The sequence below is a fragment of the Poecile atricapillus genome, chromosome 3 (assembly GCF_030490865.1).
Source record: "Poecile atricapillus isolate bPoeAtr1 chromosome 3, bPoeAtr1.hap1, whole genome shotgun sequence".
Classification (NCBI taxonomy): Eukaryota; Metazoa; Chordata; class Aves; order Passeriformes; family Paridae; genus Poecile; species Poecile atricapillus.
The window spans coordinates 141,982-203,149 of NC_081251.1; the positions used below are offsets into that span (position 1 = coordinate 141,982).

The 61,168-nt window shown below is 56.2% G+C and overlaps 4 protein-coding genes across 16 annotated transcripts; 3 read left to right on the forward strand and 1 right to left on the reverse strand.

Moving 5' to 3' along the window:
- Window positions 1-28,778: 28,778 nt before the first annotated feature.
- On the forward strand, window positions 28,779-43,339 carry LOC131577030 (superkiller complex protein 2-like; the record flags this gene model as incomplete). Its single annotated transcript, XM_058834332.1, has 12 exons — window positions 28,779-28,915; window positions 29,093-29,236; window positions 29,348-29,435; window positions 30,305-30,411; window positions 30,897-31,043; window positions 32,381-32,480; window positions 32,750-32,962; window positions 33,950-34,060; window positions 34,137-34,248; window positions 39,110-39,228; window positions 39,520-39,637; window positions 43,272-43,339. Coding segments are annotated over 12 exons (1,464 nt in total), but the record flags the coding sequence as incomplete, so codon positions are not given.
- Window positions 40,599-46,099, forward strand: LOC131577979 (extracellular matrix organizing protein FRAS1-like). The gene is made up of 6 exons (XM_058836276.1): window positions 40,599-40,941; window positions 41,230-42,222; window positions 43,272-43,486; window positions 44,491-44,641; window positions 44,942-45,375; window positions 45,705-46,099. The coding sequence occupies exons 3-5, from the start codon at window positions 43,436-43,438 to the stop codon at window positions 45,298-45,300; spliced, it is 561 nt and encodes a 186-aa protein (XP_058692259.1). The 5' UTR covers window positions 40,599-40,941; window positions 41,230-42,222; window positions 43,272-43,435; the 3' UTR covers window positions 45,301-45,375; window positions 45,705-46,099.
- LOC131577978 (extracellular matrix organizing protein FRAS1-like) lies at window positions 45,983-47,765 on the forward strand. 2 transcript variants are annotated; one of them, XM_058836274.1, is made up of 4 exons: window positions 45,983-46,082; window positions 46,374-46,579; window positions 46,893-47,039; window positions 47,206-47,765. In XM_058836274.1, exons 1-4 carry the CDS (start codon window positions 46,019-46,021, stop codon window positions 47,443-47,445), a joined length of 657 nt encoding a protein of 218 aa, XP_058692257.1. In that variant the 5' UTR covers window positions 45,983-46,018; the 3' UTR covers window positions 47,446-47,765. The 2 variants fall into 2 exon arrangements, with proteins under 2 accessions (XP_058692257.1, XP_058692258.1); XM_058836275.1 differs by having other exon boundaries at window positions 47,254-47,765.
- Window positions 47,766-53,763: 5,998 nt separating this feature from the next.
- LOC131577980 (extracellular matrix organizing protein FRAS1-like) lies at window positions 53,764-59,441 on the reverse strand. Of its 12 annotated transcripts, none has more exons than XM_058836288.1 (8): window positions 59,268-59,441; window positions 58,309-58,417; window positions 57,960-58,108; window positions 55,622-57,671; window positions 55,214-55,321; window positions 54,888-55,047; window positions 54,442-54,558; window positions 54,163-54,348 (listed from the first exon to the last, which is right to left on the reverse strand). In XM_058836288.1, the coding sequence occupies exons 4-8, from the start codon at window positions 55,662-55,664 to the stop codon at window positions 54,264-54,266; spliced, it is 513 nt and encodes a 170-aa protein (XP_058692271.1). In that variant the 5' UTR covers window positions 55,665-57,671; window positions 57,960-58,108; window positions 58,309-58,417; window positions 59,268-59,441; the 3' UTR covers window positions 54,163-54,263. The 12 variants fall into 12 exon arrangements, 11 of the variants coding, with proteins under 11 accessions (XP_058692269.1, XP_058692260.1, XP_058692271.1 ...); XM_058836282.1 differs by having other exon boundaries at window positions 58,309-58,437; XM_058836284.1 differs by having other exon boundaries at window positions 58,309-58,445.
- Window positions 59,442-61,168: the final 1,727 nt, after the last annotated feature.

Consider the following 61,168-nt stretch of genomic DNA (forward strand, 5'->3'; position numbering starts at 1 on the left):
CAGGAGAGAAAAGCAGAGAGGGGAGAGATAAAAGCAGAAAAGAGAGATAAAAGCGGAGAAGAGAGAGAAGCGCCGCACCGGAGCGGCCGCAGCCGCCTCCACCCGGTACTGGAGAAAATGGCGGCCGCCGCCCTTCCGGGGTTTAAATGCCCTCGGTCCCGCCCCGCGCAGCCGCTCTGGAGCCCCTCACACCTGTGCCGGCCCCGTCCCGCACACCTGAGGCGGCCCCGCGCCGCGCACGCGCTCTGCTGTCCCGAGCTGCGCACGCGCTCCGTGCCCCCGCCCCTCACACCTGTGCCGGGCCCCCCTCTCCCTGGCCTCGCCCCCTTCGTGCCGCGGTCCCGGGGCCGGGCGGGGGGGGGCCGAGTCCGCAACGGGAACCGCCGCCGCCATCCCGGGCCCGGAACCGATCCCGAGACCGATCCCGGACCCGAGACCCATCCCGGACCCGAGACCCATCCCGGACCCGAGACCGCCTCGATCCGCCCGATGGGGGACAGGCGGCACCGCCCGGGACCCCCGGCAGTTCCCGGGCGCTCTCGGGCTGTGCCCCGTGGCCCCGCTCCTCATGCGGTCCCGCCCACCAGGTGCTGAGCAGTGCTGAGGTTCGTGATCGCCCGGTGGGTCCTGAGGCTCTTCCAGAAGATGCTGGATCCGTCCCGAGGGTGCTGAGCCCCTTCCAGAAGGTGCTGGATCCATCCCGAGGGTGCTGAGCGCCTTCCCGAAGGTGCTGGATCCGTTCCGAGGGTGCTGAGCGCCATTTAGAAGGTGCTGGATTCGTTTTGAGGGTTCTGAGGCTTTTCCAGAAGGTGCTGGATCCGTCCCGAGGGTGCTGAGTGCCTTTCCGAAGGTGCTGAGCTCATTCCAGAAGGTGCTGGATTTGTTTTGAGGCAGCCCCAGGTGTGAGGTTGATGAGGAGCGGGTGGGTCCTGCCCGGGGCTGTTTTAGGGGGAGGGTTTCCCTCAGTTCGCTTGGGCACGGAGCAGCTGGAGAAGAGGGGTTTATGGTGGGCTCTCCGGGGGTGTCTCATGGAACGATACCGGGAGCATCTTGTAGGGTCTGGGAGAGCAGCTGGATGCACTTGGCTGTGGGTGCGGAGGAGCCTGGCGAGCCCGAGATCCCGGCTCTCCCCTAGAGACAAGATACTTCTCTGTAAGAGAGACACAATGTATCGCTGCCAGGGATCTTTGCGTTAGATATGTTAAACTGCAGTGCCCCATTGGTGTTCCCCCCTGCTGTCCCACCCCGATACAGGTATCTCGGGCTTCCCCCCGCCCCTCTCCTCTCCTATAAATATCCCGGGTTTTCCCCTTTTCGGTAGTTTAGCTGTTGCTGGCACCCTTCAGCAAAGCTCTGCCTGAATAAAGGTTTGTACTTAGCGAAACGCTGGACCAGCTTTCTCGTCCGTGCTTCCCGTGTCGCCTGCCCGCCACCGCTGAGCTGAAATCACTCGAGACCGTCTGAAGCTGCTCACACGCGCTTCGGCCCAGTCCTTTTCAGGGCTGCCTCTAGAGAAGTCGCGGTGCTCCGGGCTTTCCGTCGCTGCGGCAACTGGACACGGAGCATTGCTTCAAGGAGGTGCCGAGGGACAAAGCTTTGTGTCTGGAAGCAGCATCTGAGCAGGTGAGCCAGCGTGGGTTCGCAGGGGGGACTTTTCTCCTTTTCCTTTTTCATTTCCTCTTGCCGGGGAGTGACAGAGCCGTGCGGAGGCGAGGCGAGCTCTGCCGGGCCGGCAGGCGGGAGCCGCGGCGCGGAGCTGTGTCCATCCCGCCCGCTCCGGGCGCGGGGCTTGGGCACCGCGGGGGTCCCTTCGGGCCGGGCTCTCCCGGGGCCGGGGCCGCCCCCGCCCGCCGGAGGAGCCGCTTTCCTGCCGGGAGCCGCGCTCCGTCCGGGGGCCGGGAGCGCGGGGCCGCCCCCGGGTGCCGAGAGCCGCCGCTGCCGGGGCTCGCGTGGCTTCCCCGGTCCCCCCGCACCTGGAGCGGCGCCAGCCCGGGAGCGAGTCCCGGCGAGGGCCGCTGGGGGACACCTGTGGCTCGTCAGCTGCAGAGTGCCCTGGCCAAAGCCGCTGGGAGGCGGGGAGGGGGAAAAGCCCGACCTTCCGGCCTTTTTGTCTCGGGGCTTTGTCGGTATTGCTCTTTAGCCGAGCCGCGCCTTTAAATAACGATGTGGCGCCTTCTAGAAACTGCGTCCAATACCTTTTGCACCCTCACGTGAGGGCTTCGAGCTCAGGTTTTTCCATTGCCGAGTTAATTGTAGGTCCAAGTTGGCAGCGTCCCGTGCATCTGGTGTGCATGAATCTGTTTGTGATGTTCATTTCCTCTGGATGCAGAGTTGGGCTTGTTGGGCAGACCGTATTTCTCAAACCTCGGAGCTTGTTAACCCTTGTACAAGATTTTCTGGAGACGCGGGCTGGGGGAGAACTTTGTCTTGCTGCTGTACTAGGGAATGGAATGCAGGGGGTCCCCGCAAGATCCCCGTGGAAGCTGGAATGTCCGAGGAAATGGATGTGACAATTCTCGGGGCTGAACCTGGCTCCCAGCGCTCTGCAGCGTAGGACGCGAGAGAGCAGGGCCGAGGGACAGCGGGGTAGGAGCGGCGAGGTGCTTCGTGCTCTGGGTTTGGTGTCGCTGATGTTTCCAGAGCCAGAGCAGGTTGATTTGGTTCTGGTGCACTGGAACGGGATCCAAACCTTGGAAAGGTCTGAGACAAACTGGGAGGAAATGTTTTAAAACGAATGTGTTTCTTAATAGAGGGGAGGTTTCACTCAGTTTTTTAATTGATTTTAAAGGAAATTTTTTTTGAGGAAAAGTGAAAAAAAATGTTTATTTTAATAAGTAGGGCGTAGGTAAGAGGAAAAAAAGGATGAATAACGTTAGATATTTTTTTCTTTTGTTGTGGAGAAAAGAGCAGGAGATTTAGAAGGGTTTTTCTGCACGTGCGGTTTGGATGTTTTTGGAGTTGGGCTGTGGCGTGGATCTTTTTGAGCTGTGGGGTGTTTTGGTGGTAGCCTGGGTTTTTGGATCAGAGTAAAGTTGAATAGTTTTAGAGGAACTTTATATGGTTTTGGCAATCATTTTGTATTCACTAATCAATGAGAAGTTACTTTAACAAAGTAAAAAATGGATTTTTTGTTGTGTTAAACAATAGAGTTGAGAGAGAATTTGGGTGAGGCTGTATTAGTACTGTATACAGATTGTATGTTCAAAGAATTTTTTTTCTTTTTTAGTTTTGAAATTATAGAATTTGTTTGGGCATAAAACAGATGATGGGGATATAATTAATTTTAGAACATTTTATTTTTTAGTGTATATCTTTGGCTTAATGGTCAAATTAATGTTTTTTAATTTTAGAGATGCTTTTATACAGATACAGGTAAATATAAATAGTGGTAGTAATGTTTAGTAAGTAGAGGCATTTATATGTGGTTTTTATTCAATATTAGACTTTTTTGGTGGTACACAGTGTGTTGTTTGATTTTTTTGTGTTGTATACTAAGTGAAATTTGGTTTTTGAATAAAGATGATTTTTATGAATGGGTTTGTTTATATTTTAGATAGAATCAATTAAAATAGATTTTGATATCGATTAGCGGGTTTTGTTTATTGTATGTAGGGGTTCAGATTGGGTAGGGTTTGTTTGGTTAGCTGAGTTTTGGGTGTTAATTAGGTGGCTTTTGTTAGATGCAGTTTTCAATTTTTGAAAGTTTTTTATTGAGTGGTTTTAAGGTGATTTTTAGTAGTTGATGGTAGAATTTTATTTTGTCTGTAGTTGGTGTGTAATAATGTATCTGTTCTATTTATTTAACGTTGTGCTTTTTAGTTTAGGTGTTGATGATAAGTTTGGATTTCTTTCGGCTGTGTTTCTTAGTTTCATTTCTGGGGACACAGGCATTTATATGGTGGATTTTTATAGGTGTATTTTTGGGGGTGATGCTTTTTAATTTTTTAGTAGTTTGGTTTTTTATGTTTTCAATTAGCTATTAAATTTTTTTATAGAGTATTGGTGAGTATTTATGTATTACTATAAATGTAGAGCTTTGGGGTTTTTTTTACTAATGTTTAGGGTTAATTGAATGGTTTTGAGTTCAGTGCATTGGTTTAATTTTTTTTTTAATAGTTGATGTGATTTGTTTTGTGGAGTTCAATAGGGTTGTTTTTTATTTACGTTTACCTTTGCTGATGTGATAAGAACTGTTAGTGAAAGAGCATAGCATCTGTTTTTGCTGGTAGTTGGTTGTATGGTGTTTGTTTTGTTGGTGTTACCTGTTTTGGGTTGTTTTTTTTGTTAGATTAAAGTTTTTATTTTGGGGTTAATTTGTGATTATTTTAAAGATTTTAGGGCAATTTAGGTTTTTGATTCGGGGGTGCTGTGATGAGAGTACTTGATTTGTTTTATGTGGTATTGGTGGTGTGCATAGAGGGAATATTTGTTTTGAAAATTTATTTTAGTATTGTTAGTTGAAGTGTTAGGATGAGTTCTGTTTCAGTGTTGAAACTTTTTGAGGCGGTTTGGATTTTTTTCTAGGTTAAGATTTTTTTCCCTTGGCTGGTGGAGGTATTGTGATTTTATTGATGATATTGGTGGGAATTTGATGCTGTTTGTTTTTTGGTTATTTTATTTTTAGGAATTGGATTTTTGCAGTTGGACTGAAAGAATTCACTTTATTTCAAAACATACTACTTTAATGATGTAAAGGTTCCCATATTAACTCCTCAGTCTTTTAGATTCTTTTTCTCATTTAGGTTTTCCAGAATTTATGGATAATTTAGCAATCAAGCAGGGATGGCACCCCGTTCTTGAAAAGATGGCTGTGGAAAAACCTGTGTCTAACAACACGTACCTGACAGAGGGCAACAATTTTGCCGTTATTACAGGGTCAAATACGAGTGGCAAATCAATGTTGGCAGGGATCTGCCGGAGGAGAGGAGTTTCTGGTGGGCTCCCAGTGGCATCTGATGGAGTGATGGTGAGAGCATCTCATAGGGTCTGGGGGAGCATGTGGATGCACTTGGATGTGGAGCACCGCTTAAAGGAGGTGGTGAGGGACAAAGCTTTTTGCCAGGAAGCAGCACCTGAACAGCTGAGCCACTGTGGATTTGCAGGGGTGATCTTTCTCCTTTTCCCTTTTGATTTCACCTTGGCAGTCCCTCCCCGGTGCCCTCAATCTGTCACAAGAATTCCAAGGAAAAAAAAAAGGCTGAGGAAACAGTGAAAAGAAGGGGTATAGGTAAGGTGGAGTTCAGGTGTACCCCACCCCAAACCCTAAACAGCAGCCCTAACAGTGCTCCCGTTTCCCTGAGACAGCTGCAGGCAGGAACCCTAAAGCAGCAGAGTGCCAGAACCCACGAGAGCTGCAGGCAGTTCCCTGGTGCTAGGGCCAGCCAGGAGATAGTGGGGGGACGATCCGTAGGGTTGGGGAAACAGGGGGTTTCCCGCCCCGCCCCACCCTGGGCTCTCGGTCCCTCCGCAGCCGGGGATTGCTCCCACCCCTCCTCGAGGCGGCGGTTGGCAGGGCTTCGTGCCTGGCCTCCGCAAAGAGTTCGGCTCTGTCAGCCTCTGCCCTGTCTCAGGGCCAAACTTAGGTAGGGTAGGGAGCAACTGTGGATTGCCTGGTCCGGGCTAATGGACATCTCTTGGGGCCTATGGATAAGGAGCATCCCCGGTTGCAAGCGTAGGGTTCTAACTAAGTTTGTAGGGTTCAGCGCGGGAGCTTGGCAGTGACACAGAGAGGTTGAGGGAGGGCTTCAGAGGTCGAGGGCTGGAGACAAACAGTGAAAATAAAAAGGGTACAGGTTGGGATATAAGGTAGAGTACAGGACTATTCAAACCCTAAACAGCAGCCCTAACAACACTCCCGTTTCCCTGAGACAGCTGCAGGCAGGAACCCTAAAGCAGCAGAGTGCCAGAACCCCCGAGAGCTGCAGGCAGTACCCCTGGTGCTAGGGCCAGCCAGGAAGAGATAGTGGGTGCTAGGGCCTACTGCTGTCATATAAGATGGGGTTTCCATCCTTGGGGTACCCTGGGCTCCCTGTCCCTCACTGACTGGAGAGTCTTCCTCCCCTCCTTGAGGTGGTGGTAATTTGGCTGTGTCAGCCAATACTGCTGTGAAGCAAGCCTCTGCCTCCCTGTGGGGTGAAGTGTGCAGCCCATGAACCTGGGCATTCTCTAGAGAAGGTAAGTGCTGGGTTTTCACAGATGTGCCGCTAAGATCCTGCATTGATATTTGGTCTTCTAGATTGTAGCTGACCAGGAGACGACATCCTGGCGATGGCAGGAACTTCCCGGATAGCGCAACGGCCTTCCAGGGCGTCCTCGTGTGGATCCTCCCCGCTGGACATCCGAGAGCTGAGTCAAAGGCTGCGAATTGCAGAGGGGCTGAAAGCGGGGTGCCGGGTCGGGACTTGTGACCTGGGATTATGGAGTCAGCTTTGGGGACGGGGAGGTCCAGACTGTGGCCCCTTAGGCCACGTGAAGGGAGAGCCTCACATTTGTTCACAGTGCTGAGGTGTGCAGGACGGAGCAGCCCCAGGGCGTGTTGTATCACTTGTCCATTGTGCCTTCTGTGTCTTTTGTGCCTCTCCTGTTGTATGTGCCTCGCCTTATTTCTTCTGGGGGCTTACCAGAAACCCCGGCGTCAGTCCTCACATCTCTGATCTCTGGGCTCCTCAGCCCGACACCATCGAAGCTTTGCCTCGGGAGCTCTCAGAGGCCTCGGAATCGCGTCTCTCTTTTAAAAGCATCCGATCGGATGTCTTTTAGAGGTCTTGTTCCGTGCTGTGTCAACAGCCGTGCGCCGCGAGGATCCATTGTTGCGGCTTAGGTCTTGAAGAAACGCAGAGATAGGTAGGGGGCTGTGGCCCTCAGATTCTCGGGCATCCATCTTGGCAGTTGCTGGAGTTTGTCATTCCGTCAGCATCTTCTTCCTCCCGGGTTCTGCGAGCTTCATCAGCTCGCCTTCATTCTCACCCGGCTCATCTCGTTCCGCGTTCTCTCGGTCCTTGTGGCCATTCTTGTGGCCCAGAGTTTTGTCTCCCCGTTGTGTCCCCTCGTCTGTTGTCTTGTGTGTCACGGGTGTCTGGGTGTAGTTGTCCCGGAGCTGCTCTGTCCTGCTGCCCAGCCTGGGTGTAGGTGTGAAAGGCCGAGTCCCAGGCCCCTGTAATTTGAAATTTGTCATGTAGGGTGTAGTTGGAGTCTAGCGGGTGTTCCTAGATGGAACTTGGAGTGGCACTGGGGACATTGGGGGTGGCACTGGGGACATTGGGATGGCTCTGGGGACATTGGGGGTGGCTCTGGGGACATTGGGGTGGCTCTGGGGATGGGATCCTGGGTTTTGTGGTGTGTCCCCAAGTGTCCCTGATGTCCCTGAGTGTCCCTGATGTCCCTCAAGTGTCCCCTGGTGTCCCCTGGTGTCCCCAAGTGTCCCCAAGCTGTCCCCGAGTGTCCCTGAGCTGTCCCCCGGTGTCCCCAAGCTGTCCCCTGATGTCCCTGAGCTGTCCCCTGGTGTCCCCGAGTGTCCCCAAGCTGTCCCCGAGTGTCCCCTGATGTCCCCTGGTGTCCCCAAGCTGTCCCCGAGTGTCCCCGAGCTGTCCCCAAGTGTCCCCCGGTGTCCCCGAGCTGTCCCCTGATGTCCCCAGGGCTGGAGTTGCCGGTGGCCACCACTCGTCCCGAGACCATTTTTGGTGACGTGGCCGTGGCCGTGCACCCGCGGGACCCGCGCAACCTGCTGAGGGGCGGGGCCGGAAAGGGGCGGGGCCTCGATGGGTGGGGCCTCGATGGGTGGGGCCTCGATGGGTGGGGCCTCAGGGGGCAGGGCCTCAAATGGATCAAGGCCTCAGTGGGTGGGGCCTCAAAGGGGGCGGGGCCTCAAAGGGGGCGGGGCCTCAAAGGGGGCGGGGCCTCAAAGGGGGCGGGGCCTCAAAGGGGGTGGGGCCTCAAAGGGGTGGGGTCTCCCCTGGGGGCAGGGCTTGAATGGCTGGGACCTCGCCTGGGGGCGGGGCCTCAAAGGGGGCAGGGCTTGAATTTGGGTGGGGCCTCACCTGGGGTGGGGCCTGAATGGGCGGGGCCTGACCTGGGGGCGGGGCTTTGGGACCCTTTAATTGGTGTGGGCGTGGCTTTCCCTGCAGGGCAGCCATTGGCTGTCCAGGTTTGGCCCCTCCCCTTTGACCATATAAGGGTAAAGGGGCGGGGCTTGTGTTAAAGGGGCGGAGCTTCGCTGCCTGAAATGGCTCTGGGGGTGTGGCCAAGGGCTGGGGGGGGCCTGGCCTGGCTGGGATTGGTCCAGAGCTGGAAAGGGGGCGGGGCCAGGGCTGACCACGCCCCCTCAGCACCTGCAGGGCCGGCAGGTGAGGCACCCGTTCAGCGGGGCCCTGCTGCCCGTGGTGAGCGACCCCAGCGTGGAGCCCCAGCGCGGAACCGGTACTGGGGAAACTGGGAGGGACTGGGAGGGACTAAACGGGGACTGGGGGGGACTGGGATGGACTGGGATGAACTGGGATGGAACTGGGAGGGACTGGGATGGACTGGGATGGACTGGGAGGGGTTAAAGGGGCACTGGGAGGAACTGGGATGGACTGGGAGGGACTGGGAGGGGTTAAACAGGGACTGGGAGGGACTGGGATGGGCACTGGGACCAGTCTGGGACAGAAAAGGGAGCAAGGAGTGACAGCAGGTGACACAGGTGACACAGTCCAGGTGTCTCAGGTGTGTCTCAGGTGTCTCAGGTGTGTCTCAGGTGACACAGGTGACACAGGTGACACAGTCCAGGTGTCTCAGGTGTGTCTCAGGTGTGTCTCAGGTGACACAGGTGACACAGTCCAGGTGTCTCAGGTGTGTCTCAGGTGTCTCAGGTGTCTCAGGTGACACAGGTGACACAGTCCAGGTGACACAGAGATGTCTCAGGTGACACAGGTGACACAGTCCAGGTGACACAGGGATGTCTCAGGTGTCTCAGGTGTGTCCCTGTCCCCAGGTGCGGTGAAGGTGACCCCCGGGCACAGCCCCCAGGACCTGGCTCTGGCCTGGGCCCATCGGCTGCCCCTGCCCTGCGTCATCGGGGACGATGGCACCTTGTGTTCCCCGGGGGGGGGCTGGCTGCAGGTGAGCTGGGGACACACCTGGGGACAGCTGGGGACAGCGGGGGACACCTGGGGACACTGGGGACAGCTGGGGACACACCTGGGGACACACCTGGGGACACACCTGGGGACACACCTGGGGACACCTGGGGACACACCTGGGGACACCTGGGGGGACACCTGGGGACACCTGGGGACAGCTGGGGACATGGGGACACACCTGGGGACAGCTGGGGACACTGGGGACAGCTGGGGACACACCTGGGGGCACTGGGGACACCTGGGGACACCTGGGGACACACCTGGGGACACACCTGGGGACACACCTGGGGACACCTGGGGGGACACCTGGGGACAGCTGGGGACATGGGGACACACCTGGGGACAGCTGGGGACACTGAGGGACACCTGGGGACACCTGGGGGGACACCTGGGGGGCAGCTGGGGACACCTGGGGACAGCTGGGGACATGGGGACACACCTGGGAGGCAGCTGGGGACACTGAGGGACACCTGGGGACACTGAGGGACACCTGGGGACACCTGGGGGATCCCTGGGGACACCTGGGGGGCAGCTGGGGGGAGCTGGGGACAGCTGGGGGGCATTTGGGGACATTGAGGGACACCTGGGGAGCAGCTGGGGACACCTGGGGGACACCCGGGGGAGCACCCAGGGTCACCCCATCCCCAGTGTCACTCCCTGACCCTGGTGTCACCCCCTGACCCTGGTGTCACCCCCTGACCTCGGTGTCACCTCTCCTGACCTTGGTGTCACCCCCTGTCCCCGGTGTCACCCCCTGTCCCCTCCCCAGGTCCCCGTGATCACCGGGGGGTCTCGGGGCTGTTCCTGCACCCCGAGTTCAGCCCCGGCTCTCGGCGTCACCGGGGGGTCCCCGAGTTCTACGACTTCGCCGTGGCCCTGCTGGAGCTGGAGCGCCCCGTGGGACCCTCCCCCGGCCACCGGTGACACCGGGGGGGGCTGGGGGCGTCTGGGGGGGTCTGGGGGTTTTGGGGGGTCTCAGGGGGTCTCAGGGGGTCTCTGGGGGTTTTGTGGGGTCTCAGGGGGTCTCAGGGGGTCTCAGGGGGTCTCTGGGGGTTTTGGGGGGTCTCTGGGGGTCTCAGGGGGTCTCTGGGGGTTTTGGGGGGTCTCAGCTCTCCCCTCCGTGGGGCTCTCGGCCTCCTCCCCCCCCTCCCTGCTGCGCCCCCCTGGCCCCCCCGGCGAGGGGCTGAGGGGAGGGGGCTGCAGTGTCCCCTTCTGGCCAGGTATGGGACCCCTGAGACCCCCCAAAACCTCCCCAGGACCCCCCAAAACCTCCCCAGGGCCCCCAAAACCTCCCCAGGAGCCCCAAAACCCCCCAGGACGCCCCCAAAACCCCCCAGGACCCCCAAAACCTCCTCAGAGACCCCCAAAACCCACCCAAATCCCCCTGAGACCCCCCAAATCCCCCCAGGGGGTGAGGACGAGCCCACCCTTGAGCAGCTCCGGACCCCCCAGCCCGGAGAGGGGGAGGAAGAGGAGGAGGACGTGGATTTTGAGACAGGTACAGACCCCTCCCCAAATTGCAGAGACCCCTCCCCAAATTGCAGAGACCCCTCCCCAAATTCCAGAGACCCCTCCCCAAATTCCTGAGACCCCTCCCCAAATTCCAGAGACCCCTCCCCAAATTCCTGAGACCCCTTTCCGACTTCCACAGACCCCTCCCCAAATTACAGAGACCCCTCCCCAAATTCCACAGACCCCTCCCCAAATTCCTGGGATCCCTCCCCAAATTCCTGAGACCTCCCCAAATTCCTGGGACCCCTCCCCAAATTCCTGAGACCCCTCCCCAAATCCCTGAGACCCCTCCCCAAATTCCTGAGACCCCTCCCCAAATTCCTGGGATCCCTCCCCAAATCCCTGAGACCCCTCCCCAAATTCCTGAGACCCCTCCCCAAATTCCAGAGACCCCTCCCCAAATTCCTGACACCCCCCCAAATTCCTGAGACCCCTCCCCAAATTCCTGACACCCCCCCAAATTCCAGAGACCCCCCCAAATTCCAGAGACCCCTCCCCAAATTCCAGAGACCCCTCCCCAAATTCCTGAGACCCCTCCCCAAATTCCTGAGACCCCTCCCCAAACTCCAGAGACCCCTCCCCAAACTCCAGAGACCCCTCCCCAAGTTCCTGAGACCCCTCCCCAAATTCCACAGACCCCTCCCCAAATCCCTGAGACCCCTCCCCAAATTCCAGAGACCCCTCCCCAAATTCCTGAGACCCCTCCCCAAATTCCAGAGACCCCTCCCCAAATTCCTGAAACCCCTCCACAAATTCCTGAGACCCCTCCCCAAATTCCAGAGACCCCCCCCAAATTCCAGAGACCCCTCCCCAAATTCCAGAGACCCCTCCCCAAATTCCAGAGACCCCTCCCCAAATTCCAGAGACCCCCCCAAATTCCACAGACCCCTCCCCAAATTCCTGAGACCCCTCCCCAAATTCCTGAGACCCCTCCCCAAATTCCAGAGACCCCTCCCCAAATTCCTGACACCCCCCCAAATTCCTGAGACCCCTCCCTAAATTCCTGAGACCCCTCCCCAAATTCCTGAGACCCTCCCCAAATTCCAGAGACCCCTCCCCAAATTCCAGAGATTCTTCCCCAAATTCCACAGACCCCTCCCCAAATTTTAGAGACCCTCCCCAAATTCCTGGAGACCCCTCCCAAATTCTTGAGACCCTCCCCAAATTCCTGGAGACCCCTCCCCAAATTCCAGAGACCCCTCCCCAAATTCCAGAGACCCCCCCAAATTCCAGAGACCCCTCCCCAAATTCCACAGACCCCTCCCCAAATTCCTGAGACCCCTCCCCAAATTCCAGAGACCCCCCCAAATTCCACAGACCCCTCCCCAAATTCCTGAGACCCCTCCCCAAATTCCTGAGACCCCTCCCCAAATTCCAGAGACCCCTCCCCAAATTCCTGACACCCCCCCAAATTCCTGAGACCCCTCCCTAAATTCCTGAGACCCCCCAAATTCCTGGGACCCCTCCCCAAATTCCTGAGACCCCTCCCCAAATTCCTGGGACCCCTCCCCAAATTCCAGAGACCCCCCCAAATTTTAGAAACCCCCCCCAAATTCCACAGACCCCTCCCCAAATTCCTGAGACCCCTCCCCAAATTCCAGAGACCCCCCTAAATTCCACAGACCCCTCCCCAAATTCCAGAGACCCCTCCCCAAATTCCTGAGACCCCTCCCCAAATTCCAGAGACCCCTCCCCAAATTCCTGACACCCCCCCAAATTCCTGAGACCCCTCCCTAAATTCCTGAGACCCCCCAAATTCCTGGGACCCATCCCCAAATTCCTGAGACCCCTCCCCAAATTCCTGGGACCCCTCCCCAAATTCCAGAGACCCCTCCCCAAATTCCAGAGACCCCCCCAAATTCCAGAGACCCCTCCCCAAATTCCTGAAACCCTCCCCAAATTCCTGAGACCCCTCCCCAAATTCCTGAAACCCTCCCCAAATTCCTGAGACCCCTCCCCAAATTCCTGAGACCCCCCCCAAATTCCAGAGACCCCTCCCCAAATTCCTGAGACCCTCCCAATTTCCTGAGACCCCTCCCCAAATTCCTGAAACCCTCCCCAAATTCCACAGACCCCTCCCCAAATTCCAGAGACCCCTCCCCAAATTCCTGAGACCCCTCCCCAAATTCCTGAGACCCCTCCCCAAATTCCACAGACCCCTCCCCAAATTCCTGAGACCCCTCCCCAAATTCCTGAGACCCCTCCCCAAATTCCACAGACCCCTCCCCAAATTCCTGAGACCCCTCCCCAAATTCCAGAGACCCCTCCCCAAATTCCTGAGACCCCTCCCCAAATTCCAGAGACCCTCCCAAATTCCACAGACCCCTCCCCAAATTCCTGAGACCCCTCCACAAATTCCTGAGACCCCTCCCCAAATTCCAGAGACCCCTCCCCAAATTCCTGAGACCCTCCCCAAATTCCAGAGACCCCCCAAATTCCACAGACCCCTCCCCAAATTCCTGAGACCCCTCCCCAAATTCCTGAGACCCCTCCCCAAATTCCACAGACCCCTCCCCAAATTTTAGAGACCCCTCCCCAAATTCTTGAGACCCTCCCCAAATTCCTGGAGACCCCTCCCCAAATTCTTGAGACCCTCCCCAAATTCCTGGAGACCCCTCCCCAAATTCCTGAGACCCCTCCCCAAATTCCAGAGACCCCTCCCCAAATTCCTGACACCCCCCCAAATTCCTGAGACCCCTCCCCAAATTCCAGAGACCCCTCCCTAAATTCCTGAGACCCCTCCCCAAATTCCAGAGACCCCTCCCCAAATTCCTGAGACCCCTCCCCAAATTCCTGAGACCCCTCCCCAAATTCCTGAGACCCCTCCCCAAATTCCTGGGATCCCTCCCCAAATTCCACAGACCCCTCCCCAAATTCCAGAGACCCCTCCCCAAGTTCCTGAGACCCCTCCCCAAATCCCTGAGACCCCTCCCCAAATTCCTGAGACCCCTCCCCAAATTCCAGAGACCCCTCCCCAAATTCCTGGAGACCCCTCCCCAAATTCCTGAGACCCCTCCCCAAATTCCTGAGATCCCTCCCCAAATTCCTGAGACCCCTCCCCAAATTCCAGAGACCCCTCCCCAAATTCCAGAGACCCCTCCCCAAATTCCTGAAACCCCTCCACAAATTCCTGAGACCCCTCCCCAAATTCCAGAGACCCCCCCCAAATTCCTGAGACCCCTCCCCAAATTCCAGAGACCCCTCCCCAAATTCCTGAGACCCCTCCCCAAATTCCTGACACCCCCCCAAATTCCTGACACCCCCCCAAATTCCTGAGACCCCTCCCCAAATTCCTGAAACCCCTCCCCAAATTCCTGAGACCCTCCCCAAATTCCAGAGACCCCTCCCCAAATTCCACAGACCCCTCCCCAAATTTTAGAGACCCTCCCCAAATTCCTGGAGACCCCTCCCCAAATTCTTGAGACCCTCCCCAAATTCCTGGAGACCCCTCCCCAAATTCCAGAGACCCCCCCAAATTCCACAGACCCCTCCCCAAATTCCTGAGACCCCTCCCCAAATTCCTGAGACCCCTCCCCAAATTCCAGAGACCCCTCCCCAAATTCCTGACACCCCCCCAAATTCCTGAGACCCCTCCCCAAATTCCTGGGACCCCTCCCCAAATCCCTGAGACCCCTCCCCAAATCCCTGAGACCCCTCCCCAAATTCCTGAGACCCCTCCCCAAATTCCTGACACCCCTTCAAATTCCAGAGACCCCCCCCAAATTCCTGAGACCCCTCCCCAAATTCCACAGACCCCTCCCCAAATTCCTGAGACCCTCCCCAATTTCCTGAGACCCCTCCCCAAATTGCAGAGACCCCTCCCCAAATTCCTGACACCCCCCCAAATTCCTGAGACCCCTCCCCAAATTCTTGAGACCCTCCCCAAATTCCTGGAGACCCCTCCCCAAATTCTTGAGACCCTCCCCAAATTCCTGGAGACCCCTCCCCAAATTCCTGAGACCCCTCCCCAAATTCCAGAGACCCCTCCCCAAATTCCTGACACCCCCCCAAATTCCTGAGACCCCTCCCCAAATTCCAGAGACCCCTCCCTAAATTCCTGAGACCCCTCCCCAAATTCCAGAGACCCCTCCCCAAATTCCTGGAGACCCCTCCCCAAATTCCTGAGACCCCTCCCCAAATTCCACAGACCCCTCCCCAAATTCTTGGAGACCCCTCCCCAAATTCCAGAGACCCCTCCCCAAATTCCATAGACTTCTCCCCAAATTCCTGAGACCCCTCCCCAAATTCCTGAGACCCCTCCACAAATTCCTGAGACCCCTCCCCAAATTCCTGACACCCCCCCAAATTCCAGAGACCCCTCCCCAAATTCCTGAGACCCCTCCCCAAATTCCTGAGACCTCCCCAAATTCCTGGAGACCCCTCCCCAAATTCCTGAGACCTCCCCAAATTCCTGGAGACCCCTCCCCAAATTCCTGAGACCTCCCCAAATTCCTGGGACCCCTCCCCAAATTCCTGAGACCCTCCCCAAATCCCTGAGACCCCTCCCCAAATTCCTGAGACCCCTCCCCAAATTCCTGAGACCCCTCCCCAAATTCCTGGGATCCCTCCCCAAATTCCACAAACCCCTCCCCAAATTCCAGAGACCCCTCCCCAAGTTCCTGAGACCCCTCCCCAAATCCCTGAGACCCCTCCCCAAATTCCTGAGACCCCTCCCCAAATTCCAGAGACCCCTCCCCAAATTCCTGGAGACCCCTCCCCAAATTCCTGGAGACCCCTCCCCAAATTCCTGACACCCCCCCAAATTCCTGAGATCCCTCCCCAAATTCCTGAGACCCCTCCCCAAATCCCTGAGACCCCTCCCCAAATCCCTGAGACCCCTCCCCAAATTCCACAGACCCCTCCCCAAATTCCAGAGACCCCTTCCCAAATTCCAGAGACCCCTCCCCAAATTCCTGAGACCCCTCCCCAAATTCCAGAGACCCCTCCCCAAATTCCTGAAACCCCTCCACAAATTCCTGAGACCCCTCCCCAAATTCCAGAGACCCCCCCAAATTCCAGAGACCCCTCCCCAAATTCCAGAGACCCCTCCCCAAATTCCACAGACCCCTCCCCAAATTCCAGAGACCCCTCCCCAAATTCCAGAGACCCCTCCCCAAATTCCTGAGACCCCTCCCCAAATTCCTGACACCCCCCCAAATTCCTGACACCCCCCCAAATTCCTGAGACCCCTCCCCAAATTCCAGACACCCCCCATATTCCACAGACCCCTCCCCAAATTCCTGAGACCCCTCCCCAAATTCCAGAGACCCCTCCCGAAATTCCACAGACCCCTCCCCAAATTCCTGAGACCCTCCTCAAATTCCTGAGACCCCTCCCCAAATTCCAGAGACCCCCCCAAATTCCTGGAGACCCCTCCCCAAATTCTTGAGACCCTCCCCAAATTCCTGGAGACCCCTCCCCAAATTCCTGAGACCCCTCCCCAAATTCCAGAGACCCCCCCAAATTCCAGAGACCCCTCCCCAAATTCCACAGACCCCTCCCCAAATTCCTGAGACCCCTCCCCAAATTCCAGAGACCCCCCCCAAATTCCACAGACCCCTCCCCAAATTCCTGAGACCCCTCCCCAAATTCCTGAGACCCCTCCCCAAATTCCAGAGACCCCTCCCCAAATTCCTGACACCCCCCCAAATTCCTGAGACCCCTCCCTAAATTCCTGAGACCCCCCAAATTCCTGGGACCCATCCCCAAATCCCTGAGACCCCTCCCCAAATCCCTGAGACCCCTCCCCAAATTCCTGACACCCCTTCAAATTCCAGAGACCCCCCCAAATTCCTGAGACCCCTCCCCAAATTCCTGACACCCCCCAAATTCCAGAGACCCCCCCCAAATTCCTGAGACCCCTCCCCAAATTCCACAGACCCCTCCCCAAATTCCTGAGACCCTCCCCAATTTCCTGAGACCCCTCCCCAAATTGCAGAGACCCCTCCCCAAATTCCAGAGACCCACCCCAAATTCCTGAGACCCCTCCCCAAATTCCACAGACCCCTCCCCAAATTCCTGAGACCCCTCCCCAAATTCCTGGAGACCCCTCCCCAAATTCCAGAGACCCCTCCCTAAATTCCTGAGACCCCTCCCCAAATTCCACAGACCCCCCCAAATTCCTGGGACCCCTCCCCAAATTCCTGAGACCCCTCCCTAAATTCCTGAGACCCTTCCCCAAATTCCACAGACCCCTCCCCAAATTCCTGAGACCTTTCCCCAAATTCCTGAGACCCCTCCCCAAATTCCAGAGACCCCTTTCTAAATTCCTGAGACCCCTCCCCAAATTCTTGAGACCCTCCCCAAATTCCTGGAGACCCCTCCCCAAATTCCAGAGACCCCTCCCCAAATTCCAGAGACCCCCCTCAAATTCCACAGACCCCTCCCCAAATTCCAGAGACCCCTCCCCAAATTCCTGAGACCCCTCCCCAAATTCCACAGACCCCTCCCCAAATTCTTGGAGACCCCTCCCCAAATTCCAGAGACCCCTCCCCAAATTCCTGAGACCCCTCCCCAAATCCCTGAGACCCCTCCCCAAATTCCTGAGACCCCTCCCCAAATTCCAGAGACCCCTCCCCAAATTCCTGAGACCCCTCCCCAAATCCCTGAGACCCCTCCCCAAATTCCTGAGACCCCTCCCCAAATTCCAGAGACCCCTCCCCAAATTCCTGGAGACCCCTCCCCAAATTCCTGAGACCCCTCCACAAATTCCTGAGACCCCCCCAAATTCCTGAAACCCTCCCCAAATTCCTGGGACCCCACCCCAAATTCCTGGGACCCCTCCCCAAATTCCTGAGACCCCTCCCCAAATTCCTGGAGACCCCTCCCCAAATTCCTGGAGACCCCTCCCCAAATTCCAGAGACCCCCCCAAATTCCAGAGACCCCTCCCCAAATTCCACAGACCCCTCCCCAAATTCCTGAGACCCCTCCCCAAATTCCTGGAGACCCCTCCCCAAATCCCTGAGACCCCTCCCCAAATTCCAGAGACCCCTCCACAAATTCCTGGAGACCCCTCCCCAAATTCCTGGGATCCCTCCCCAAATTCCTGAGACCCTCCCCAAATTGCAGAGACCCCTCCCTAAATTCCACAGACCCCTCCCCAAATTCCAGAGACCCCTCCCCAAATTCCAGAGACCCTTCCCCAAATTCCACAGACCCCTCCCCAAATTTTAGAGACCCCTCCCTAAATTCCTGGAGACCCCTCCCCAAATTCTTGAGACCCCTCCCCAAATTCCTGGAGACCCCTCCCCAAATTCCAGAGACCCCTCCCCAAATCCCTGAGACCCCTCCCCAAATTCCTGAGACCCCTCCCAAATTCCAGAGACCCCTCCCCAAATTCCTGAGACCCCTCCCCAAATTCCAGAGACCCCTCCCCAAATTCCAGACACCCCCCCCAAATTCCAGAGATTCCTCCCCAAATTCCACAGACCCCTCCCCAAATTCCTGAGACCCCTCCCAAATTCCACAGACCCCTCCCCAAATTCCTGAGACCCCTCCCCAAATTCCACAGACCCCTCCCCAAATTCCTGAGACCCCTCCCCAAATTCCAGAGACCCCTCCCCAAATTCCTGAGACCCCTCCCCAAATTCCAGAGACCCCTCCCCAAATTCCACAGACCCCTCCCCAAATTCCTGAGACCCCTCCACAAATTCCTGAGACCCCTCCCCAAATTCCACAGACCCCTCCCCAAATTCTTGGAGACCCCTCCCCAAATTCCAGAGACCCCTCCCCAAATTCCTGAGACCCCTCCCCAAATTCCAGAGACCCCCCAAATTCCACAGACCCCTCCCCAAATTCCTGAGACCCCTCCCCAAATTCCAGAGACCCCTCCCCAAATTCCTGAGACGCCTCCCCAATTTCCAGAGACCCCTCCCCAAGTTCCTGAGACCCCTCCCCAAATTCCTGAGACCCCTCCCCAAATTCCTGAGACCCCTCCCCAAATTCCAGAGACCCCTCCCCAAATTCCTGAGATCCCTTTCCAACTTCCAGAGACCCCTCCACAAATTCCAGAGACCCCTCCCCAAATTCCAGAGACCCCTCCCCAAATTCCACAAACCCCTCCCCAAATTTTAGAGACCCCTCCCCAAATTCTTGAGACCCTCCCCAAATTCCTGGAGACCCCTCCCCAAATTCTTGAGACCCTCCCCAAATTCCTGGAGACCCCTCCCCAAATTCCTGAGACCCCTCCCAAATTCCAGAGACCCCTCCCCAAATTCCTGACACCCCCCCAAATTCCTGAGACCCCCCCAAATTCCACAGACCCCCCCCCCAAATTCCTGAGACCTCCCCAAATTCCTGGAGACCCCTCCCCAAATTCCTGAGACCTCCCCAAATTCCTGGGACCCCTCCCCAAATTCCTGAGACCCCTCCCCAAATGCCTGAGACCCCTCCCCAAATTCCTGAGACCCCTCCCCAAATTCCTGAGACCCCTCCCCAAATTCCAGAGACCCCTCCCCAAGTTCCTGAGACCCCTCCCCAAATCCCTGAGACCCCTCCCCAAATTCCTGAGACCCCTCCCCAAATTCCAGAGACCCCTCCCCAAATTCCTGGAGACCCCTCCCCAAATTCCTGAGACCCCTCCCCAAATTCCTGAGACCCTCCCCAAATTCCAGAGACCCCTCCCCAAATCCCTGAGACCCCTCCCCAAATTCCACAGACCCCTCCCCAAATTCCAGAGACCCCTTCCCAAATTCCAGAGACCCCTCCCCAAATTCCTGAGACCCCTCCCCAAATTCCTGAAACCCCTCCACAAATTCCTGAGACCCCTCCCCAAATTCCAGAGACCCCCCCCAAATTCCAGAGACCCCTCCCCAAATTCCAGAGACCCCTCCCCAAATTCCACAGACCCCTCCCCAAATTCCAGAGACCCCTCCCCAAATTCCAGAGACCCCTTCCCAAATTCCAGAGACCCCTCCCCAAATTCCTGAGACCCCTCCCCAAATTCCAGACACCCCCCATATTCCACAGACCCCTCCCCAAATTCCTGAGACCCCTCCCCAAATTCCACAGACCCCTCCCCAAATTCCTGAGACCCTCCCCAAATCCCTGAGACCCCTCCCCAAATTCCTGAGACCCCTCCCCAAATTCCTGAAACCCCTCCCCAAATTCCTGAGACCCTCCCCAAATTCCAGAGACCCCTCCCCAAATTCCAGAGACCCTTCCCCAAATTCCACAGACCCCTCCCCAAATTTTAGAGACCCTCCCCAAATTCCTGGAGACCCCTCCCCAAATTCTTGAGACCCTCCCCAAATTCCTGGAGACCCCTCCCCAAATTCCTGAGACCCCTCCCCAAATTCCAGAGACCCCCCCAAATTCCAGAGACCCCTCCCCAAATTCCACAGACCCCTCCCCAAATTCCTGAGACCCCTCCCCAAATTCCAGAGACCCCCCAAAATTCCACAGACCCCTCCCCAAATTCCTGAGACCCCTCCCCAAATTCCAGAGACCCCTCCCCAAATTCCTGACACCCCCCCAAATTCCTGAGACTACTCCCTAAATTCCTGAGACCCCCCAAATTCCTGGGACCCATCCCCAAATCCCTGAGACCCCTCCCCAAATTCCTGAGACCCCTCCCCAAATTCCTGACACCCCTTCAAATTCCAGAGACCCCCCCAAATTCCTGAGACCCCTCCCCAAATTCCTGAGACCCCTCCCCAAATTCCAGAGACCCCTCCCCAAATTCCACAGACCCGTCCCCAAATTCCAGAGACCCCTCCCCAAATTCCAGAGACCCCTTCCCAAATTCCTGAGACCCCTCCCCAAATTCCTGAGACCCCTCCCCAAATTCCTGACACCCCCCCAAATTCCTGAGACCCCTCCCCAAATTCCTGAGACCCCTCCCCAAATTCCTGACACCCCCCCAAATTCCTGAGACCCCTCCCCAAATTCCAGAGACCCCTCCCCAAATTCCTGGAGACCACTCCCCAAATTCCAGAGACCCCTCCCCAAATTCCAGAGACTTCTCCCCAAATTCCTGAGACCCCTCCCCAAATTCCTGAGACCCCTCCACAAATTCCTGAGACCCCTCCCCAAATTCCTGACACCCCCCCAAATTCCAGAGACCCCCCCCAAATTCCACAGACCCCCCCCCAAATTCCTGAGACCTCCCCAAATTCCTGGAGACCCCTCCCCAAATTCCTGAGACCTCCCCAAATTCCTGGGACCCCTCCCCAAATTCCTGAGACCCCTCCCCAAATGCCTGAGACCCCTCCCCAAATTCCTGAGACCCCTCCCCAAATTCCTGAGACCCCTCCCCAAATTCCTGGGATCCCTCCCCAAATTCCACAGACCCCTCCCCAAATTCCAGAGACCCCTCCCCAAGTTCCTGAGACCCCTCCCCAAATCCCTGAGACCCCTCCCCAAATTCCTGAGACCCCTCCCCAAATTCCTGACACCCCTTCAAATTCCAGAGACCCCCCCAAATTCCTGAGACCCCTCCCCAAATTCCTGACACCCCCCCAAATTCCAGAGACCCCCCCCAAATTCCTGAGACCCCTCCCCAAATTCCACAGACCCCTCCCCAAATTCCTGAGACCCTCCCCAATTTCCTGAGACCCCTCCCCAAATTCCTGAGACCCCTCCCCAAATTCCTGAGACCCTCCCCAAATTCCACAGACCCCTCCCCAAATTCCTGAGACCCCTCCCCAAATTCCTGAGACCCCCCCAGATTCCTGAGACCCCTCCCCAAATTCCACAGACCCCTCCCCAAATTCCTGAGACCCCTCCCCAAATTCCTGGAGACCCCTCCCCAAATTCCAGAGACCCCTCCCTAAATTCCTGAGACCCCTCCCCAAATTCCTGAGACCCCCCCAAATTCCTGGGACCCCTCCCCAAATTCCTGAGACCCCCCCCAAATTCCAGAGATTCCTCCCCAAATTCCTGAAACCCTCCCCAAATTCCTGAGACCCCTCCACAAGTTCCTGGAGACCCCTCCCCAAATTCCTGAGACCCCTCCCCAAATTCCTGAGACCCCTCCCCAAATTCCAGAGACCCCTTTCTAAATTCCTGAGACCCCTCCCCAAATTTTTGAGACCCTCCCCAAATTCCTGGAGACCCCTCCCCAAATTCCAGAGACCCCTCCCCAAATTCCAGAGACCCCCCTCAAATTCCACAGACCCCTCCCCAAATTCCACAGACTTCTCCCCAAATTCCAGAGACCCCTCCCCAAATTCCTGAGACCCCTCCCCAAATTCCACAGACCCCTCCCCAAATTCTTGGAGACCCCTCCCCAAATTCCAGAGACCCCTCCCCAAATTCCTGAGACCCCTCCCCAAATCCCTGAGACCCCTCCCCAAATTCCTGAGACCCCTCCCCAAATTCCAGAGACCCCTCCCCAAATTCCTGAGACCCCTCCCCAAATCCCTGAGACCCCTCCCCAAATTCCTGAGACCCCTCCCCAAATTCCAGAGACCCCTCCCCAAATTCCTGGAGACCCCTCCCCAAATTCCTGAGACCCCTCCACAAATTCCTGAGACCCCCCCAAATTCCTGAAACCCTCCCCAAATTCCTGGGACCCCTCCCCAAATTCCTGGGACCCCTCCCCAAATTCCTGAGACCCCTCCCCAAATTCCTGGAGACCCCTCCCCAAATTCCTGGAGACCCCTCCCCAAATTCCAGAGACCCCCCCAAATTCCAGAGACCCCTCCCCAAATTCCACAGACCCCTCCCCAAATTCCTGAGACCCCCCCAAATTCCTGAGACCCCTCCCCAAATCCCTGAGACCCCTCCCCAAATTCCAGAGACCCCTCCCCAAATTCCACAGACCCCTCCCCAAATTCCTGAGACCCCTCCACAAATTCCTGAGACCCCTCCCCAAATTCCACAGACCCCTCCCCAAATTCTTGGAGACCCCTCCCCAAATTCCAGAGTCCCCTCCCCAAATTCCTGAGACCCCTCCCCAAATTCCAGAGACCCCCCAAATTCCACAGACCCCTCCCCAAATTCCTGAGACGCCTCCCCAATTTCCAGAGACCCCTCCCCAAGTTCCTGAGACCCCTCCCCAAATCCCTGAGACCCCTCCCCAAATTCCTGAGACCCCTCCCCAAATTCCAGAGACCCCTCCCCAAATTCCTGAGATCCCTTTCCAACTTCCAGAGACCCCTCCCCAAATTCCTGAGACCCCTCCCCAAATTCCAGAGACCCCTCCACAAATTCCAGAGACCCCTCCCTAAATTCCTGGAGACCCCTCCCCAAATTCCACAGACCCCTCCCCAAATTTTAGAGACCCCTCCCCAAATTCTTGAGACCCTCCCCAAATTCCTGGAGACCCCTCCCCAAATTCTTGAGACCCTCCCCAAATTCCTGGAGACCCCTCCCCAAATTCCTGAGACCCCTCCCCAAATTCCAGAGACCCCTCCCCAAATTCCTGACACCCCCCCAAATTCCTGAGACCCCCCCAAATTCCACAGACCCCCCCCCAAATTCCTGAGACCTCCCCAAATTCCTGGAGACCCCTCCCCAAATTCCTGAGACCTCCCCAAATTCCTGGGACCCCTCCCCAAATTCCTGAGACCCCTCCCCAAATGCCTGAGACCCCTCCCCAAATTCCTGAGACCTCCCCAAATTCCTGGGACCCCTCCCCAAATTCCAGAGACCCCTCCCCAAGTTCCTGAGATCCCTCCCCAAATCCCTGAGACCCCTCCCCAAATTCCTGAGACCCCTCCCCAAATTCCAGAGACCCCTCCCCAAATTCCTGGAGACCCCTCCCCAAATTCCTGAGACCCCTCCTTAAATTCCTGAGACCCTCCCCAAATTCCAGAGACCCCTCCCCAAATCCCTGAGACCCCTCCCCAAATTCCACAGACCCCTCCCCAAATTCCAGAGACCCCTTCCCAAATTCCAGAGACCCCTCCCCAAATTCCTGAGACCCCTCCCCAAATTCCTGAAACCCCTCCACAAATTCCTGAGACCCCTCCCCAAATTCCAGAGACCCCCCCCAAATTCCAGAGACCCCTCCCCAAATTCCAGAGACCCCTCCCCAAATTCCACAGACCCCTCCCCAAATTCCAGAGACCCCTCCCCAAATTCCAGAGACCCCTTCCCAAATTCCAGAGACCCCTCCCCAAATTCCTGAGACCCCTCCCCAAATTCCTGAAACCCCTCCACAAATTCCTGACACCCCCCCAAATTCCTGAGACCCCTCCCCAAATTCCAGACACCCCCCATATTCCACAGACCCCTCCCCAAATTCCTGAGACCCCTCCCCAAATTCCAGAGACCCCTCCCGAAATTCCACAGACCCCTCCCCAAATTCCACAGACCCCTCCCCAAATTCCTGAGACCCTCCCCAAATCCCTGAGACCCCTCCCCAAATTCCTGAGACCCCTCCCCAAATTCCTGAAACCCCTCCCCAAATTCCTGAGACCCTCCCCAAATTCCAGAGACCCCTCCCCAAATTCCAGAGACCCTTCCCCAAATTCCACAGACCCCTCCCCAAATTTTAGAGACCCTCCCCAAATTCCTGGAGACCCCTCCCCAAATTCTTGAGACCCTCCCCAAATTCCTGGAGACCCCTCCCCAAATTCCTGAGACCCCTCCCCAAATTCCAGAGACCCCCCCAAATTCCAGAGACCCCTCCCCAAATTCCACAGACCCCTCCCCAAATTCCTGAGACCCCTCCCCAAATTCCAGAGACCCCCCCAAATTCCACAGACCCCTCCCCAAATTCCTGAGACCCCTCCCCAAATTCCAGAGACCCCTCCCCAAATTCCTGACACCCCCCCAAATTCCTGAGACTACTCCCTAAATTCCTGAGACCCCCCAAATTCCTGGGACCCATCCCCAAATCCCTGAGACCCCTCCCCAAATTCCTGAGACCCCTCCCCAAATTCCAGAGACCCCTCCCCAAATTCCACAGACCCGTCCCCAAATTCCAGAGACTTCTCCCCAAATTCCAGAGACTTCTCCCCAAATTCCAGAGACCCCTCCCCAAATTCCTGAGACCCTCCCCAAATTCCTGAGACCCCTCCCCAAATTCCACAGACCCCTCCCCAAATTCCTGAGACCCCTCCCCAAATTCCTGGAGCCCCCTCCCCAAATTCCTGAAACCCTCCCCAAATTCCTGGAGACCCCTCCCCAAATTCCTGAGACCCCTCCCCAAATTCCAGAGACCCCCCCCAAATTCCAGAGATTCCTCCCCAAATTCCACAGACCCCTCCCCAAATTCCTGAGACCCCTCCCCAAATTCCTGGAGACCCCTCCCCAAATTCCTGAGACCCCTCCCCAAATTCCTGAGACCCCTCCCCAAATTCCACAGACCCCTCCCCAAATTCCAGAGACCCCTCCCCAAATTCCAGAGACCCCTCCCCAAATTCCTGAGAACCCTCCCCAAATCCCTGAGACCCCTCCCCAAATTCCAGAGACCCCTCCCCAAATTCCTGAGACCCCTCCCCAAATTCCTGAGACCCCTCCCCAACTTCCACAGACCCCTCCCCAAATTCCAGAGACCCCCCAAATTCCACAGACCCCTCCCCAAATTCCAGAGTCCCCTCCCCAAATTCCACAGACCCCTCCCCAAATTCCAGAGACCCCTCCCCAAATTCCAGAGACCCTCCCCAAATTCCAGAGACCCCTCCCCAAATTCCAGAGACCCCCCCAAATTCCAATGACCCCTCCCCAAATTCCAGAGACCCTTCCCCAAATTCCAGAGACCCTTCCCCAAATTCCAGAGACCCCTCCCCAAATTCCTGAGACCCCTCCCCAAATTCCTGAGACCCTTCCCCAAATTGCAAACACCCCTCCCCAAATTCCAGAGACCCCTCCCCAAATTCCTGAGACCCTCCCCAAATTCCACAGACCCCTCCCCAAATTCTTGGAGACCCCTCCCCAAATTCCAGAGACCCCTCCCCAAATTCCTGAGACCCCTCCCCAAATTCCTGGGATCCCTCCCCAAATTCCTGAGACGTTCCCCAAATTCCTGAGACCCCTCCCCAAATCCCTGAGACCCCTCCACAAATTCCTGAGACCCCTCCCCAAATTCCAGAGACCCCTCCCCAAATTCCTGAGACCCCTCCCCAAATTCCTGACACCCCCCCAAATTCCTGACACCCCCCCAAATCCCTGAGACCCCTCCCCAAATTCCTGAGACCCCTCCCCAAATTCCTGGAGACCCCTCCCCAAATTCCTGAGACCCTCCCCAAATTCCTGGAGACCCCTCCCCAAATTCCTGAGACCCCTCCCCAAATTCCAGAGACCCCTCCCCAAATTCCACAGACCCCTCCCCAAATTCCAGAGACCCCTCCCCAAATTCCAGAGACCCCCCCCAAATTCCAGAGACCCCTCCCCAAATTCCACAGACCCCTCCCTAAATTCCAGAGACCCCTCCCCAAATTCCTGAGACCCCTCCCCAAATTCCACAGACCCCTCCCCAAATTCCTGAAACCCTCCCCAAATTCCTGAGACCCTCCCCAAATTCCACAGACCCCTCCCCAAATTCTTGGAGACCCCTCCCCAAATTCCAGAGACCCCTCCCCAAATTCCTGAGACCCCTCCCCAAATTCCTGGGATCCCTCCCCAAATTCCTGAGACGTTCCCCAAATTCCTGAGACCCCTCCCCAAATTCCAGAGACCCCTCCCCAAGTTCCTGAGACCCCTCCCCAAATCCCTGAGACCCCTCCACAAATTCCTGAGACCCCTCCCCAAATTCCAGAGACCCCTCCCCAAATTCCTGAGACCCCTCCCCAAATTCCTGACACCCCCCCAAATTCCTGACACCCCCCCAAATCCCTGAGACCCCTCCCCAAATTCCTGAGACCCCTCCCCAAATTCCTGGAGACCCCTCCCCAAATTCCTGAGACCCTCCCCAAATTCCTGGAGACCCCTCCCCAAATTCCTGAGACCCCTCCCCAAATTCCAGAGACCCCTCCCCAAATTCCACAGACCCCTCCCCAAATTCCAGAGACCCCTCCCCAAATTCCAGAGACCCCCCCCAAATTCCAGAGACCCCTCCCCAAATTCCACAGACCCCTCCCTAAATTCCAGAGACCCCTCCCCAAATTCCTGAGACCCCTCCCCAAATTCCACAGACCCCTCCCCAAATTCCTGAAACCCTCCCCAAATTCCTGGAGACCCTCCCCAAATTCCTGGAGACCCCTCCCCAAATTCCTGAAACCCTCCCCAAATTCCTGGAGACCCTCCCCAAATTCCTGGAGACCCCTCCCCAAATTCCAGAGACCCCTCCCCAAATTCCAGAGACCCCTCCCCAAATTCCAGAGATTCCTCCCCAAATTCCTGAGACCCCTCCCCAAATTCCAGAGACCCCTCCCTAAATTCCAGAGACCCTTCCCCAAATTCCACAGACCCCTCCCCAAATTCCAGAGACCCCTCCCCAAATTCCTGAGACCCCTCCCCAAATTCCACAGACCCCTCCCCAAATTCCTGAGACCCCTCCCCAAATTCCACAGACCCCTCCCCAAATTCCTGAGACCCTCCCCAAATTCCAGAGATTCCTCCCCAAATTCCACAGACCCCTCCCCAAATTCCTGAGACCCCTCCCCAAATTCCTGAGACCCCTCCCCAAATTCCTGGGATCCCTCCCCAAATTCCTGAGACCCCTCCCCAAATTCTTGAGACCCCTCCCCAAATTCCAGAGACCCCTCCCCAAATTCCTGAGACCCCTCCCCAAATTCCTGAGACCCCTCCCCAAGTTCCAGAGACCCTTCCCCAAACTTTAGAGACCCCTCCCCAAATTCCTGAGACCCCTCCCCAAATTCCGGGGAGCCCCTCCCCCATCCTGGGGAGCCCCTCCTCCTCATTTTTGGGGTTCTGGGGGGGGGGGTCTCACCTGCTCCCCTCCCCCCCCAGAGCTGCTGACGACCCCCCCCGGGATGAAACGGGGGGTGCAGTTCCAGCCCCGAGGTAGGGGAGGGGTCTGGGGGGGATTTGGGGAGGGGGCTTTGGGCTCTGGGGGGGCTTTGAGGGGCTTTTGGGGTCTGGGGGAGTTTTGGGGGGTTTTGGGTTGGGGTTTGGGGGATTTTTGGGGGGGCTTTTTGGGAGGGGGCTTTGGGCTCTGGGGGGGCTTTGAGGGGCTTTTGGGGTCTGGGGGAGTTTTGGGGGGTTTTGGGTTGGGGTTTGGGGGATTTTTGGGGGGTCTTTTTGAGGGGGCTTTGGGGTCTGGCGGTTTTTTTGGAGGGGTTTTGGTGTCTGGGGGGACTTTGAGGGGGTCTGGGGGATTTTGGGGAGGGGTCTTGGGGGGCTTTGAGTGGGTGTTGGGGGGGTTTTGGGATCTGGGGGGTTTTGGGGAGGGGTCTTTGGGGTCTTGGGGGTCTTTGGGGGGAGTTTGGGGGGGATTTGGGGTCTGGGGGAGTTTTGGGGGGGTTTGGGGGGGCTTTTAGGGGAGATTTGGGGTCTGGGGGTCTTTTGGGGGTGTCTTTTGGGTCTGGGGGGGTCCCTGGGGGTTTTTATCCTCTCTGGGGGGGCAGATTTGGGGGGCTCGGGGTCGTTTCACCCCCCCACACCCCCCCACAAACGCCCCCTCCCCATTTCCAGCCTCGGGGGGGTCTCTGTCCCTGTCGGGGCTCCTGGAGACCCTCGAGCCCCTGGAGCTGGGGGGGGGTCCCGGCCCAGCCCGGGGGTCTCCCCCACCCCCCCCGGGAGGAATTGGGGAGGGGTCTGCGCCCCCCCCGACCCCCCCGCGGCGCTCGGACAGCCTGGAGGAGCTGCTGGGGCAGGTGGGAAATGTGGGGAGGGGGCTTGGGGGGGGGTTCAGAGACCCCTCCCCACATTCCCACCCCCCTCAGCAGCAGAATGGGGAGGGGTCTGTGCCCCCAGTGCCCCCCCCAGAGCCCCCCGAGGAGGTTTTGAGGTTTTTTCCTCCCCCGACGCCGCCACCCCCGTGGAGGGGTTTGAGGAGCTGCTGCCGGACCCCGCCCACAGGGTGGGATTTGGGGGGGATCTGGGGGGTCCTGGGGAGGATTTGGGGGGGATTTGGGGGGGATTTGGGGGGGATTTCGGGGGTCCTGGGGGGATTTGGGGGGTCCTGGGGGGGCCCTGGGGGGTCTTGAGGGGGCTTGGGGGAGATTTGGGGGGTCTTGGGGTGGTTTTGGGGGTTCTTGGGGTTGGTTTGGGGGTTTTTGGGGTGGTTTTTGGGGTTTTTGGGGTTTTTGGGGTGCTCAGAGTGACCCCCAGACCCGTTTTCCCCTCCCCAGTGGCCGTTGAAGCCGGATCCGTTCCAGCAGCGCGCGGCTGTGCCTGGAGCGCGGTCACTGCTGCTGGTGGCCGCTCACACCTCGGCCGGCAAAACCGCGCTGGCCGAGTACGCCATGGGGCTGGCCCGGCGCCACATGACACGGTGAGACCCCAAAATGGGGCTGGGGACCCCAAAATGGGGCTGGGGGTCCCAAAATTGGGCTGAGAGTCCCAAAATTGGGCTGGGGGTCCCTAAAACTGCCCCAGGGACCCCAAAACCGTTGAGGGGACCCCAAAACCCCCGCAGTTTTTTTGGGGTGACCCCCCCGTGTCCCCCCAGGTCCATCTACACCTCCCCCATCAAGGCTTTGTCCAAGCAGAAGTTTGGGGATTTCCGCGACACCTTCGGGGACGTGGGGCTGCTGACGGGGGACGTGCGGCTGCGCCCCGAGGCCGCGTGGCTGGTGATGAGCACCGAGATCCTCAGCTGGGGAGGGGTCCTGGGGGGTCCTGGGGGGGCTTTGGGGGGTCCTGAGGGGTCCTGGGGAGGGGTTCAGGACCCCCAGGACCCCCCCCAGCCCCATTTCCTCCCCCCCAGGTCGATGCTGTCCAACGGCTCCGACGCCATCCGGGACCTGGAGTGGGTGATCTCCGACGAGGTTCACTACGACAACGACGATGAGGTGGGGCTGGGGGCTCTGGGGGGCTCTGGGGGGGCTCTGGGGGGCTCTGGGGGGGCTCTGGGGGGGCTCTGGGGGGGCTCTGGGGGAGCTTTGGGGAGCCCTGGGGGGGTCCTGAAGTAATTTAGGAGGGGTCTGGGGTGGTTTAGGGGAGCTCTGAGGGGTCCTGGGAGGGTTTAGGGGTGGTCTGGGGGGTCCTGGGGGGCTCTGGGGGGTTTTGAGGGGTCCTGAGGGGCTCTGGGGGGGTCCTGGGGGGGTTTGGGGGGTCCTGGGGGGGTTTTGGGGAGTTCTGGAGGGTCCTGGGGGGGTTTTGGGGTGGTCTGGGGGGTTTTGGGGGGTTCTGGAGTGGTTTAGGGGATCTCTGGGGGTTCCTGGGGGTGTTTTGGGGTGTTTTGGGGTCCCCCTGACCCCCCCGTGCCCCCCAGAGGGGTGTGGTGTGGGAGGAGGTGCTGGGGGGTTCCTGAGGGGTTCCTGGGTGGGTTTTTGGGGGTTTTGGGGGTTCCTGGGGGTGTTTTGGGGTGTTTTGGGGGTTCCTGAGGGGGTTCTGGGGGGTTTTGGGGGTTCCTGAGTGGGTTCTGGGGGGTTTTGGGGGTTCCTGAGGGGGTTCTGGGGTGTTTTGGGGTGTTTTGGGGTGTTTTTGGGGTGTTTTGGGGTCCCCCTGACCCCCCCGTGCCCCCCAGAGGGGTGTGGTGTGGGAGGAGGTGCTGGGGGTTCCTGAGGGGTTCCTGGGTGGGTTTTTGGGGGTTTTGGGGGTTCCTGGGGGTGTTTTGGGGTGTTTTGGGGGTTCCTGAGGGAGTTCTGGGGGGTTTTGGGGGTTCCTGGGGGGGTTTTGGGGTGTTTTGGGGTCCCCCTGACCCCCCCGTGCCCCCCAGAGGGGTGTGGTGTGGGAGGAGGTGCTGATCCTGCTGCCCGAGCACGTGAAGCTGGTGCTGCTCAGCGCCACCGTCCCCAACGCCTTCGAGTTCGCCCAGTGGGTTGGGTACGGCCTGGGGGGGCTTTTGGGGGGTCCTGGGGGGGCTTTGGGGGGTCCTGAGGGGTCCTGAGGGGACTTTGGGGAATCCCTGGGGGGTCTGGGGGGTCCTCAGGGGGTTTGAGGGGGTCTTGGAGTAGTTTGGGGTGTCCTGAGAGGGCTTTGGGGGGTTCTCGGGGGATTTTGGGGGGTCCTCAGGGGGTTTGGGGGCTTCTCAGGGGGGTTTGGGGATCCTGGGGGGGTTTGGGGGGGGTCCTGAGGATCTTTGGGGGTCTCTGAGAGGGACATGGGGGGGATCTGGGGGCTTTGGGGGATCTTGGAGGGGCTTTAGTGATCTCTGAGGGGTTTATGGGGGTTCTCAGGGGGGTTTGGGGGGTCCTGGGGGGTTTTGGGGGTCCCTGGGGTCTCTGGGGGTCCCTGGGGAGGTTTTGGGGGGTCCCAGGGGTGGTTTGGGGGTCCCTGGGGGTCTCTCAGGGTGTCTCTCACCCCGTCAGTCGCACCAAGCGTCGCTGTGTCCGTGTTCTGAGCACCCCGCGCCGCCCGGTGCCGCTGGAGCATTTCCTGTTCACCGGGAACAGCGCCCGGAACCGGCACCAGCTGTTCCAGCTGCTGGGCCCAGGGGGGGCCTTCAGCACCCAGGGGTGAGACCCCCAAAACCTGACCCAGATCTGAGCTGAAACTGCCTGAATCTGACCCAAAAACCTGATACAAAACCTGACCCAAATCTGACCTGAAACTGCCTGAATCTGACCCAAATCCTGCCTAAATGTGACCCAAAACCTGACACAAACCTGACCTGAAACTGACCCAAAATCTGACCCCAAAACCTGACCCAAATCTGAGCTGAAACTGCCTAAATCTGACCCAAAATCTGACCTGAAACCTGACACAAACCTGACCTGAAACTGACCCAAAATCTGACCCCAAAACCTGATGCAGATCTGATCTGAAACTGCCTAAATCTGACCCAAATCTGACCCAAAACCTGCCCAATTCTGACCCAAATCTGACCCAAACCTGACCCTGAACTGACCCCAAATCCTGCCCCAAAACCTGACCCAAATCTGCCCCAAAATCTCTGCCTAAATCTGACCCAAACCTGACACAAACCTGACCCCAAACCTGACCCCAAACCTGACCCAAATCAGACCCAAAACCTGACCCAAAACCTGCCCAATTCTGACCCAAACCTGACCCAAACCTGACCCAAAACCTGCCCAATTCTGACCCAAATCTGATCCAAACCTGACCCAAAACCTGACCCAAATCTAACTCAAAATCTGACCCAAAACCTGCCCTGAACCTGCCCCAAAACCTGCCCCAAAAACCTGCCCCAAAACCTGCTCCAAACTCTGACCCAAACCTGACCCCAAACCTGACCCCAAACCTGACCCAAACCTGACCCAAACCTGACCCAAAACCTGACCCAAATCAGACCCAAACCTGACCCAAACCTGACCCAAACCTGACCCAAACCTGACCCAAAATCTGACCCCAAAATGTGTCCAAAACCTGACCCCAAACCTGACCCCAAACCTGACCCAAACCTGACCCAAACCTGACCCAAAACCTGACCCAAACCTGACCCAAATCAGACCCAAACCTGACCCAAATCAGACCCAAACCTGACCCAAACCTGACCCAAACCTGACCCAAACCTGACCCAAATCAGACCCAAACCTGACCCAAACCTGACCCAAACCTGACCCAAACCTGATACAAATCAGACCCAAACCTGACCCAAATCAGACCCAAAACCTGACCCAAACCTGACCCAAAACCTGACCCAAACCTGACCCAAACCTGACCCAAACCTGACCCAAAACCTGACCCAAATCTGACCCAAATCTGACCCAAATCTGACCCAAACCTGACCCAATTCTGCCCCAATTCTGCCCCAATTCTGACCCAATTCTGACCCAATTCTGCCCCAATTCTGCCCCAAACCTGCCCCAACTCTGCCCCTCCCCTGTCCCAGGTACTACGCGGCGGTGGAGGCCAAGAAGGAGCAGAGCAGCAAACACGCGCAGAGCTTCGGGGCACGGCAGCCCACCATGGGAGCCCCCAACCCTGGGCAGGTACTGGGGGTCCCAGGGGGTCCCAGTGACCCCAAACCCCCAACCCTGGATGGGTACTGGGGGTCCCATGGGGCTGGGGGCAGTTTGGGGGTCCCAAGGGGCAGTTTGGGGGTCCCACTGACCCTGTTCTCTCCCCCCAGGAGTGTGGGGTGTGGCTGTCCCTCCTGCAGACCCTCCATGGGGCTGGGGGCTGTTTGTGGGTCCCAAGGGGCAGTTTGGGGGTCCCATGGGTCAGTTTGGGGGTCCCCCTGACCCTTCTCTCCCCCCAGGAGCGTGGTGTCTGGCCGTCCCTCCTGCAGACCCTCCGTGAGCGGGAGCTGCTCCCGGCCGTCACCTTCACCTTCTCCCGTGGCCGCTGCGAGGAGCAGGCGGCCGCCCTGGGCTCCCTGGAGCTGCTGAGCGGCGCCGAGCGCGCCCAGGTCCGGCACTTCCTGACGCGCTGCCTGGCCCGGCTGCGCGGCTCCGACCGGCGCCTGCCACAGGTGGGGTCCCCGTGAGGATGAGGAGGGAGATTCTGGGGCGTGGGAGGGTGATTTTGGGGTGTGGGAGGGCAATTTTGGGGTGTGAGGGGAACAAGGAGGGCGATTTTCGGGTGTGGGAGGGTGATTTTGGGGTGTGGGAGGGTGATTTTGGGGTGTGGGGAGGGTGATTTTGGGGTGTGGGAACGGCGATTTTGGGGTGTGGGACAGCAATTTTGGGGTGTGGGGAGGGTGATTTTGGGGTGTGGGGAGGGTGATTTTGGGGTGTGGGAACGGCGATTTTGGGGTGTGGGAACGGCGATTTTGGGGTGTGGGAACGGTGATTTTGGGGTGTGGGACAGTGATTTTGGGGTGTGAGGGGAACAAGGAGGGCGATTTTGAGGTGTGGGAAGGTGATTTTGGGGTGTGGGAGGGCGATTTTGGGGTGTGAGGGGATGGGGAGGGAGATTTTGGAGCATGGGAGGGCGATTTTGGGGTGTGGGAGGGCGATTTTGAGGTGTGAGAGGGCAATTTTGGGGTGTGAGGGGACGGGGAGGGTGATTTTGGGTTGTGAGGGACGGGGATTTTGGGGCGTGAGGGACGGGGATTTTGGGGTGTGAGGGGATGGGGAGGGTGATTTTAGGGTCCCACGGGGACAGGGAGGGCGATTTTGGGGTCCCACAGGGACGGGGAGGGCAATTTTGGGGCGTGAGGGACGGGGATTTTGGGGTGTGAGGGGATGGGGAGGGCAATTTTGGGGTGTGAGGGACGGGGATTTTGGGGTGTGAGGGACAGGGATTTTGGGGCGTGAGGGACGGGGATTTTGGGGTGTGAGGGACGGGGATTTTGGGGCGTGAGGGACGGGGATTTTGGGGTGTGAGGGGATGGGGAGGGCGATTTTGGGTGATTTTGGGGTCCCACAGGGACGGGGAGGGCGATTTTGGGGTGTGAGGTGTAAAGAGGGAAGGGTTTGTACCTCGAGGAGGGGATCCAGCGCGTTCCTCCCCGCAGGTGCTGCAGCTGTCGGAGCTGCTGCAGCGCGGCATCGGCGTCCACCACGGCGGGGTCCTGCCGCTGCTCAAGGAGGTGGTGGAGATGCTCTTCAGCCAGGGGCTGGTGAAGGTGAGCGGGGAAAAACGGCACAGCCGGCTGTGGGGCACGGGGATCCCACCCCATGGCTGCCCCACGCCTGGCCCAGGTGCTGTTTGCCACCGAGACCTTCGCCATGGGGGTGAACATGCCGGCGAGGACCGTCGTCTTCGACTCCATCCGCAAACACGACGGGAATGGCTTCCAGGATCTCCTGCCCGGTGAGGGGCTGGATGTGGGGCTGGGGGGAGAGCGGGTGGGAACGTGAGGGGGAAATGGGGGAAAGCTGAGAGGGAAAATGGGAGAAAGCTGAGGGGAAAATGGGGGAAAGCTGAGGGGAAAATGGGAGAAAGCTGAGAGGGGAAATGGGAGAAAGCTGAGAGGAAAAATGGGAGAAAGCTGAGGGGAAATGTGAGGGGAAAATGGGAGAAAGCGGAGAGGGAAAATGGGAGAAAGCTGAGGGGAAAATGGGAGAAAGCTGAGGGGAAAATGGGAGAAAGCTGAGGGGAAATGTGAGGGGAAAATGGGAGAAAGCGGAGAGGGAAAATGGGAGAAAGCGGGTTGAGAAAATGTAGAAATAGGGAAGGAAAGAGTGAGGAGAAATGGGAGAAAAGATGGGGAGAAATGGAGGGAGGAGAGGTGCAGTCGTGAGGGGAAACTGAGGGGAGAAAATGGGCGGGAAAACGTGAGGGGAGAAAAGAGCGGGAAAACGTGAGGGGAGAAAAAGAGCGGGAAAATGTGAGGGGAAAATGGGGGAAAATGTGAGGGGAGAAAAGGGGGAAACGGGGAGAAAATGGGGGGAAAATGTGAGGGGAGAACAGAGCGGGAATCCTGAGGGGAGAAAAGAGCAGAAACGTGAGGGGAAACGGGCAGGAAGCGGAGAGGGAAAATGGGAGAAAGCTGAGGGGAAAATGGGAGAAAGCGGAGAGGGAAAATGGGGGAAAGCTGAGGGGAAAATGGGGGAAAGCTGAGGGGAAAATGGGGGAAAGCTGAGAGGGAAAATGGGGGAAAGCTGAGGGGAAAATGGGAGAAAGCTGAGGGGAAAATGGGAGAAAGCTGAGAGGGAAAATGGGAGAAAGCTGAGGGGAAATGGGGGAAAGCTGAGAGGGGAAATGGGAGAAAGCAGAGGGGAAAATGGGGGAAAGCTGAGGGGAAAATGGGAGAAAGCTGAGGGGAAAATGGGAGAAAGCTGAGAGGGAAATGGGGGAAAGCTGAGGGGGGAAATGGGGGAAAGCTGAGAGGGAAAATGGGAGAAAGCTGAGGGGAAAATGGGAGAAAGCGGAGAGGGAAAATGGGAGAAAGCTGAGGGGAAATGGGAGAAAGCTGAGGGGAAAATGGGAGAAAGCTGAGGGGAAAATGGAAGAAAGCGGAGAGGGAAAATGGGAGAAAGCGGAGAGGGAAAATGGGAGAAAGCTGAGGGGAAATGGGAGAAAGCTGAGGGGAAAATGGGAGAAAGCTGAGAGGGGAAATGGGAGAAAGCGGAGAGGGAAAATGGGAGAAAGCGGAGAGGGAAAATGGGAGAAAGCGGAGAGGGAAAATGGGAGAAAGCTGAGGGAAAATTGGAGAAAGCTGAGGGGAAAATGGGAGAAAGCGGAGGGAGAAAATGGGAGAAAGCTGAGAGGGGAAATGGGAGAAAGCTGAGGGGAAAATGGGAGAAAGCTGAGAGGGGAAATGGGAGAAAGCTGAGGGGAAAATGGGAGAAAGCTGAGAGGGGAAATGGGAGAAAGCTGAGGGGAAAATGGGAGAAAGCTGAGGGGAAATGTGAGGGGAAAATGGGAGAAAGCGGAGAGGGAAAATGGGAGAAAGCTGAGGGGAAAATGGGAGAAAGCTGAGGGGAAATGTGAGGGGAAAATGGGAGAAAGCGGAGAGGGAAAATGGGAGAAAGCGGGTTGAGAAAATGTAGAAATAGGGAAGGAAAGAGTGAGGAGAAATGGGAGAAAAGATGGGGAGAAATGGAGGGAGGAGAGGTGCAGTCGTGAGGGGAAACGTGAGGGGAGAAAATGGGCGGGAAAACGTGAGGGGAGAAAAGAGCGGGAAAACGTGAGGGGAGAAAAAGAGCGGGAAAATGTGAGGGGAAAATGGGGGAAAATGTGAGGGGAGAAAAGGGGGAAACGGGGAGAAAATGGGGGGAAAATGTGAGGGGAGAACAGAGCGGGAATCCTGAGGGGAGAAAAGAGCAGAAACGTGAGGGGAAACGGGCAGGAAGCGGAGAGGGAAAATGGGAGAAAGCTGAGGGGAAAATGGGGGAAAGCTGAGAGGGGAAATGGGAGAAAGCTGAGGGGAAAATGGGGGAAAGCTGAGAGGGGAAATGGGGGAAAGCTGAGGGGAAAATGGGAGAAAGCTGAGGGGAAAATGGGAGAAAGCTGAGAGGGAAAATGGGAGAAAGCTGAGGGGAAATGGGGGAAAGCTGAGAGGGGAAATGGGAGAAAGCAGAGGGGAAAATGGGGGAAAGCTGAGGGGAAAATGGGAGAAAGCTGAGGGGAAAATGGGAGAAAGCTGAGAGGGAAATGGGAGAAAGCTGAGGGGGGAAATGGGGGAAAGCGGAGAGGGAAAATGGGAGAAAGCTGAGGGGAAAATGGGAGAAAGCGGAGAGGGAAAATGGGAGAAAGCTGAGGGGAAATGGGAGAAAGCTGAGGGGAAAATGGGAGAAAGCTGAGGGGAAATGGGAGAAAGCTGAGGGGAAAATGGGAGAATGCTGAGAGGGGAAATGGGAGAAAGCTGAGAGGGGAAATGGGAGAAAGCTGAGAGGAAAAATGGGAGAAAGCTGAGGGGAAAATGGGAGAAAGCTGAGGGGAAAATGGGAGAAAGCTGAGGGGAAATGTGAGGGGAAAATGGGAGAAAGCGGAGAGGGAAAATGGGAGAAAGCGGGTTGAGAAAATGTAGAAATAGGGAAGGAAAGAGTGAGGAGAAATGGGAGAAAAGATGGGGAGAAATGGAGGGAGGAGAGGTGCAGTCGTGAGGGGAAACGTGAGGGGAGAAAATGGGCGGGAAAACGTGAGGGGAGAAAAGAGCGGGAAAACGTGAGGGGAGAAAAAGAGCGGGAAAATGTGAGGGGAAAATGGGGGAAAATGTGAGGGGAGAAAAGGGGGAAACGGGGAGAAAATGGGGGGAAAATGTGAGGGGAGAACAGAGCGGGAATCCTGAGGGGAGAAAAGAGCAGAAACGTGAGGGGAAACGGGCGGGAAGCGGAGAGGGAAAATGGGAGAAAGCTGAGGGGAAAATGGGAGAAAGCGGAGAGGGAAAATGGGAGAAAGCTGAGGGGAAAATGGGGGAAAGCTGAGGGGAAAATGGGGGAAAGCTGAGAGGGGAAATGGGAGAAAGCTGAGGGGGAAATGGGGGAAAGCTGAGAGGGGAAATGGGGGAAAGCTGAGGGGAAAATGGGAGAAAGCTGAGGGAAAATGGGAGAAAGCTGAGAGGGAAAATGGGAGAAAGCTGAGGGGAAATGGGGGAAAGCTGAGAGGGGAAATGGGAGAAAGCAGAGGGGAAAATGGGGGAAAGCTGAGGGGAAAATGGGAGAAAGCTGAGGGGAAAATGGGAGAAAGCTGAGAGGGAAATGGGAGAAAGCTGAGGGGGGAAATGGGGGAAAGCTGAGAGGGAAAATGGGAGAAAGCTGAGGGGAAAATGGGAGAAAGCGGAGAGGGAAAATGGGAGAAAGCTGAGGGGAAATGGGAGAAAGCTGAGGGGAAAATGGGAGAAAGCTGAGGGGAAAATGGGAGAAAGCGGAGAGGGAAAATGGGAGAATGCTGAGAGGGGAAATGGGAGAAAGCTGAGGGGAAAATGGGAGAAAGCTGAGGGAAAATGGGAGAAAGCTGAGGGGAAAGTGGGAGAAAGCTGAGGGGAAAATGGGAGAAAGCTGAGAGGGAAAATGGGAGAAAGTGGAGAGGGAAAATGGGAGAAAGCTGAGAGGGGAAATGGGAGAAAGCGGAGAGGGAAAATGGGAGAAAGCGGAGAGGGAAAATGGGAGAAAGCGGAGAGGGAAAATGGGAGAAAGCTGAGGGGAAAATGGGAGAAAGCGGAGAGGGAAAATGGGAGAAAGCTGAGGGGAAAATGGGGGAAAGCTGAGGGAAAATGGGAGAAAGCTGAGGGGAAAGTGGGAGAAAGCTGAGGGGAAAATGGGAGAAAGCTGAGAGGGAAAATGGGAGAAAGTGGAGAGGGAAAATGGGAGAAAGCGGAGAGGGAAAATGGGAGAAAGCTGAGGGGAAAATGGGAGAAAGCTGAGGGGAAAATGGGGGAAAGCTGAGGGGAAAATGGGAGAAAGCGGGGAGGGGAAATGGGAGAAGGCGGAGAGGGAAAATGGGAGAAAGTGGAGAGGGAAAATGGGAGAAAGCTGAGAGGGAAAATGCGGGAAAAGGCAATTGGGAAAATGTAGAAATAGGGGAGGAAAGAGTGAGGAGAAATGGGAGGAAAGAGGAGAAATGGAGGGAGGAGAGTTGCAATCGTGAGGGAAAACGTGAGGGGAGAAAAGAGCGGGAAAACGTGAGGGGAGAAAAGAGTGAGAAACGTGAGAGGAAAAGAGAGGGAAAACGAGAGGGTAAAAAGGCAGAAAATCTGAGGGAGAAAGAGCAGCAAACATGAGGGGAAAGCATCGGGAAAAGCGACGGGAAAGGTGTGGGGAAAAAAGAGCAGAAACGTGAGGGAAAAAGAAACACGAGCAGGAGAGGGCAGGAAATGTGAGGGTGGAAAGAGTGGGAAACGTGAGGGGAGAAAATGGGGAAACGGGGAGAAAATGGGGGAAAACGTGAGGGGAGAAAAGAGCGGGAATCCTGAGGGGAGAAAAGAGCGGGAAAACGTGAGGGGAGAAAAGAGAGGGAAAACGTGAGGGGAGAAAAGAGCGGGAAAACGTGAGGGGAGAAAAGAGCGGGAATCCTGAGGGGAGAAAAGAGCGGGAAAACGTGAGGGGAAAAATGGTGGGAAATGAGAGAGCAAAAAGGCGGAAAATCTGAGGGAGAAAGAGCAGCAAACACGAGGGGAAAGCAGGGGGAAAAGCGACGGGAAAGGTGAGGGGAGGAAGGGCAGGAGCCGTGAGGGGAAGAGCGGGAGGATCCGTGAGGAGAAGACGCCGGCGGCTCTGCGTCCCCACAGGCGAGTACACGCAGATGTTGGGGCGCGCCGGCCGCCGCGGGCTGGACACCACCGGCACCGTCATCATCCTCTGCAAGGGAGCCGTGCCCGAGCTGTCGGATCTGCACCGCATGATGCTGGTCAGTGCCTGACGTGTGTCCCCGCCATGTTCCCAGTGTGTCCCCACAGTGTCACCGCCATGTTCCCACCGTGTCACCGCCGTGTCACTGCCATGTTCTCACTGTGTTCCCCTCGTGTTCCCCCCGTGTCCCCACAGTGTCACCGCCATGTTCCCCCCGTGTCCCCACAGTGTCACTGCCATGTTTCCAGTGTGTCCCCACAGTGTCACCGCCATGTTCCCCCCGTGTTCCCGCCGTTTCACTGCTGTGTCCCCGCCGTGTCACCACTGTGTCACTGCTGTGTCCCCACAGTGTCACTGCCATGTTCCCACCGTGTCCCCCGATGGCTTCGGCTCCCAAGGGTCGCTCCCCGGCGCTGGGTCCAGAGCGGCCCGAGGAGGGGATGCTCTGTGTGCCGGAACAGTGAGAGGTGCGGGCGGGTCGGGGGGACTTTATCCACCGAGTATATACCTGGAAGTATAATGATGATCAAAATAGATATTAAAAAATATTGAAGATAAACGGGCTGCTTGGTTTTTATTTAGTTAGAGGCAGGGTTTTTAAATAAATAAGAAAAAAATAAATAAAATATTTCAAGAATGAATATGTAAAGGTATAGAGAAATATATATATATATATATGTAGGCATAAAAATAAGTAAAAATAAGTAATAGAAATATATGCATATATATTGATTTATAATCTATAATATGATTTCTGTACGTATAGATGGTAATATGATATATTTTAGGATATGTTATGTGTTATGTATATCAACAAGGTATATAAATCTGATAAAAAATATATATTAAAAGATTTTTAAATACCGTTTAAGATAAAGGGACTGTTTGGTTTTTATTAGGTTTGCTTCGGGGCTTTTAAATAAATACTACAAAAATAAAAACATAGAAATGTATATTAAATATATCAAGATATAGAGATATGTGCAACCAGAAAAGTAAAGAAATAGAAGTAATGCAAATATATATAAACAGGTTTATGTTTAATCTATATATATACATTATATTTATTTAATAGATGTATTATACATATAATAAATATATATATAATTAAAATGTATATAATATATTTAATATATAATAATATATGTATACATGTTAAAATAATATATTTTGATACTTTATATATTATGTGTTATATATAAATGAATATAGTATATAAATTTAAACACATGTTGTGGAAATAGATGTTAATTTTTTTTTTTATTATTTTCATTGTTTTGGTAAGTTTCTCAGAGGCAATCCTCCCGTTGCAGCTGCTGACAGCACTGAAAACCTGTGTGCTTCGTGGTGTCCATCGCCCAGCTGGCAACGATTCCCTGGTGTTTGGTGCATTAAGTCACACCCAGCTGTGTGGGATGGCAGGTGAGCACATTGCCCGAGCCTTTTAGCTTTTCTGGCTCACACACAACTTCCTTTCCTTTTTTATATGGAAATCAGGGAAGAGGGTAGTGTATATTAGTATATTAGCATTTCTAGCAGATTTTTAACTGCCACTGATGCCCGTTCATCTTTGCAGTGTGGGTTTTCATGCTGACAAATCCTCTGCTTTGCCTTCTGCTCAGAGTCAGGTGGGCCCTTTATTGAACAGATTTATCTGCTACAAGGCTACGCAGAAGGATGGAAAGGAGGAACACAGGGGGGAAAAAAAAATAGATGAAAGGCCATGCATTGATCACCTGATGTACTCCAGAGACAAACATGGCTATTACAGGTAACATGGAGCAGCCCTTCTGGCCTTTTCAGTTGTATTCAGAGAGATGTTTGCCTGCTGTGAATATCTGGGTGCTTGGAGTTCACTCTGATTTTAACAAGCCCATCAATAATAAAACATTGTATTGATAGAGCAAGATCTACTTCTGTAAAGTTGTTGCTCCACAGAAAAGCAGCATAAAGAAGCTAGCTGGATTATTTGTATGATATGTAGCTTTTTTAGGATGTTTTGTTCTTTATATGGTGTTCATTTCAAATACAAGCGTGTGAACTTTGTGTTCCCTTTTAGGGGCTGGTTCTGGGGTAACAAGGAAACACAAGGCCTAAACACCTCTGGCTTGTCTGTCCAAGGATCTGCCTCAATTGTGGCTCCCATCCTTCTGAAGAACTCTTCAGCACAGTGAGTTACCTTCTATAACTATTTATTGTTGTATTGTTGTTGTGAGACCTCATTGCTGGGTGAGAAGACCAGGGGAAATTAAAGGCTGTATGCCACTGTTACTTCACTGAATTCTTGTACTCTGTTAAAATCAAAACAAAAGGGATTTACACTGTAAGAAACACTTAAATGTAAGTTAAGGTAAAGGTCACAGTGCTAAAACCTAAGAGCAGATAGCCTTGAGCTCCTTTATATTCCTACTCCTGCCTCCAGGGTATCATCAGCTATCCCCTAGATCTTGCAGTGGAAGAGATGCTGAACCATCAGCTGTTCCATATTCTACACCACGTGTCTTTTTACCATGCTCCTCTGAGAAGCATCTCTCCCTTCTCTGTTTCTTTGCAGACAAGAAGGGAGAAATTGGGATTGCCTTTGTTCTTTTGCCTGTTAATAAAAAGGCCGCTTGTGGCTGTGTGCAGTGGCAACTGCATCACAGAATCTTAGAGGTGATTATTCGCAGGTTAAGGAAATAATTCCCTTTTTTGTCACTGCTGCGCTGAATTTCATAGGCGTGTGTGTGGCTCGATGCCTAAGATATTTAAAGCAGGTTTTATTCTTACAGGGGTTTTGCACACTAAAGTGTGCGCCCAGGTTTTGTTTCCAGAAGTGAGGTGTAGCGCTGGGTGTTTCATTTGGTGTGTTACTTGTTCTGTTGTGTCAATAACTGCAGTGTCCTCCCTGTGCCTGTGTATTGCAGGGTCAGTCGAGTGCTGGTTATAAAGGTGGTGATAATTAGGAATAAGCTGTTTAAGCTTGGATAAATGTTTAGAAATCATTGCTTAGATATTGCTGTGTAAAACGCTCGCTCGCGGTGGGAGAATTCTCCAGGGTCAAGCTGTTCAGGTATGTGCAGTTTATTATATGGGTAAAGAGAGGGGAGAGCTGTGTCCGCCACCAGCCTCGGCGTCCGCGTGGTCCGGGGGAGGAGGGAGAGAACGGGGAGAGCAGGAGAGGAGAGGATGGAAAAGGGGAAGGAGGGAGTAAGAGCAACAGAGGGAGAGCGGGGGAAACCAGGGAGGGATAAGAGGGGGGAGACAAGAGGGGGTAAGAGGGGAAAACCCAAGAGGGTAAGAGTAAGAGAGGGAAAGAGTGGAAGAGGTAAGAGAGGGGGAGAGGGGAGCTGAGAGAGGAGTAAAGGGGTACGAGAGAAGAGCCGAGAGGTACGAGAGAGGTTAAGAGGTAAGAGAGAAAAGCTAAGAGAGAGGTTAAGAGAGGTTTAAGAGAGAAAAGCTAAGAGAGCGAAGTTCTTGTTACAATCCAATCTATCTTTTTCTATAGTGAATATTCTAATTCCCAGTAACCAATCACCACGAGATACACCCACTAAAGATTTTACATACAGTGTTGCATTTGAGGTTCTACAAGCTTTACAAGTTCTTCCCTTGCTTCTTGACCTTTGGGCTTTCTGTCAGCAGAAGGACATTGTTTTATCAGCAGGATTCTCCTTTAGCTGGCTAGGCTATTGTTCTTTGGTCATATAGTAACCAGTACTCTGTATCTTATGACTCAAAGCAGGCTTTCGTTTCTACTTCGATTCTAGCCTTCTTTTTTCAGAATCTTCTGCCAAACCATCACATTCATGAGGTTTCCCTGTTTCACCCTCCCCAACAGGCAGCAAGTTGTGCTGCGCTCTGATAATTCCATACTCAACCTGTTCCTCATCTCTTAAAGGTTCACTTCAGCCTTGAATCAGCAGGTCCCTAGGTTTGGTTTTTTAGGATGCCATTCCTGTTAGATTTTCCCCTGTGAAGACCTGAGTATGTCCAGTTTGACCTCCAGGATAATGAAGGGAGAGGAGCTCCCGTTGATTCAAGAGTGAAGCAAGGCGTCCATTCTTGGCCTGGGGCTGTTTCAAATGGGGAGGGATCAATGTCCTGACTTCTCTCTCTCAGAGGCAGGGTTCCTGGACGAGGTGACCCAGGACAGCTTCGTGCTGGGCCCGGGCTACGACCGCCCCTAGCAGCTGGAGCCCGCGGTGAGGGAGCCCAAGAGCATCCAGCTGTACCAGCACCTCAGCCTCAAGAGCTGCATCTGGACCTTCGACGCTTATTACGACATGACCGAGTTAATTGATGTCTGTGGGGGCTCTGTCACCGCTGACTTCCAGGTGAGAGGCCCATCCAGAGCTCTCCAGGTATCCCAGATCTCTCTCAGTTCTCAGGCACAGCTCTGCGTTGCGTGGAGCTGCTGCTCTGCCCTGCACAGGTGGAGCGTGGCTTTTCCCCCCCTCTAACCTGGAAGAAAACAGCGCTGTGTGCATTTATTTCATTTATTTTCCATTTCATTCGTTTTCCATTTATTTTATTCTCTAAATCTTCAGAGTGCCAGGAAAATACCGGGTTTTTTTTAATGTAGGGCCATACTGGAAATACAAAACGTTCTCAGCTGGGCTCTCTTTTATAATTTTGGCTGTGTTCTCGGCCAATAGAAATGAGCAGAGGACAGAGCAGAGGCAGCTCAGTCCATGCTCCACAACATGGGATATTTTAGCTCATTCCGTAATTAAGAGACCAAAAGCCAAAAATGTTCCTCTAGAAACGAATGGCTTTCCCTGTTTGGGGTATCTCACTGTCCTCTCCTGGCTGCATTATCCATCTGCAGACCACTCCGTCTCCCCCAAGCTCTTCCATTAAATTCCCAGCCCACATTGCTTGGACCAGCATCATCTCTCTTAATTCCTGCCAGCCTGGAACTTGTTCATGAAGTTTCCTTTTATAGCTCCAATTGTTTGCACAAACCCAGAGGAGCCGCTTGGCCGGAGAAAGTGCCCAGTGGAGCATGTGGAGCCTGGCCCCAGCCAGGCTGGAACATCTCCCCGAATTCTCCAGGGCGTACAAAGTACAGCTGCACTCTGCAGATAATAAATGGAGAGCTCTGGGAGGCCTGAGCAAGCAGAATTGCTCATTTTTAATTCACAGCCTTGGAAATCAGGGGGGTTTTGAGGTGAAATTGTGCCCAGAGTTCCTTTGTCCGGTGGTCCCAGGGAGCCTTAGCGCTGCCCCTGGATTACAATGCAGGTTTGTCTGAGGTGCCTGCACGTAAAGAACGTCCAGAGTCACCTCTGACTTCACTGGAAGGTGCATAACCCCCTTTTTGGGGTTTTATTGCCAGGTAAGGGACTCTGCCCAGTCCTTCCTGACAGTCCACGTCCCTCTCTCCGTGTCCTACGTCTGTGTGACGGCACCGAGGGGCTGGGCTTCCCTGGAGCACCGCACCGAGATGGAGTTCTCCTTCTTCTACGACACCGTTCTCTGGAGGACAGGTGAGCCTGAGGCACTCCAAGGGCTATGGAAGAAGTGCTTCCTTCATGTTTTCCCCTTAGTTCCTGCACTGCCCCCAGAGTCCTGAGGGAGTGGGGAACTCGGAATATTGCCTTCCTCTGTGCTTGCGGGGGGCTTAGGCAGCCGATGGCTGGCAGAGGGAGCGTGCAGCTGGCTCACTGGAGGGTGATCCCAACTGAACCCTGCCTTGTGGAGGTGTCCCAAACGCTTCTGGGGCTGGCAGAGCCCAGCAGAGGAGAGCGAAGGTGCTGTGTGGGCTCCCAGTGGCGCTGTCCTTGCAGGGATCCAGACGGACAGCGTGCTCTCGGCCCGCCTGCAGATAATCCCCATCTACATCCGCGAGGACGGACGGCTGGTCAGCGAGTTCAAGACGCAGGCCAAGTTCAGAGGTGAGGGCAGTGATCCTGGCAGGGACACAGAGCAGGGTCACACAGAGCTCTGCTCTGACGGCACAGGCAGCGGAACGAGTCCCTGTCCCTGCCGGGAGCCCCTCTGGCCCTGCGAGGTGGGGCCTCTCCGCGCTCTGCCTCCCGTCACCTCCTTGTCCTCCCCCAGCGCTGTTTGTCACGGAGCACCACAGCCTGCCAGATGTCAGGTCCTCTTGGAGAACTCCAGAGCACCTGGGAGGCATCGAATTTGACCTGCAGCTGCTGTGGAGTGCTCAGACTTTTGATTCTCCCTACCAGCTCTGGAGAGCAACCAGCTCCTACAACAGGTGAGGGCTGGGGGTGCAGTCCCCTCCAGCAGCTTCCCCCACAGCACCACGTTCTCCCTGGCACCCCTCCAGCAGCCACGCCAGCAATAGCACGGAATGCTCAGGAGCTTGGTTAGAGCTGGAGCACTGCTGTACTGAGAGAAAAATCAGCTCAGCCTCTTGGAAAGGAATTTTTCCAGCGGTGAAGCCTGTGGATAGACTGATCCCAGAGTCACACTTGGCCCTCGGGGACTGCCGGATGACATTGCTGGGGCAAGGGAGAGGTGCTGCCCTGGGTGAAGAGCTTTGAGCTCTGCTTGGTGGCTGCAGGGTCTCCTGTCTGTTCCCAGGAAGGATTACTCTGGAGAATACACCATGTTCCTGATCCCCTGCACGGTGCAGCCCACGCAGCCGTGGGCAGAGCCTGGAGCCAAGCCCCTGCCCTGCACGGCTCACGCTCCCGAGCGGTAAGAGGGCAGGAGGGCAGGCTCGGCCCCTTTGGGGTGCACACCTGTCCAGACCTCATCTCCCCTTTGTTTCCTTCCTTGTCCCAATTGCAGGTTTTTGATCCTGATCACCTTCCAGCAGACAAGCCGCCCAGTTCCAGTTGTTTACTCCCAGAACGCAAGAGTTTCAGATCTGTAACGACGAGAAGGTTTTTCTAATGGACCCCACCAAATCGGAAAGGTCTCTGGCAGAAATGGATTACAAGGGGGCTTTTTCCAAGGGTAGGATTTACCTCTCCTCTTCTGCTTGTGCCCAGCGTTTCTGCTTTCACAGCTTCCATTCCCTGGAGAGGAAAGGGCAAAACCCACAGGTAGCTTTGCCTCTTCTACAGCAATCATTGACATCTTACAGGCCTGTGAAAGAGCAGCGTGCTCTGGCACCGCGTTTTGTCACTCCCACCCACCGAGCCCTTCCCAAACAACCCAAACCCTTCTGAACACGGACACTTGGCTCTAGCAGCGTTTTCCTGCTTGGGAAATTTCACCTGCCCCTCTTTGTCCCGACCTCCCCAGGGCAGATCCTGTACGGGCACGTGCACTGGCACCCGGAACAAAACCTCAACGCTGCTTACAAGCTGCAGCTGGAGAAGGTCAACCTGTGCACAGGCAGGGATGGCTACGTGCCCTTCCTCGACCCCACGGGTACCGTCTACAACGAGGGGCCCCGGTACGGCTGCATCCAGCCCAACAAGTACCTGAAACACCGATTCCTCCTCCTGGTGAGTGCTCTGCTCCTGCTTCTTCCCGTTTGGGATTTGCTCTGGCAACCCGCAGGTGGTGGCTGCAAAGGGATAAGGGAGCCCGTGGGGGATGTTTTGTGCTGCTGCTGCTGCTGCTGCTGCTGCAAGCTGTGAACACCAGATCAGTTTTTCCCCACCCTTGGAGTGTGTTCCTGAATCGGTGCCCACGTGTAGGTGTGGAGATGTGGCATTCGGACTAGATCCCTGACACAGGTGTTTGGTGGGGCTCTGGCTTCCAGCCTCCCTTGGGAAAGCAGACAGCATCCCTCACGACACTTCTCTGACTTTCCAGGACCAAAACCAGCCAGAAGTGAGGGATAAGTATTTCCCCGATGTGCCTTTTGACGCCCACTTTGCTTCCCAGCTGTCCGAGTTCCACTCGGTGAGCAGCACGCCCGGAGTTGATGGATTTACTCTCAAGGTGGACGCTCTCTACAAGGTATGTAGTACCCAGTGCTTTTGGTAGCCCAAAATGGACTTCTCTGTCCAGGACCTCCCAAACACTTGGTGAATTGTAGACTCTGGGCCTTCAGAATTCACCTCTGATACAAGAAATGAAGATTAGGATGTTAGTCCCGTAATTTCATTTTTTTTTTTTCCCTGAGGCACTCATGAGAAAGCTCTTTAAAAACACATTATTCGTGTTCCTGAAGGAATTAATGCCATCGCAAAGGCAGGACACCTCACGGGGTGGTCCGTGCTCCCGAGGAGCTCCCCTTGAACACCCGAGGTGGAGCTGCCCCGGGGCTGCCCCAGGGGCGGCGGGCGGCCGCTGCTGCACCGTCAGGAACCTTCATCCACCGAGGGACGCGGCGGCCTCTGCCAGGGCCAGGGCAGGAAAGTGAAGCAGGTGCACATGGAAGTCAAAGTCCACGGCAATTTGCACGACGGCACGGAAGTTTCATGGAGCACACGCATTGGGAAAAGCTTTTTATAAACTGTAAAATAAAGATAATCCAAAACTGAAAAGCCACCTGGGTATTTTTTTAGTCTGGTGAGGAGGGGCAGCTGTCAATTGCCCCTGCTCCCGTCTTAGCGGCTGCACCGCTGCCCTCCCTCCGTGCTGCTCCAGCTCTCCCGGGCTTAAGTGGGCAGGGTGGGGAAGCCAGCTCCCACCGCTGGCATGTGGGAGCTCTGAGCCAGCCGAGGAGCAGCCGGGTTCCTCTTCCTGTCCTCCGGAAGAGAGTAAGGCTAAAATCACCCGCTGTGATCGGGGTGTCCCTTCTTGCGCCGCCCCGCCCGTCCCCCTCATTCCCCTGGGGCGCGGCGGGCCGGAGCCCCACGGAGCTGCTGGGCCGGGGCAGGGAAGGACGGAGACGAGGGCGCCCAGCGCGGCTCGGGCCCCGCCGCGGCCTCGGGGCTGGCGGAGCGGGGGGGACCGGGCCGGGAGCGCTCCGGGGCTGCGGGACCGGCCCTGCCCAGGCCGGGGCGCCGCGTCCGCACCGGGACCCGCAGCGCTCCCGCAGCCGGAACCGCCCTCCCGCGGCGATCCCGGTACCGATCCCGATCCACCCCACGGGGGAGAGGCGGCACCGCCCGGGACCCCAGGGCGGACACCGGCAGGACCCGAACCCCCCATCCCAGCTCCGGTTGCGGGCTCCGTCACCCGCTTTCGGTCAGCCCCGTCCCGGCATCGCGGCAGGAGGGGGAGTCGAGTCCCGGCGAGGGAGTGCCCCGTCCCCAGCCTTGTCTCAGCCCCAATCCGGCCATGCTCCGCCACCCCCGAGACCCGCCACCCGGGGCCGGCCGGGGGAGAGGCGGCACCGCTCCGCCGGCGGACACCGGCAGGACTCTGCCCCGCTGCAGACCCCGTCCCGAGCCGCGGCCCCGCCGGGGTCGGGGCCCGCTGGTCGGGCCGGGGCTCGACCAGCGCCGAGCGAGAGTCGCGGGCCAGCGGCACGGGGGGCGGGGCCGCATGAGGAGCGGGGCCACGGGGCACAGCCCGACCGCACCTGGGAACTGCCGGGGGTCCCGGGCGGCGCCGCCTGTCCCCCATCGGGCGGATCGAGGCGGCACCGGGCCCGGGATCGGGATCGGGATCGGTCTCGGGCCCGGGATGGGTCTCGGGTCCGGGATGGGTCTCGGGTCCGGGATCGGTCTCGGGATCGGTTCCGGGCCCGGGATGGCGGCGGCGGTTCCCGTTGCGGACTCGGCGCCCCCGCCCGGCCCCGGGACCGCGGCACGAAGGGGGCGAGGCCAGGGAGAGGGGGGCCCGGCACAGGTGTGAGGGGCGGGGGCACGGAGCGCGTGCGCAGCTCGGGACAGCAGAGCGCGTGCGCGGCGCGGGGCCGCCTCAGGTGTGCGGGACGGGGCCGGCACAGGTGTGAGGGGCTCCAGAGCGGCTGCGCGGGGCGGGACCGAGGGCATTTAAACCCCGGAAGGGCGGCGGCCGCCATTTGCTTCAGTACCGGGTGGAGGCGGCTGCGACCGCTCCGGTGAGGCGCTTCTCTCTCTTCTCCGCTTTTATCTCTCTTTTCTGCTTTTATCTCTCCTTTCTCTGCTTTTCTCTCCTGTTTCTCTCTCCCGTCTCCTTCTCTCCCCTCTCTGCTCTTGTCCCCCGTCTCCCCCTCACACCGCCCGCTCCCTCTCTCCCCTCACCTCCCCGCCCGCCCCCTCCTCCCCAACCTGACCCCCGCCTCTGTTCCTCCTCTGTCTCTTCCTCCCGCTCCCTCCTCACCCGGCCCAACCTGGCTCTGCCCTCCGTTCTCCTTCTGTCACCGCTCCCTTCCCCTGCTCCTTCTTTCTCCCCTCCGCCGTCCCTGCCCCGGCCGCCCCGGCCTCTCCCTGTGTGCCGTACGCCCCTGTTTGTCCGTGTCCCCCTTCTCCTCTCCTTGGCGGCGCTGTCGCCCCTCTGTCTCTGCCGCCCCTTCCTTCTCTGTCCCTTGTCCCTTTCTGTCTTCCCCCGCAGCCGCGGGGCTCGGGGCGCCGGATAATAAAGCCCAGAGGGCCGGAGCCGGCGCCCCCGGCGGGAATCCCCTCACGGGGCCGGAGCCCGCGGTGCGGGTCCCCCCACGCACAACACCGCCCCACACTGCCGGGTGTCCCCACATCACACTGGGGGCTGAGGGGGGCCGGGGCTGGGAGGGGGGCTTAGGGTGGGCCCCCTCCTCCGGAGGGGTCCTGGGCTGGGTTAGCGAGGGTTGGGGGGCCGGGGGGGGGGGGGGATTTGGGATGGGGGGGTTTGGGAAGGGCCCCCTCGTTAGGAGAGGGTCCCGGGTGGGGGGTGTGTTAGGGAGGGCCCCCTCCGGAGGAGGGGGTCCCGGGGAGGGGCGGGGGGCGGGGCCCCCTCCGGAGGGGGGGGCCCGGGGTGGGAGGGGCTGGGGGGGTCTGTCCCCCCTAAGCCCCTCCCACTCTGGGCCCTCCCCTCCGGGCGGGGCCCGGCCCGGCCCCTCCCCAGGACCCCTCCTCCGGACAGGGGCCCGCGGGGGGGGAGGGGGGTGGGTGGGGGGGCAGCAGGTGGGGTCACGTCACTCTGCACCGTAATTACACTTTTGTGTCAAACGACAGCACTCCCCCTCCTATTCCCCCCCCCACCCCCCCGCGGGCCCCTGTCCGGAGGAGGGGTCCTGGGGAGGGGCCGGGCCGGGCCCCGCCCGGAGGGGAGGGCCCAGAGTGGGAGGGGTTTAGGGGGGACAGACCCCCCCAGCCCCTCCCACCCCGGCCCCCCCCTCCGGAGGGGGCCCCGCCCCCCGCCCCTCCCCGGGACCCCCTCCTCCGGAGGGGGCCCTCCCTAACACACCCCCCACCCGGGACCCCCTCCTAACGAGGGGGCCCTTCCCAAACCCCCCCATCCCAAATCCCCCCCCCCCCCCCCGGCCCCCCAACCCTCGCTAACCCACCCCCCACCCGGGACCCCCTCCTAACGAGGGGGCCCTTCCCAAACCCCCCCATCCCAAATCCCCCCCCCGCAGCCCCCCAACCCTCGCTAACCCAGCCCAGGACCCCTCCGGAGGAGGGGGCCCACCCTAAGCCCCCCTCCCAGCCCCGGCCCCCCTCAGCCCCCAGTGTGATGTGGGGACACCCGGCAGTGTGGGGCGGTGTTGTGCGTGGGGGGACCCGCACCGCGGGCTCCGGCCCCGTGAGGGGATTCCCGCCGGGGGCGCCGGCTCCGGCCCTCTGGGCTTTATTATCCGGCGCCCCGAGCCCCGCGGCTGCGGGGGAAGACAGAAAGGGACAAGGGACAGAGAAGGAAGGGGCGGCAGAGACAGAGGGGCGACAGCGCCGCCAAGGAGAGGAGAAGGGGGACACGGACAAACAGGGGCGTACGGCACACAGGGAGAGGCCGGGGCGGCCGGGGCAGGGACGGCGGAGGGGAGAAAGAAGGAGCAGGGGAAGGGAGCGGTGACAGAAGGAGAACGGAGGGCAGAGCCAGGTTGGGCCGGGTGAGGAGGGAGCGGGAGGAAGAGACAGAGGAGGAACAGAGGCGGGGGTCAGGTTGGGGAGGAGGGGGCGGGCGGGGAGGTGAGGGGAGAGAGGGAGCGGGCGGTGTGAGGGGGAGACGGGGGACAAGAGCAGAGAGGGGAGAGAAGGAGACGGGAGAGAGAAACAGGAGAGAAAAGCAGAGAAAGGAGAGATAAAAGCAGAAAAGAGAGATAAAAGCGGAGAAGAGAGAGAAGCGCCTCACCGGAGCGGTCGCAGCCGCCTCCACCCGGTACTGAAGCAAATGGCGGCCGCCGCCCTTCCGGGGTTTAAATGCCCTCGGTCCCGCCCCGCGCAGCCGCTCTGGAGCCCCTCACACCTGTGCCGGCCCCGTCCCGCACACCTGAGGCGGCCCCGCGCCGCGCACGCGCTCTGCTGTCCCGAGCTGCGCACGCGCTCCGTGCCCCCGCCCCTCACACCTGTGCCGGGCCCCCCTCTCCCTGGCCTCGCCCCCTTCGTGCCGCGGTCCCGGGGCCGGGCGGGGGGGGGGCGAGTCCGCAACGGGAACCGCCGCCGCCATCCCGGGCCCGGAACCGATCCCGAGACCGATCCCGGACCCGAGACCCATCCCGGACCCGAGACCCATCCCGGGCCCGAGACCGATCCCGATCCCGATCCCGGGCCCGGTGCCGCCTCGATCCGCCCGATGGGGGACAGGCGGCGCCGCCCGGGACCCCCGGCAGTTCCCAGGTGCGGTCGGGCTGTGCCCCGTGGCCCCGCTCCTCATGCGGCCCCGCCCCCCGTGCCGCTGGCCCGCGACTCTCGCTCGGCGCTGGTCGAGCCCCGGCCCGACCAGCGGGCCCCGACCCCGGCGGGGCCGCGGCTCGGGACGGGGTCTGCAGCGGGGCAGAGTCCTGCCGGTGTCCGCCGGCGGAGCGGTGCCGCCTCTCCCCCGGCCGGCCCCGGGTGGCGGGTCTCGGGGGTGGCGGAGCATGGCCGGATTGGGGCTGAGACAAGGCTGGGGACGGGGCACTCCCTCGCCGGGACTCGACTCCCCCTCCTGCCGCGATGCCGGGACGGGGCTGACCGAAAGCGGGTGACGGAGCCCGCAACCGGAGCTGGGATGGGGGGTTCGGGTCCTGCCGGTGTCCGCCCTGGGGTCCCGGGCGGTGCCGCCTCTCCCCCGTGGGGTGGATCGGGATCGGTACCGGGATCGCCGCGGGAGGGCGGTTCCGGCTGCGGGAGCGCTGCGGGTCCCGGTGCGGACGCGGCGCCCCGGCCTGGGCAGGGCCGGTCCCGCAGCCCCGGAGCGCTCCCGGCCCGGTCCCCCCCGCTCCGCCAGCCCCGAGGCCGCGGCGGGGCCCGAGCCGCGCTGGGCGCCCTCGTCTCCGTCCTTCCCTGCCCCGGCCCAGCAGCTCCGTGGGGCTCCGGCCCGCCGCGCCCCAGGGGAATGAGGGGGACGGGCGGGGCGGCGCAAGAAGGGACACCCCGATCACAGCGGGTGATTTTAGCCTTACTCTCTTCCGGAGGACAGGAAGAGGAACCCGGCTGCTCCTCGGCTGGCTCAGAGCTCCCACATGCCAGCGGTGGGAGCTGGCTTCCCCACCCTGCCCACTTAAGCCCGGGAGAGCTGGAGCAGCACGGAGGGAGGGCAGCGGTGCAGCCGCTAAGACGGGAGCAGGGGCAATTGACAGCTGCCCCTCCTCACCAGACTAAAAAAATACCCAGGTGGCTTTTCAGTTTTGGATTATCTTTATTTTACAGTTTATAAAAAGCTTTTCCCAATGCGTGTGCTCCATGAAACTTCCGTGCCGTCGTGCAAATTGCCGTGGACTTTGACTTCCATGTGCACCTGCTTCACTTTCCTGCCCTGGCCCTGGCAGAGGCCGCCGCGTCCCTCGGTGGATGAAGGTTCCTGACGGTGCAGCAGCGGCCGCCCGCCGCCCCTGGGGCAGCCCCGGGGCAGCTCCACCTCGGGTGTTCAAGGGGAGCTCCTCGGGAGCACGGACCACCCCGTGAGGTGTCCTGCCTTTGCGATGGCATTAATTCCTTCAGGAACACGAATAATGTGTTTTTAAAGAGCTTTCTCATGAGTGCCTCAGGGAAAAAAAAAAAATGAAATTACGGGACTAACATCCTAATCTTCATTTCTTGTATCAGAGGTGAATTCTGAAGGCCCAGAGTCTACAATTCACCAAGTGTTTGGGAGGTCCTGGACAGAGAAGTCCATTTTGGGCTACCAAAAGCACTGGGTACTACATACCTTGTAGAGAGCGTCCACCTTGAGAGTAAATCCATCAACTCCGGGCGTGCTGCTCACCGAGTGGAACTCCGACAGCTGGGAAGCAAAGTGGGCGTCAAAAAGGCACATCGTGGAAATACTTATCCCTCACTTCTGGCTGGTTTTGGTCCTGGAAAGTCAGAGAAGTGTCGTGAGGGATGCTGTCTGCTTTCCCAAGGGAGGCTGGAAGCCAGAGCCCCACCAAACACCTGTGTCAGGGATCTAGTCCGAATGCCACATCTCCACACCTACACGTGGGCACCGATTCAGGAACACACTCCAAGGGTGGGGAAAAACTGATCTGGTGTTCACAGCTTGCAGCAGCAGCAGCAGCAGCAGCAGCACAAAACATCCCCCACGGGCTCCCTTATCCCTTTGCAGCCACCACCTGCGGGTTGCCAGAGCAAATCCCAAACGGGAAGAAGCAGGAGCAGAGCACTCACCAGGAGGAGGAATCGGTGTTTCAGGTACTTGTTGGGCTGGATGCAGCCGTACCGGGGCCCCTCGTTGTAGACGGTACCCGTGGGGTCGAGGAAGGGCACGTAGCCATCCCTGCCTGTGCACAGGTTGACCTTCTCCAGCTGCAGCTTGTAAGCAGCGTTGAGGTTTTGTTCCGGGTGCCAGAGCACGTGCCCGTACAGGATCTGCCCTGGGGAGGTCGGGACAAAGAGGGGCAGGTGAAATTTCCCAAGCAGGAAAACGCTGCTAGAGCCAAGTGTCCGTGTTCAGAAGGGTTTGGGTTGTTTGGGAAGGGCTCGGTGGGTGGGAGTGACAAAACGCGGTGCCAGAGCACGCTGCTCTTTCACAGGCCTGTAAGATGTCAATGATTGCTGTAGAAGAGGCAAAGCTACCTGTGGGTTTTGCCCTTTCCTCTCCAGGGAATGGAAGCTGTGAAAGCAGAAACGCTGGGCACAAGCAGAAGAGGAGAGGTAAATCCTACCCTTGGAAAAAGCCCCCTTGTAATCCATTTCTGCCAGAGACCTTTCCGATTTGGTGGGGTCCATTAGAAAAACCTTCTCGTCGTTACAGATCTGAAACTCTTGCGTTCTGGGAGTAAACAACTGGAACTGGGCGGCTTGTCTGCTGGAAGGTGATCAGGATCAAAAACCTGCAATTGGGACAAGGAAGGAAACAAAGGGGAGATGAGGTCTGGACAGGTGTGCACCCCAAAGGGGCCGAGCCTGCCCTCCTGCCCTCTTACCGCTCGGGAGCGTGAGCCGTGCAGGGCAGGGGCTTGGCTCCAGGCTCTGCCCACGGCTGCGTGGGCTGCACCGTGCAGGGGATCAGGAACATGGTGTATTCTCCAGAGTAATCCTTCCTGGGAACAGACAGGAGACCCTGCAGCCACCAAGCAGAGCTCAAAGCTCTTCACCCAGGGCAGCACCTCTCCCTTGCCCCAGCAATGTCATCCGGCAGTCCCCGAGGGCCAAGTGTGACTCTGGGATCAGTCTATCCACAGGCTTCACCGCTGGAAAAATTCCTTTCCAAGAGGCTGAGCTGATTTTTCTCTCAGTACAGCAGTGCTCCAGCTCTAACCAAGCTCCTGAGCATTCCGTGCTATTGCTGGCGTGGCTGCTGGAGGGGTGCCAGGGAGAACGTGGTGCTGTGGGGGAAGCTGCTGGAGGGGACTGCACCCCCAGCCCTCACCTGTTGTAGGAGCTGGTTGCTCTCCAGAGCTGGTAGGGAGAATCAAAAGTCTGAGCACTCCACAGCAGCTGCAGGTCAAATTCGATGCCTCCCAGGTGCTCTGGAGTTCTCCAAGAGGACCTGACATCTGGCAGGCTGTGGTGCTCCGTGACAAACAGCGCTGGGGGAGGACAAGGAGGTGACGGGAGGCAGAGCGCGGAGAGGCCCCACCTCGCAGGGCCAGAGGGGCTCCCGGCAGGGACAGGGACTCGTTCCGCTGCCTGTGCCGTCAGAGCAGAGCTCTGTGTGACCCTGCTCTGTGTCCCTGCCAGGATCACTGCCCTCACCTCTGAACTTGGCCTGCGTCCTGAACTCGCTGACCAGCCGTCCGTCCTCGCGGATGTAGATGGGGATTATCTGCAGGCGGGCCGAGAGCACGCTGTCCGTCTGGATCCCTGCAAGGACAGCGCCACTGGGAGCCCACACAGCACCTTCGCTCTCCTCTGCTGGGCTCTGCCAGCCCCAGAAGCGTTTGGGACACCTCCACAAGGCAGGGTTCAGTTGGGATCACCCTCCAGTGAGCCAGCTGCACGCTCCCTCTGCCAGCCATCGGCTGCCTAAGCCCCCCGCAAGCACAGAGGAAGGCAATATTCCGAGTTCCCCACTCCCTCAGGACTCTGGGGGCAGTGCAGGAACTAAGGGGAAAACATGAAGGAAGCACTTCTTCCATAGCCCTTGGAGTGCCTCAGGCTCACCTGTCCTCCAGAGAACGGTGTCGTAGAAGAAGGAGAACTCCATCTCGGTGCGGTGCTCCAGGGAAGCCCAGCCCCTCGGTGCCGTCACACAGACGTAGGACACGGAGAGAGGGACGTGGACTGTCAGGAAGGACTGGGCAGAGTCCCTTACCTGGCAATAAAACCCCAAAAAGGGGGTTATGCACCTTCCAGTGAAGTCAGAGGTGACTCTGGACGTTCTTTACGTGCAGGCACCTCAGACAAACCTGCATTGTAATCCAGGGGCAGCGCTAAGGCTCCCTGGGACCACCGGACAAAGGAACTCTGGGCACAATTTCACCTCAAAACCCCCCTGATTTCCAAGGCTGTGAATTAAAAATGAGCAATTCTGCTTGCTCAGGCCTCCCAGAGCTCTCCATTTATTATCTGCAGAGTGCAGCTGTACTTTGTACGCCCTGGAGAATTCGGGGAGATGTTCCAGCCTGGCTGGGGCCAGGCTCCACATGCTCCACTGGGCACTTTCTCCGGCCAAGCGGCTCCTCTGGGTTTGTGCAAACAATTGGAGCTATAAAAGGAAACTTCATGAACAAGTTCCAGGCTGGCAGGAATTAAGAGAGATGATGCTGGTCCAAGCAATGTGGGCTGGGAATTTAATGGAAGAGCTTGGGGGAGACGGAGTGGTCTGCAGATGGATAATGCAGCCAGGAGAGGACAGTGAGATACCCCAAACAGGGAAAGCCATTCGTTTCTAGAGGAACATTTTTGGCTTTTGGTCTCTTAATTACGGAATGAGCTAAAATATCCCATGTTGTGGAGCATGGACTGAGCTGCCTCTGCTCTGTCCTCTGCTCATTTCTATTGGCCGAGAACACAGCCAAAATTATAAAAGAGAGCCCAGCTGAGAACGTTTTGTATTTCCAGTATGGCCCTACATTAAAAAAACCCGGTATTTTCCTGGCACTCTGAAGATTTAGAGAATAAAATAAATGGAAAACGAATGAAACGTCCACGTGGACGCCGAGGCTGGTGGCGGACACAGCTCTCCCCTCTCTTTACCCATATAATAAACTGCACATACCTGAACAGCTTGACCCTGGAGAATTCTCCCACCGCGAGCGAGCGTTTTACACAGCAATATCAAAGCAATGATTTCTAAACATTTATCCAAGCTTGAACAGCTTATTCCTAATTATCACCACCTTTATAACCAGCACTCGACTGCCCCTGCAATACACAGGCACAGGGAGGACACTGCAGTTATTGACACAACAGAACAAGTAACACACCAAATGAAACACCCAGCGCTACACCTCACCTCTGGAAACAAAACCTGGGCGCACACTTTAGTGTGCAAAACCCCTGTAAGAATAAAACCTGCTTTAAATATCTTAGGCATCGAGCCACACACACGCCTATGAAATTCAGCGCAGCAGTGACAAAAAAGGGAATTATTTCCTTAACCTGCGAATAATCACCTCTAAGATTCTGTGATGCAGTTGCCACTGCACACAGCCACAAGCGGCCTTTTTATGAACAGGCAAAAGAACAAAGGCAATCCCAATTTCTCCCTTCTTGTCTGCAAAGAAACAGAGAAGGGAGAGATGCTTCTCAGAGGAGCATGGTAAAAAGACACGTGGTGTAGAATATGGAACAGCTGATGGTTCAGCATCTCTTCCACTGCAAGATCTAGGGGATAGCTGATGATACCCTGGAGGCAGGAGTAGGAATATAAAGGAGCTCAAGGCTATCTGCTCTTAGGTTTTAGCACTGTGACCTTTACCTTAACTTACATTTAAGTGTTTCTTACAGTGTAAATCCCTTTTGTTTTGATTTTAACAGAGTACAAGAATTCAGTGAAGTAACAGTGGCATACAGCCTTTAATTTCCCCTGGTCTTCTCACCCAGCAATGAGGTCTCACAACAACAATACAACAATAAATAGTTATAGAAGGTAACTCACTGTGCTGAAGAGTTCTTCAGAAGGATGGGAGCCACAATTGAGGCAGATCCTTGGACAGACAAGCCAGAGGTGTTTAGGCCTTGTGTTTCCTTGTTACCCCAGAACCAGCCCCTAAAAGGGAACACAAAGTTCACACGCTTGTATTTGAAATGAACACCATATAAAGAACAAAACATCCTAAAAAAGCTACATATCATACAAATAATCCAGCTAGCTTCTTTATGCTGCTTTTCTGTGGAGCAACAACTTTACAGAAGTAGATCTTGCTCTATCAATACAATGTTTTATTATTGATGGGCTTGTTAAAATCAGAGTGAACTCCAAGCACCCAGATATTCACAGCAGGCAAACATCTCTCTGAATACAACTGAAAAGGCCAGAAGGGCTGCTCCATGTTACCTGTAATAGCCATGTTTGTCTCTGGAGTACATCAGGTGATCAATGCATGGCCTTTCATCTATTTTTTTTTCCCCCCTGTGTTCCTCCTTTCCATCCTTCTGCGTAGCCTTGTAGCAGATAAATCTGTTCAATAAAGGGCCCACCTGACTCTGAGCAGAAGGCAAAGCAGAGGATTTGTCAGCATGAAAACCCACACTGCAAAGATGAACGGGCATCAGTGGCAGTTAAAAATCTGCTAGAAATGCTAATATACTAATATACACTACCCTCTTCCCTGATTTCCATATAAAAAAGGAAAGGAAGTTGTGTGTGAGCCAGAAAAGCTAAAAGGCTCGGGCAATGTGCTCACCTGCCATCCCACACAGCTGGGTGTGACTTAATGCACCAAACACCAGGGAATCGTTGCCAGCTGGGCGATGGACACCACGAAGCACACAGGTTTTCAGTGCTGTCAGCAGCTGCAACGGGAGGATTGCCTCTGAGAAACTTACCAAAACAATGAAAATAATAAAAAAAAAAAAAATTAACATCTATTTCCACAACATGTGTTTAAATTTATATACTATATTCATTTATATATAACACACAATATATAAAGTATCAAAATATATTATTTTAACATGTATACATATATTATTATATATTAAATATATTATATACATTTTAATTATATATATATTTATTATATATATAATACATATATTAAATAAATATAATGTAGATATATAGATTAAACATAAACCTGTTTGTATATATTTGCATTACTTCTATTTCTTTACTTTTCTGGTTGCACATATCTCTATATCTTGATATATTTAATATACATTTCTATGTTTTTATTTTTGTAGTATTTATTTAAAAGCCCCGAAGCAAACCTAATAAAAACCAAACAGTCCCTTTATCTTAAACGGTATTTAAAAATCTTTTAATATATATTTTTTATCAGATTTATATACCTTGTTGATATACATAACACATAACATATCCTAAAATATATCATATTACCATCTATACGTACAGAAATCATATTATAGATTATAAATCAATATATATTTCTATTACTTATTTTTACTTATTTTTATGCCTACATATATATATATATATATATTTCTCTATACCTTTACATATTCATTCTTGAAATATTTTATTTATTTTTTTCTTATTTATTTAAAAACCCTGCCTCTAACTAAATAAAAACCAAGCAGCCCGTTTATCTTCAATATTTTTTAATATCTATTTTGATCATCATTATACTCCCAGGTATATACTCGGTGGATAAAGTCCCCCCGACCCGCCCGCACCTCTCACCGTTCCGGCACACAGAGCATCCCCTCCTCGGGCCGCTCTGGACCCAGCGCCGGGGAGCGACCGTTGGGAGCCGAAGCCATCGGGGGGTTCCTCCATTTCCCCGGGCCGGGGGGAGAGCACAGAGCGAGAGGAGCGGCGGGAAGGTACGGGTCGCCGCGAGGGCCAAACCCAAAAACGCGGCCGCGGCAAGGACCCCGTCAGAGAGAGGCGTCCACACCGCTGCCTGTCGGAGCCCGGCTGGCTCGCGTCCGGCCCCGGCGCCGCTGAGCGTACAGCCCGTGTCGGCACGGCCGGAAAAGCCGCGGAAAATTGCGCCGGAGCGGCGTCGGCGTCGGGGTGTTTGTCAGGCAGTCGAGTAGACACCCACCGCCCGGGGTCCTTGCATTTTCCCGCCTTTTCGGCCGCCATGCTTGGAAGGTCAAAGCCAGCCGCGACTCGGCAGCCATCTTGTGAGGGGCGTGACGTCACTTCCGCCCTTCCTCGCCGCCATATCTGTTGTGGCTGAAGCCACTTCCGGCCGAGCGGCCATCTTTGTTGTGGCACGATCGAGGCCCCCGCTGCTCTCAGCGCGTCTGTCTAGCTTACTTGCCTGAACGAAAAACCCGACGAAGCCGGCCGACTCCGAGCACTCCGGCTGATTTTCCGCCGCCTTTCCCGGGGCGAGGACGGTGGCGGCGGGGCTCAGCGGCTCCGGAGCTGGGCGGCGGCTGCGCCTGCGGCGGCAGGCATTGGAGTCGACGCCTCTGCCGGGGTCCTACTGGCCGGCCGCAAACTTCAGTGTGGCAATCAGCCCGACCCGGCTCCTGCGGGGGGGGTCCCGGCTCGACACGGCACGCCTCGGTTCGGTTCGGCTCGGTTCCGCTCGGTTCGGCTCGGCTCGGTTCGGCTCCGCTCGGCTCGGCCCCGCCCGCGCCGGGGCACAGCTGCAGTACCGCTCTGTGGCCACAAGGTGGCAGCACTGCCGCAGAGCTCAGCCCGGGGCTGGGCGGGGATCGCCCCCCCACGTGCAAAGAAGCCCGGCAAGAAAGAACGTGTGCAACCCCCTTCCAAAAACCCTTCTCCAAGGAACGCCCCAAAAAACCCCCCATCGGAATTTAGCAAGCCCTGCCTCTAACCAAATAAAAAGCAAAAAGGCCCTTCATTTAAATATTTTTAATATCTATTTCTGTCATATTGAACTTCTTTATTTATACAAATAGATATAATACATAACAGATATTAAAATATATTCTATTAGCATAATAGATAATAGATATTAAAATTTATTATATAAACATCTATCCATATAGTTTTCATACTGAATATTAATCTACTTGTCTAGATTAAATTACTTGTATTTATTTCTTTTTTATGGCTATATATATTAATATATATATATGTACCACCCTATATTCATTTTTGGAGGATAGATGTGTATACTTTCCTTTCTATATTATTTATTCAAAAGCCCTGCTTGTAACAAAATAAAAAATAAAAAGACCCTTGATTTAAATACTTTTAATATCTATTTCTATCATATTGATCTTCTATATTTATACACATAGATATAATACATAACAGATATTAAAACATATTATATTAGCATCTATCCATATAGTCTGCATACTGAATATTAATATACTCGTCTAGATTTGGATTACACGTATTTATTTCTTTTTTATGGCTATATTTATATATGTATATGTATATATATACACATATATATCTCCCTCTATTTATTTCTTTAGTATAGATCTGTATATTTTCATTTCTATATTATTCATTTAAATGCCATGCCTTTAACCAAACAAAAACAAAAAGGTCCCTCATTTAAACATTTTTAATATCTATTACTATAATATTGATCTTCTATATTTATACACACAGATGTAATGCATAACAGATATAAAATATATTACCAT

What these genes read in the sequence shown, in the direction of transcription:
- LOC131577980 (XM_058836286.1), bottom strand. Translation starts at nt 55,664, where the DNA reads ATGGAGTTCTCCTTCTTCTACGACACCGTTCTCTGGAGGACAG. An exon ending in CACCGTTCTCTGGAGGACAG is followed by an intron (nt 55,322 to 55,621) that starts GTGAGCCTGAGG and finishes CTGTCCTTGCAG; the next exon opens with GGATCCAGACGGACAGCGTG. An exon ending in GACGCAGGCCAAGTTCAGAG is followed by an intron (nt 55,048 to 55,213) that starts GTGAGGGCAGTG and finishes GTCCTCCCCCAG; the next exon opens with CGCTGTTTGTCACGGAGCAC.
- LOC131577978 (XM_058836274.1), top strand. Translation starts at nt 46,019, where the DNA reads ATGGACCCCACCAAATCGGAAAGGTCTCTGGCAGAAATGGATTACAAG. An exon ending in CAAGGGGGCTTTTTCCAAGG is followed by an intron (nt 46,083 to 46,373) that starts GTAGGATTTACC and finishes CGACCTCCCCAG; the next exon opens with GGCAGATCCTGTACGGGCAC. An exon ending in AGGTGGACGCTCTCTACAAG is followed by an intron (nt 47,040 to 47,205) that starts GTATGTAGTACC and finishes TTTTTCCCTGAG; the next exon opens with GCACTCATGAGAAAGCTCTT.
- LOC131577979 (XM_058836276.1), top strand. Translation starts at nt 43,436, where the DNA reads ATGACCGAGTTAATTGATGTCTGTGGGGGCTCTGTCACCGCTGACTTC. An exon ending in CTGTCACCGCTGACTTCCAG is followed by an intron (nt 43,487 to 44,490) that starts GTGAGAGGCCCA and finishes TTTTATTGCCAG; the next exon opens with GTAAGGGACTCTGCCCAGTC. An exon ending in CACCGTTCTCTGGAGGACAG is followed by an intron (nt 44,642 to 44,941) that starts GTGAGCCTGAGG and finishes CTGTCCTTGCAG; the next exon opens with GGATCCAGACGGACAGCGTG.